Below are 56073 nucleotides of genomic sequence, written 5' to 3'. Positions count from 1 at the left end.
GCTCGGCGCGCAGGTACCCAGCAGCCAGTCCACGTGGGCTCCGCTCAGTGTCAGCCGCAGCGCCGCCTCTTGCCCCGATGATAACTGGAAGGAAATGGAGAGAGGTGGTGGCTCTGTGAGGGTCATTTGGGGTACACAGAGGAGCGGGAGCTCCAGGGGTTGCCCTTTGGGTCATTAGAGTAATGCAGTAGGTGCACGCGGGAGGAGACTGGTATCACCGTGCATTGTATGGAGATCCCAGTCATTTCATTGTTTATGCAATAGCTCATTCTTTCTCTGGACGTTGTCCTTCAACAGTAATTGGTTATAAGAGTGGTTATAAGACAGTAAAGATTGTTAAACCTTGCCTAGAGCGGATGCAATTGCATTATCGAAGATGTATTCAGAACATACTCATATACACAAAGAAATGAGCTATACCGGTACTTCGTACCTAAATACTGCATACCGATAGCTGCATAGCAGGCCATTGTTTCTTTCTTTAGCTTGCATGCCCCAATCGACCAGTGTATGTCTTGGGTACTGTACTCTGTTGTGTATATTATAATGGGTTGGCTGTAATGTGACTGGGTGTGTTTGCATCAACTTCAGCCTAGGTGGAACAATAACTGTGAACATGTAGAGACATGGACCTAGACAAGTGCAAGCTAGACAAGCCCTCTGAGGACTGAAGACGCTGATGAACCCGTATTGTTCTTTTTTTGTTATTGATCTTGTTATCTGGGAGTGAACACGGCCTCAACCTAAATAATCTCGCTATATAATGTGGAAGCTATTTAGCCCTATTGCAAAGGGGAAAAGAATAAAGCTCCTTTTTTCCCCATCTCACCACTCCTTTCCTCAGGAGATCCACTCTTGGTTACCATGGATATGCAGACTGGTGGTACAGTCTTCCTGTCCTTTATTCACTACACCTACTAACATCTGTACCAGAGCAGCTTTCAAATATAGACCTGGCTTGCACTGTATCTGGCTAGATCTGGTGCCGTTTTACACATTTCTGTGACACATTGGTTTTGGCTGGTTGTTCTTCCTTCTCCAGCAGATGTAACATTTCATAACTTGTCACTGAATTTTTATCCTTCCATTCATGAAGGTAACAACCAGAAATCTGATTGTCGTTTCTTTATGAACTCCTAACATGAAGTACATAAAGCTTGGGAATTTCAAGAAATCTGTTTCTCAGCACCACTTCCTTGAACGCTGGCTGGTGTATGAAGTATCAGATTACATGAAGACCTGGAGCAAGCGGGTCAGTGCAATACAGTTCAGTAGTGAAGGAATTTGCATGGCAAAAGAATTTATACATCTTGTTCTTCAGTTGCACTCGAGTCTAATTGCGCTTGATTTGGCACTCACTGGATAATTAGGGAATCTTTCTTCTGGTCTCAATGGGCATTGGATCAGAGCTGCTGAGACCAAGGACGCTGAACAGCTGGGATAGGTTTATTAGTTTCATAACTGAGGTTGGAAGCTCTGGAAAACTAGGACCAGCTCTGTAGTGTCAGCATTTATCTAAACGTTAAGAGATCTAGACACTGCAGACCTCACACTGTTCCCACTTACTTCACCATGTGATGCAAACCTGAGAGCAGGCAGGCTATTTGGATGTCAGCTGAGCCACCGACACAACAGGAGAACCAGAAAAAGGCAAGTGTACATGCAAATTTAAGCATACGGAGAAGCATTGAACTAGGAGTTCTCAAGCTTTTGTTCAGTTAGACTGTTTGGAAAAACTGTTGGTCTTTTGTGGCATTCAGATATGAAATAAAATTAATAGTTTTTCATGAAAGGAATGTTTTTTTCTGTCTTTAAAATACCTTTAAGAGAGAGCAACAATAATAATGAGAGGATTAGAAAATGTGTTTGTTAAGAGTGTTGCTGTGGCTATGATTTGTCCAGAGCCGTGCAAGATCTTCTTAAGTATGAATAGCACCAAGCTTTTTACTGCTCTTATTATTTAATTGTATTCTTGTAGCGTTCAAAGGACTTAGCCAGCACAAGGAGCTATTGTGCTTGGAACTGTGCAAACACTCAAGAGATGGAATCGTCTCTAGAAAATTCTGAGTTTAAAGTAACAAGATGGTAAAACATGCACATTCAGGCAACTCAGTAATACCTTGCTGTTAGGCATTTAGGTGGGGTCATAGCAAGACTTTTTGGCACCTTTCCCTTCCTCCTCCCTCTGTGCTGCCTCTGTCCTCTTCCTCACACCCTTCCCAGCCAGCTGCTGTTGCAGTTTTGCAGGCACCTGTCCTGGCCTTTCCCTCTCCCCTGGAGTGCTGCCCAGGCTGGGTACCCTGCAGGGCACGGGCATGGTACCCATATTCACGTCAGTTATTTCATAAGAGTCCTGTACATTGTCACTGAAAAGAGCAAGACAGTTGCCGAAGACTCTGGAAAGCGATTCGGAGGATCTAAGTCAAGTTTTTTTCCACACAGCATTTGTTTCTTTTGGAAGTGCACATGCAATCCTCTGCCCTTAGCTGCTGCACAACATGGTATCTTCTCTTTGTACGAGGCCACACAGCGCCAGCTGGGGCTGCAAATCCTGCTTCCAGGCGATAGCCACGGCACAGACCACTTTCCATCATCGAGACAACGTGGTTCAGTTCCTCTTGGTACTTCTCTTTCGCTCTGGATTTGTGCTTTGTTCCCTCTTACAACTTTGCTCCTGTGGTAATGGCTCTCAAAGGCACAAGGAGGAGAAAATTCCTGTTGCTGGAGCGAGGCCTTACCCAGACCTGCTGGTCTGCCTGCCATACTATTTTGGATGCCAAGTTGACAGCAAGAATGAATCAATGCCATGAGATTGAAAAGCAAGTGTATCATTTAGCTGTTTGGACCAGCAGATGGCAAATGTAGAGGAAAAAAACTCAATCTAAGAGTCAATCCAGGGAACAGACATTAAATAAAGCCATCTGGCAAACGTATGAGGGGAAAGAAGAAGATGAGACCAAGTTCTGCTTTAAATATCTGCCCACAACTGAGAGGAAGCTGCTGGGAACTCATGCCGTGGGAGAGCAGACTTTGACCCTGTAAGAAGTTCTGTGGAGTGTCAAAACCTTTGGCAGCATTGAGGGCTTGTAAGAAAGACCCTAAACTGCCAAGCAGAGAGAGCCTAAGCAGCAGCAGCATTTCTACCTGCGTGAGATGCTGGTGATACTCCACGAAGAATATTGAATACAGGACTGCTTGATCCCCCACGATGGTATTGAGAAGACCACATCTAGGAACCTGGTTTGTAGAAAAGGACTAAAAAGAAGAGCAGGGAGTAAGCAAAGAGGGTGATCTAATATATCCCAAATTCTGAAAGGCATTGATAAATCTGTTTCTATACCAATGCCATGGCAGTTTGTTACTTTGCCCTATTACTTTTTTTCCCAGAGAAGAGGGATGTATGTGGTTTTGCACTCAGGCTTTTAAGTAAAGTTTCAAAAGAGAAGCACGGTTCATTGAAAAGGGAAATAGTATCTTACATAAGTGCCCAGCCCTTCTTTGGGAAACTTGCTCTCAGGGAATGTGATTTCAGAGCCCAGAAGTCTAGCAGATCTTATTACTATTTCTGTTTTACAGGTCAGTGCTTTGTTTTTTTATACTCTGAGAAATGCACACAGCTGCTAGCCTTTTACATTATAAAACCAAGTCGATTCTGTATCTTATTCTTAACTTATACATGTGCTTTTTTTTTTCCTGGTAATGGGGGGACTGTGGCACATCTTGAAAATTCAGGTTCTCTAGTAACCAACAGTTTTGTTAGCAGACTGTGTCTTCTTCTTATTCCTATAAAGAGCAACGGTGGATCATTTTACAATGAATTTTGGTCTTGATGTCCAGGCCTGTGGCATTAAACAGAACAGATAATCCCACCACTCAGACTTAACAGCAATAAAAGGAAAAAAATCAGTATTGTAATGTCATTTTTTAATGCCCCTGTTGATAATAAGGTTCACGTCGATGATGATGTAGTAGCTATATTCTATGCATTAACTGTCAGTTTCAGACACTTGCATGGAAAACGGTTGCCAACTCTTACTGAACAAATTTTTCAAGTATCTACTTCCTTTCCATCTCATCCGTGTTGTTACTGATTAGTTATTGTATCTGAGAAAGTTGTCTTTATTTTCCCTCAGCATCTAATAGCCAGACTAACAAAAAGGCAGTATTTCTGTCCCTCTTCTTAGATGAATAATTCATTGCCCTGCACTTTTTGTGAAGTAAATTTGAACTGCTTCTTTTGTAAAGATTATTTACAAGAGAGTTGTGGGCACGCAGAAATTCATTTGCTGCCTTCAGGCATGTCATTATCTTTTTAGTGAGAGGGAAGTAACAGTTTATTTTAAATTTTGCTTAAAGGATTTGCTATATCTAGCGTTAGAGGGATGGTATCCTTTAATTGGGGAAGTCGGAGTTTGGCAGGTTTTCAGTGCTGTTCTGCTGCTATTCTCCCCAGCTCAGACGAACAATGGGCTGGAGGGATGCTGGCAGTGTTGCTTGGTTACAATTCATCAGCGTGAATCAATGCTTCACGCAGCTCCTTCTGCGTCTGAACAACCAGGAGACTTCTCGGTACTGTATCGCTGATGTATGCAGAGATGTGACCGGATTATGTACTATCTCAATTACTGTAAAACTATACCGTTGCAGAGAGATTTGGACAGCAGCGTTTGACTTTCAGTGGTTGAAGGCAGGCAATTTCAAACTGTTTTACATGGCTTTACAAATACATAGCTGAGTAAAGCAAATTTTTAACAATGTATTTTGTTGCAAGGTGCATTTGACGAGTTTGGTACGTTAGCATCCTTCTGTATTCATCGGGAAGATTAAATCCTTCATTAAGTATCTTCCCCTGGAATAAACACGTGCCCTGCTGAAACCTGCCTGCAGGCAAAGTGAAGCATATAAGAGGAGCTGCCACCTTCCTCTTACTCGGCGCATTTGGCCAGATTTTAAGCTGGCGTAAAATGAAGCTGGTGGAGTTATGCCAGTTTAGACAATAGGAAGATGTGACAGGTTATTTTTAACACTATGGAATGGCTTTTCTGTACCACACCCAGATCCATTTTACTACTCGCCCGTTCTTGTTGTTCAAGACGTGACCAGAGGAAGTGTTAAGAGGGAGGGAAGGCGCCCCGTTTGGGCTCTCCCTTGAATCAGCATTTCCAGCAGCATTGTTCCCATCTACATCCTTTTGCTCACTCTTACATAAAACTGATTTATTGTTTTGCGGTTCTTGCTGTTTTATTGCCTGTTACCACTCTGCTCCATGTACCACTCACACCCCGTCTTCTGCCCAGTAGAAGTTTAAAACTTCCCATGACTCTTCTCAGCATTTTGGTTGTGCTTGAAAACACCTAAAAAAATCAATGGCTGTACGATAATTGGCAACTTTGCCAAGAGTGTCAGTGACAAATCACTGACTGAGCTATTTGCTCATCTGTGGCCAAGATATCACTGGATTCTGGCACCTACCTGAAGCCCTGCCTTCATCACCAAGTATCTCCTGTGGCTCTCTACCCACATGACAGTCCTGGTAAATGTCCTTCAGTCTATTTACAGAAAAATCCAGAAGTATTTTTTTATCTTCCTCCTCCTCTTTCACATCTGAAATTCTTGTCCCTGAAAGGCTTTCCCTCTCCCTCTCTCTTTAGGCCCAGCAATTCTCCATTTCTTCTCAAATCTTCCATACTTGTGTCTTTAAATTTCTCTTTGCCTTTATTAAGGGCGTCATTATTGAAAGCTTGTATTTGCCATACCTTTCCCTTTCCTCTGTTTTCTGCTATTTAGTGTCAGCTTGCTGTGCTATTGAACGTTAAGGCCATTTGGACAAATTTGTAGGAAAAAATGCACTGAAGTGACATCCACTCCCCTTGGGTTTGCAGAAGAAGAATCTATAGTAAAAAATGAACCTAGCGCTATCTAAAATACAAATATTTCTATGAGTAGGTACTCTGCATCATTCTGCCTTCTGGTGATGGTATCTTTAGGATGGCCTTTCATAAAGAAAATTGTTTCAGAAGACCTATACTACTTAAAATACAGTTGCACTGCACAGAGCTATGATTTCTGACTTGCACTCAGTATTCTGTTACGTGATCAGCTTTTCTTTAGCAGCAGGTGAGTATATATTTAACATCTTAAATTTTCAGTTTGTTTCCTCCAAATGTCACTTGGTTATCTATAAAGATTTTTAATTGTGACTCTCTTTAAAGCCTGGATTAATTCAGCTTTGCTGCTCCCTGGGTCATGACATCTGTAACTACTTTGTTTGGAAATTTAAGTGCTGTTGGGATAGGACTTAACACTGAGCTCTTCCTATTTCTGCAAAAAGATGAGAGAAGGGCAATGAACAAAAGAACTATAATTTTCCTATCAACGTGATGGGCTTTGGCTGTTGTTCAGAAAGGTACTTGAAGCACCGTAGTACTCATCTGCTTTTGGGCAGTTATAATTGCTGCAGGGATAGACTGATTCCCAAATACAGACATTTATGGGGGAGGGAGAGATTTCAAGCATAACTAAGAGACCATCGCCTTACCGTGAGCCTGTGTTGAACACAGCTTTATTGGGCCACTGAACCTGGCTGTATGTAGTAACGAAAGGAGAGCCTTTTGGGGATACACTACACACATCAGGGGTACACGTTAGGTGTGCCATTGCACAGCTGAGATGGTCTGGCGTTTCTGCAAAGGCACTTGTTTGCATTTCCCTTCCATTAAAACATTGCTTTATTTTTAACAGATAAAAAGCGATCGTAAGTTGTGGAGCAATTCTCTTTTAAAGTCATAGCTGGACTTCTCTAGACACGACAGGCCAGCCTTCCTGTGCCCGAGACCCCTCTTTAAAAGAGCTTCTGCCCATGTGGTGGCCGGGGGGTAGGTATACCCGCTGCAAATCTCTCATGCAGAGGATGTGCCCTACAAAGATGATACTGGAGCTACTTGTCCTGGCTGGGCCACGGGTCCTCACAGATATTCCCATCCGGGACTGGCAGCCACTGCCCGAGCAAAGAGGGAACCACTCGCGTGTCAGAACGTGCCCAGATGCAATGAGGGAGCGTCTGTCTGGAATGAAAGGACTTGTTTCTGCACTGACACTCCTTGTCCCTCCCAGCCTGACTGGCCCCTCCAGTCTGTGGGGGCCATGCTGCGCGCGGTACGTGCAGCATCGCTTCTTGACGTTGTTGCCAAGAGGACGGACATTCCTCGGGGTCGGTAGAAAGCAGACAGGCATTTTTTCAGATCTGTGTGAGACATTTGTATTATGCTGCATCCGAGGAGTCATTATTTCCTTTCACTGTACAGGATAACTAGGGTCAGTTATACCCCATGCAAGGGACTCAGAGGTGCTTTAGCTCTTCAGGTCTAATTCAGCTCTTGTTTTTCATCTTTTAGAAAACGTGTACTGAGGAGGTTGAAGCTAAATAGAGTAATTAATACAATGGCATGGCAGTAACTTAAAATATTTGAAAGGTCAGAAAATGCAGAGTTCTTGGGTCATCATTAACTTTCCTGATTTGCTTCTCTTCAGTTTTTTATGTTAAGAGTTTGGCTTTAGAAAACGCTTCGTAGCATAGGTGTCTGGGGTCATCTTAATGTCTTGATTTTTGTATGTTTAATATTCTGCCATCGCATTTGTTAGTGCTGTGGCTGTGTGCATGGTGGATGGTTTCTTCCACTTTATCTAATGACCAAATTTGAAATACAAAGATCTTATTTCAAGGTTAAAAACATTCTCGTTTCATTGGCATGAAGAACAGAAAATTTACCCTCCATTTTTGCACGTGTGCTTCCCATTTTCACAACAGATGCCTTTTTGGTGTAAAAATAGTTCAGCTGCTGTCCCTCTGTCCTGGGTGGTGCTATGTGGTGGCCTTTGCAAAGCCAGGAGTAACTTTTCGGCACGTCCCTGCCTTTCCGGGAAGGACCCAGCTAAGCTTCCTGAGCAACATCAGCCTCCGCTAAGAATTCAGGTCAGGATCTCCCTGCTTGTTTCCTAGCAACTGGGGGATACTGGTGCTTTCTCCTCTGACCGACTCCTCTGGTGTTAGATACAGGGATCACTTGGTGAAGGGATCGGGGCAGTGCTAATAACTCACGCTTCGGGAAGGCAGAGCATAGCCCGGTGCTGGGTAACTGATGAGACTTAGGGTGCACTGTCCAAGTCGAATCGAGACTTTACAGAATCCTCCGTGCAAACTTGAAAGTGCCTCTGCTGTTTTTGCTACCACTTAAATGTCTGGCGAGGTGACAGATCCCTTTTGAAACACCAGTAGCCTTGAATTACGTTGAATCTGGCAAACAGGAACATACGCAGGTAAGCAGCTGAAGAAAGTTTACGTCTGCAGTGCTTTAAAGGTTGTTTTCCCACAGGTGTAATGCGTTTCTTGGTTACACAGATGCACAACATTCAGTTGTGGGAGTACTGACCTGCCTTTGTACTTACTAAAGCTTCATCGGATGGTAAGTAAAAAAGTGAAGTGGAAAGGTGAACTGTCTTCCCTAATTCCTTGTGGTGTCTCTTTATAAAGTGCTGAAAACAACCTTTAAACTTCTCTAGTTAATTTATTGTAGAATTGGCTAATGAAAAATCCTTAAGTGATCAAGAGTTATCGGTTGCCACGCTCTTGCTGCAACAGGTTCCTTGTAGCACATTTACAAAATGGAAAGCAGCGAGTTCCTCTAACTATGTATTGTTTGCAGAGGCCGGCAATCATTGCCTCTGATTGGTAACATATGGGATTTGTTACTGCTTTTTGTTTTCCTTTGATAGGTTACAAGAAACCCTTTGAAAAAGGTAAAAATCAAAGCGATGTGCTATTCTAAAAAAAAACTAGGTAAAAAAATTGTCTCCTTGTGCTGTAGCCTCTCTTCTCTACTCGCAGATAGCAGAGATGGTAGGATTTAAACCAGAGTATGTTCATATCTAGTGCTGGTATAGGGCTGGCATGATAGTTTTCTGAAGGACCACTCCTCACAGAAAATACAGTTTTCATATTTTGAAAAATGTGGAAATTAATTTCTCCAGGTGCATACAAGCTATTTAACTTGCCTTTTTCAGAAGTCTATAAACAGTAGGTTTCAGCTCTTCAGCAATATGATTTGGCACAGCTCCAATTAACTTCAGCAGAGGACCGCCAAGTGACATCAGCCAAAGATCTGGCGGAACATTTTTAGGACATGTACACTGCAAGCATGTTCGTAGTTTTTTTGCACAGGAGGCTGTAGTGGTGGATTCTGAATAGGGACATAAAAGACCGGATTCTTTTTAAGCCATATATTTTAATTATCTCTAATATGAAGCTGTTTAATTTGAGTGCTGACTCTAAGGCATTCAAGAGCTGATTTCTTCAGAGAGACTGAGTAAGTGCAGTTTCAATTGATATTTTCCACACTTAGTATTCAGAAAAACAATTCCCAGTCTCACATTGCATACCTGATACAGCAGCCGCTTTTCAAAGTGTGCATGTCTAATTTGATATCCCAAGCTTTTTGTCTTTATCACACATATGGGAGAGCTCATACATCCATTCCTAGGACCCACAATGTCTATGTCCACTTAAGAAAGGAGAAAAAAATCTATACCAGGGCAGGATCTTTGTGCAGTTCGGGATGTTCTGTATTACAAAAGGCTCTCCCAAGTGTGGGAGTGTAACTTCACACTAATGTGTGTTTAGGTGATGTAGGACAGAGAAGGAGAAATACTTGTTTGAGGAGGTGCTTCACATTTCATTTAATTGTTCCAGTCTCAAGGTCAACAACTTTCAGGAGACAGTTAACAGCAGAAACCTCTTTAGTCACTTTGATCTAGCTGTTTTAGTAAAGCAGCATCCTCAGAGAGTAGTGTGGGACCCAAGGGATTAAGTCGTCCAGCACTCCCTGATCTTTCTTCTGTTCACAAAGCCCTATAGCGTCATCCTCTTAGTAATGCTCTTCTGCCAGAGCTGGGAGCTCTGCTAGACATCTCATTCCCTGCCCATTGCCACGACTCACAAATATTTTTAAAATGTCTGAAAAAAAATGTTAAAAGGAAAAGAAGGCCCCTAAGCAAAGGGGGTCAGATTTTCCTCAAACTTGAGCTAGTACATTTGCCAACTACATGTAAAAGGCTAAATATTTTCCCGTTACACCTACACCAGAGACACTCTGCAGGTATGCAGATGGCTGGGCTCTTGCGAGTCCAGCCAAGGGAGCGTATGCTGATGCTTCGGGGTTTGAAAAGAAGCTGGAATGGGTCCTGTAATCTGGTATTGGCAGCCAGCATCAGTGATCTGGGTGGCTGGACGTAGGAAAGAGCCAAGTCTTGGGAGGTTATTGGAACATACGGCTTGCAGAGAATGGCATTTCTTGGTAGCAAATGACTCAGACATGCCCTTGGACTTTGCAGTAGAGAGCGTGCTAGAGCTGGAAGGTGAATGCTTTCCTCTCTGCCTGTCTGCCAACCTGTGCAAGTCTAGCTGGGAGCTGGGAAGCTTAAATCCAAGAGTGACCTTTGTGTCATCTAGCTATAGAGGCCACCTAGGATCCAGTGTCTGATTCTGGGCATCTGGCTGCCAGAAGGGGTGAGCTTGGAGTGGGACGGGCGCAGAGAAGGGTTAGTAAGATGGCCAGGAGAATGGAGAGCTTTTCTCTGGGAGGAAATTAAGGTGCCATGGCTTGTTTGACTTCACAGATGAAGGATGAAAGGGGAGATGGCTATCTTCTCTAAATGCCCCTGGCAGGAGAGAAAAGTTGCTTCAAGGAAAGAACCACATTGACACATTGGTATAGACTGGCCATTTAGACTGGGAATGTCTAACCATCAGAGTTACAAAGTTCTGGAATAGCATTTCAGTCGAAGGGATGGGGAAAATTGAATAGTTTTCAAAATAAGACTTTAATCAGCCTGTGAAAGGATTATATGGAGTGTTTGCCAGCACAAACAGGGGACTGCATGCTCAGGAAGTCCCCTCTGGTAGTACGTTCCCAAGTTTTATCCTGACACACCTCTGTGAAGCTCGAAGGAATAGGTGTACCAAAACATGCCGTTCCTCAGGAGACTGTGCTGTATGAGAGAACTGAAAAAGGCCCAGCAATGCATGGAGCCCCTGCGCTGGCAAGGGGCTGATAGGTAGGATGCATCTGATAGTGATAGGACTTGCAAAAACACAGAGCTGGAGAGCCTTTGTGGGCAAAACGATTCATCACTAAACTACGTAAGCCACTGGATGGGTGCTGAGCATCTGTTCTGTTACTTTGGACCTGCCCAAGAGATCAGAAAAAGACAGAAGTGCTAGGACTCTTCAAAGGTGCCATGAGACTCATCATTTTGGGCATGAGTTTTGAATTGTTGCTGTAACTAGCTCTGTACACACAGATTTTTCGCTTGCCTCCCTGGGAAAGCAAGCAAAACACAGCAGTTTGAGGCGGGGAGTTCCCTCCCCAGGAGTGGTGGGATGGCCCTGGAGGGCTGTGCCATGCCTGAGAGACAGGTTGCCCCGGAATGAAACCACTTCAGTGGTTTTACTCTGCCCCGCCTGACTTGGTTGGGATCATGGCAGACCCACAGGAGGCAGGAGGAAAGCCCACCACAAGCAGCTTTTGCTCACACAGCTTTGCTTTCTGAGCTTTGATTAGGAATGCTGCTCTGCCACCCTCTCTCCCAATGGTGTCCCTTTCGCCCCCCATGGGGAGGTTGTGTGCCTCTCTGCTCCTCTTCCTACATCTGGAAGAGCATACTCTTAAGTTAGATTTCTCTAGTGTCTGAATGCCAATGTCATTTAATTTATGAATGCTGCAGTAGATTTTGTTGTGCTCATTTAAATCAGGCAGAGTTCAAGTATTGTACAGTCACGTGTAAAGGTGATGGCAGATGAGAGCTCTTTATGTCATGCTGGATTTCTGCAGCTCACTTACACTATATCTGCCAAATTGCAGGCAGGAAATTTTTGAATTAATGACAAATATTTCCCAACAGTAGTTAGTTAAGTGCCTGCACATGTTAAATTAACCATAATAATCTTGTCATACTCAAAAATTAATAACCTGCATCTCATTGGGCTTTGAGTATTGAAGTAAAACATTCGTAGTGTATTCAAAGAAGTGAGCCTAGGGACAAATGGGCTAAGTCCCCAAATGGGTCTTTTCCTTTCTGCCCCTTTTAAACATAATTTTCAGGTTCCCGTGTAGCCTTTGGGGCTTACTTGGCACAGGGGGTAGGATGGTGGGAATGCAGAGCACCTAACCATGAACAGGTAGGTAACCCTGGCTTCCCTCTATCCTCTGCAGAGAGGCATCTCCTCAGAGTAAGGTGCTTTAGACCTATTAATATCTGAAGTGTCTTCTTTTCTTCATTGCCTAGAGGGAGATACAGCCAGGAACAAATGTGCACATGAGAGCTTTCTGCCGAAGGGATCTTAAAACAGGGGTTTCACAAGGAAAGTGCTCCTCAGGTCAAAGGAGGACAGGGAGAATTTCTGCCCCAGTGGCAGAAGTGAGAAGAGACTGAGGGCAAGTGGTGACATGGGAAAGGGGGATATTTCTCCCAGTGTATTCCCCACCAGTGGTCCATGGGACACCTTCCAAGGGAGATCCAGGAAACGGGATCCAGTTCCCTTTGCCTCCTGCTTTCCAGTATGCCACGGCGTGCCATTGGGAGCTGGGCCCTGGACCAGAGAGGGCATCTCAGTCTGCACCATCGGCTCCGGCAGAGCTGGACCAAGGGACAGGCCTGGAGCTGAGCACGGCTTCTGTATGACAGATTCACTCTGGTTCCTACTCTGAGAGATGCTTCTTGGAGGACATCGGGAAAAGCATTTAATCTCTCCATACTTTTGTACGCACCTGTAAAATTCTTTTCCCCCTTTGGAGAGCCTTTTCAAGTTGTAGGCTTGTTGTCATCCCAGCCTTGTATGTGTATGGTCTGGTTCAGCATAAATTCGTCATGGTAGGCTTTGTAGTGGTATGAGCGGAAACACCTGTACCTTTGGAGTACAGTTTCTTGAAACGCTGTGGTGTTCTCCAGAAAGTCCCATGTGACTTGATGTCAGGGACAGGTCTGAATCTCAGGCCTTTCAGAGAGCCACAAGAGCTGGCAGATGCCTCTTCCACTCTCTTTCCTTCTCTCCACCTCCAAGTAAAGCAGCAGCATCATCATAACATCAGCATCGTTCTCTAAACAGCAGCTGGCTTCCACCAGGCTGGTAATGCTCCCCTGCTGCCGTATGAATTCCCCCCGTGCGCTCTCTGCAGGACTTCACTTCTCAGTCCCTCCCGTCTCTTCCTGACTCTCTGTCATACCCAACCGCCTGTATCCTCTAACGGCCAGCCTAGAGGCTCATCAGGGCTGTGCCTGGGTTACGGGCGTACTGGCTGCTCAACTGGCTAGCAAGAGGAACAAGCAACTGCTTTCCTCCTGCTGTCGGCTTTTCTGCAGTGGGACTCTGCACGATCACCAGTTTTCATAAACCTGGTCAAGATTCATAGCTTTGAGATACGTCTCTCCATCGAACTCAGCTGAAAAGGACCAATGGCTTCAAGAGCAATGGGGAAATGGGAAAATGGAGCAGGATAGACAGTGCAGTCACGTAAGTGTTGTTTCCTTAGGAAATTAAACGTAAGGAGTAGCAGCATCATATAGTGATGTTTTTCACCTGTCATCCTGCACCGGTTTAATATAAAAGCCCTGTCAGAGCTAGATCCATCTGTTTTGCAGATGAGAGAGGATGCACAATCGGTATGATACTGTGACTGGTAGCGTATTCTGCTGCTCTGGATAGATAAGGAGCAGGAGCCCTCCCAGTGACTATGTCCCTTGCTCTTGTTATAAATGCTGTCAGGGAAGGCTTGAGCTCTTCAGTGCTGTCCTTTCTTGTACTTTCTCCAGTCCCCTCTCCTCATTTTGTTCTGCATGTAACATTTTTGCATATAATCTTGTGAATATATGAGCACACATGCTCACTGTTACTTGTCCTGGACAACTTGGCACATGCAAATGCTTTCTACTTCCCAGTCCAAGGGAAGGAGTGGGCTTGTGCAGGTGGTGTAGGGCGTGCTCGAGACTTGGCTCTGAACTTCTGACAAGGCAGCAGTAAAAACTATTAAGCTGCATTCAGGGTATTGACTTCCAAAAGTCTGCAAGTCTGAAGTGGCAACTGGAGGTGAAACATGCAGAGTGACTTGCCAGAAGTTATTTTCACTGAGGTTATTGCTGCAGGGAAGGACCGAAGGGGAAAATGAGAATCTGAGCAAGTGGCAGTTATTTCCATTTGCTCATATCCTTGTTTTGGAGCACAGAGTGTGGTTTGGAGCACAGACCTGCAAGTATATGGGGAGAGAAGAGCTACAGGAAAATATCTCCTCTCTTTCAAACACAAAATAACAAATATGTCCTGAATGGATAGTAAGAATGAAAAGTTTGCAAGTACATGTTGCGAGGGAATAAATGACAAAAAATTAGGGCTCTTACATTTGTGAAATCCTGATCGTGTTTTTCTTATAGATTGTGGATGAAGGTTCTGAGCAAAGATGAAAAGACTCAGCAATGTTGTTTATTGTGGCATGGTCAGAAAAGCAACCTTCCAGCCCGTTCACATAAGAAGTTATTTGGGTTAGGAAGACTGTCCAATTTAACTAGACTCCTACCTGAAACCCCTGCGGTACTCATGTATTGCTGTGACCTCGCATTAAAAATCTGGTGCTCTTTTTTCTGGAAGTGATCTGCGTGTTACTTAGGTGGAGGAAAGAGAAAAGAGCCCGTGGCTCATCTCTCTCCCATCTGGGCTCAAGAAAATTATTATCAATTGAAAGCCGAGAGGGACTAAATTAGGAAGGGTCAAAACAAGCTAAATAAGGTCCTTCCCAATTAAAAGCCTGCCACATGTACCACTTCAGAGCGAGCCTTGTACAACAGTTAGACAAGAGGCCATTCAGCTTTGCATTTGGCCTGTGGGGTTTAACGCAACAGGAATGTGGAATGTGTTTACAAGGTAGCAGTTATTGCTGAAATATGTGAGCGCCGTTGCCCCGGGAAATTTCAGAGGATTGAGATTGCGCTGACAGTGGCAGTACCTCTTGTACAGTTCATGCGGACGTTGAGGAAGAAGCTGGCCTCTGAGTCTGCAGCCAGAGCCCTGCAGAGGGAATGCAGGGGAAGATGCTCCCCTTCCCCACCGCCTCCCGCCGCCCTCCTGCGGCTCCAGCCGGATCTCACTCCGTCCTTGCCACTCCCTCGTGCTAGGATGACCCAGGAGGGCGAACCGGTCCTTGGGCTGGAGACATGGCTTCTTGTTATCCCTGCATCCGAGGTGACTCCAGGTTAGCGCATGACTGCAGACGGTTCGGCAGAGCGGAGTGGGCTGAAACGAGGCAAAGCCAAGGGAGTGCTGAGGACTGAGGGCCCCTGATGGCACCTTTCATGAGCAGCTCCTGGAAATCAACCTGCGTATGTTCTGGCTAGTCTCAGCTGGTAGGCTGGTGTATCTCTGCCTGGAAGGGCTCAGGCTTTTCTTAGAATATTTAATTCATTCTCTTTGCATTCCCTGTCTCCTTTCTTTTTTCTCTTCTTTCAATATTCAATATTAAAACTATTCTGCACATGGTGCATAGATGATCACAATAATTACTTCATCCTTCCAGCATAGGAATTCCCAAGGAAGCCAGTAAAGCCTAGCCTAATCTCTTTATTTCATGCACTTTCCTCATTACTTGTGTTTGGCCAAACTGGACTGTATTTTTCATCACATTAGTGGCAAAATATTTGGAAGTAGGCCTGAGATATAGCTATATTCTGTGTTCAGATGAACATGACATTTGAAAAGATTTGTCATTAACTTTTCAAGAAACTTAGTAAAACGGTTGAAATGACACTGTTGAGTACACCACACATTACGCAGCTGAGAGTAAATACTCCATGCAGTATAGGTGGGCTCAGAAAGGATGAAAATTGGGCCACATTCAGCTCTGATGTTAGCAGTTGCCTTCATTGTCTGGTTAACTTGGCCTACTGAGTTTTCTTTAGAATAGCAGATAAAGCTGAATAAGGATCTCATTCTGGGTAGTGCTAAACATTTTCTGCATCTTAAACTCCCATTAACCTCTGCACTGTACAAGAACACACTTACATTAGGCTAATTGATGGAGCAGCAGGTATAAGTGTGCCATTCCTCAGGGCCTGCTGTGGTTCCAGGTGAGTCTTATTATTTTTTGCCACAAAGTAAGTGTGTGTGTGTGCGTACATAGGTATACAGACCTATGTTTATTGTATTCATGGTTCCAAAAAGCAAGGAAGGATCAATGAAAGCCCTGTTATGTTTCCTTGAATTTAAAGGCATTGAGACCTTATAACAACGTTGATATTTCTACTCATTCTGAATACCAAAAGACCTGGTATAATTATTTTTGTGAAATAGCTTCAGGAATGTTCCCAGTGCTGAATTCAAGAATAATTGTAATTGTGACATGTAGAATCAAATGTAATTTTGTTCTAACTAAAGCAAGACATTTTACTTTCTTTTCTATTGCTTTTCAAGGAGAGAGACAGTGAATTTTTAATACTTTCCTGACCCTTGACTCTGAGTGACGTTAGCCTGCTATTGTACAAAAAAGATTAACTTCTTCAGAACATTATTAGCCAAAGTACTCTACATGAACACTTGATATTACTTAAGTTCAAATACAGATTATGCTTCTGCCAGTAAAGGTGGCTGATACAAGCCTAAAACTCTGGTAGTATGTTGAGCTGTTTGTGCTCCTAAATATAGCAGAGGATCTCTAGTAGGGAGCCGGCCGGGGGAGGTCTTGTGTCTTTGTGTTAAACAGCTATGTCTTTATTGTCCCTGTGTGCTGAGAAAGAAGAAGGAGAGCCAATGTAGCTTTATTACTCTAACAGGTCTTCTTATAATAATGCTTTCCATGTTGGTAGAATAGATCTCCTGGCCCGTCTATTAAATCACAAAAAATAGAGAACTGAAAGCAAGAGGGAAGAGGTTACTCCATAGGAATAAGATATTTCACATGAGTTTGCTTTATTCTTTTGCCAGTGTAAACTCCTCCCCCCCTCCCTTTTAATTCTTTATATAGTAGTTTGGTTTGCTTTGTTGTTGGGTTTTTTTGTTTAAAGAAAGCATGCAAGCTAAGGCTTTTCCCATGAACAAAATGCGACCTTTGACAAGGTGTGTACCCCCAAGTTACTGAGCTCTGTCAGGGAAGCAGAGTTCCCTGCACCCTTCTGGGGGACTGCCTATTCCCTGCACTATCCAGGACACCAGACTGGGCAATCCCAGTGCTGCCTTCTGACCTCTTATGTTTGTGTGTTCTGTGGAATGCACTTTTTTAAAAACAAAAAGCTCACTCTTCAAAAGCTGCTTGGGGGGAAAGTTTATTTTATGGGGTGTTTCTCATTTTTCTCAGAAACGACAGGGGAAGGAAGATCTATCAATTCTTGAAAAAAAAACAGGTAGAGAGAGCAGGGTTCCCCCCTCCCCCGTCCTTTGGAAATGCATTGTGCTTGTAATAGAGAAAGGAATGTGCTGTTGGCAGGGGCACGGCAGAAGGACTGGTGAGGATCTGACAGGAGAATCTGCACAGCCTTTGGAATAAACAGGGACAGATGCACCAGGGGGGAGTTTGGGCTGGTTAGGTGAAGGAAAACACACTGCCCAACAGCAGTGAAAAAAGCAAGTGAAAACAACTGAACACCCAGAAAACCCTTGAAAGGCTTGGGAAGATGGACCTGCTGCCTCTTCTGTTTTTCCTGTCGTAGCTCATGAAGTCCAACACGCTGGTCATGGCGGGTCTCGCCCTGTTCGCACAAAGGCTCAGAAGCGGAGCCCATGCAGTGAGCTGTATCCTATCTCCCCTCTCCCCTCTTCCTTTTAGCAGGTATTTTATTACTTGAGCTCCCTTGATGTCTCTTCTATCAGTGATCACAGGGACATCGGGCACCACCTTATGTTTACACAGTGTGCAACAGGGGATTTGAGTGATAGATGCGAGTACTGCAAAGGAAAGGGCTGGTGCAGAGAGATAGTAACATGTCAGTAGTTATACGTAGCTGGTCCCTGTGCCACAGCTTGCTATTCCTCCACCTCCACCGAAGCTGGAGGTGGAGGAATAGCAAACTCTGGCACAAGGAGCAGCATTGGAAGAGATTATGTGTTGGTGCAACTAACTTTTGTTAGTCATTTCTGAGAGAAAGGGCAAATCACTCACACCTAGCTCTATTCATTTTGACAGCGACTGGGAAGAGGATGGGAAGATCCCTAAAAGGCAGAGTTTTAAAGAGGAGGGCATTGACTTTGTGTTCAGCCTGGGTGCTGTCACCTGGATGCCAGCCTAGGGCCCACGCAGCCAGGGAGAGGATGCTGGTAGCAAAGCTACTCGCAGCCAGCCTTGCTCTGAGCATGAGGAGTGGCACACAGGCTCTCACCACACCACTGTGGTCGTGCAATACACAGATTTTCTAATAACATGAGAGCATGCTACAAGAGTAACAGTAGCTGGAGAAAAATGTCAGCCACAAGCAAAGAAACAAACGCTTTTATTAACCAATAATGCAGATAAGAAACGATGGGGAAGGTGTACCAGGTTCAGTGTGAGACTGATGAAGATGGATAATGAACTGTCATGTTTTAGACAGCAAACCATTTGTGAAAATACCACATTTTGAAGATGATGTCCCCATGGACGTCAGTCAGCGTAAACAAGTAGGTGCTAACAGCATCCACACTAAATTATTAAGCAGAGAACACATGAAGTCAGAGACTTTGCAAAGTAATACTTTTTGTTTACTGATTCAAAACATTTGAACAAAATGGAAGGAGATGATCGTCTGCCCAACTGAAAACAAAAGGCAAAGTTGTATACAAAAAGTGGCAGGGTGTTTTTCTTGGTTTGGCATGAAGTTTATCTTTGATATTTTATATAGATTTGGTAGAGGAAAACAGTCCAGTTTTCTCAGAAAATATGTCTTCTCTGGGTAAATTATTTTTAATAATTCAAAAAGGATGGGGATGCAGCTAGAATATGTACAGATCCTGTATAAGTGCTGACATATGGTAGAAAGGCAGGGTGGGCCTTCAGTCACAGTGCTGGGACTCCAGATAAAGCTCCTAGGATGGCTGTGTGTATGTAAGCATGCACTCAGGTGCATTTGTTCGTTTGATTTAAAAATTGGAGGCTGAATAAAATGTGAAATCTGTCCTCTTTTGACATAAAGAGAGGTCTGGAGCTGGAAGATCTATGGCTTTGGAAATGGTATTGCAGTTATTATCAAATTCTCCTGTCCCTTTATGTGAGCTTTTTGGATGTATTTTATATAAACTAATTGGATTCCCAGAGACCTGCATCTCACTCACGTGGACACTCCTCATACCTGGGCTCATATGTGCCGTGATAGCTCAGGGCGAGCACTTCACTGTGCTTCCTAGACCTCCTCTTGCAGAATCATAAAATCATGGAATTGTTTAGGTTGGAAAAGACCTTTAAGATCAAGTGCAACTATTAACCTGCCAAGTCCACCACTACACCATGTCCCTAAGCACCTCATCTACACGTCTTTTAAATACTTCCAGGGATGGTGACTCAACCCCTTCCCTGGGCAGCCTGTTCCAAGGCTCGACCACCCTTTCAGTGAAGAAATTTTTCCTAATATCCAATCTAAACCTCCCCTGGTGCAATTGAGGCCATTTCCTCTCGTCCTATCACTTGTTACTTGGGAGGAGAGACCGACCCCCACCTCGCTACAACCTCCTTTCAGGTAGTTGTAGAGCGCGATGAGGTCTCCCCTCAGCCTCCTCTTCTCCAAGCTAAACAACCCCAGTTCCCTCAGCCGCTCCTCATAAGCCTTGTGCTCCAGGCCCCTCACCAGCTTCGTTGCCCTCCTCTGGACACGCTCCAGCACCTCCATGTCCTTCTTGTAGTGAGGGGCCCAAAACTGAACACAGGATTCGAGGTGCGGCCTCACCAGTGCCGAGTACAGGGGCACGATCACCTCCCTGCTCCTGCTGGCCACACTATTTCTGATACAGGCCAGGATGCCATTGGCCGCCTTGGCCACCTGGGCACACTGCCGGCTCGTGTTCAGCCGGCTGTCAACCAGCACCCCCAGGTCCTTTTCCTCTGGGCAGCTTTCCAGCCACTCCTCCCCAAGCCTGTAGCGTTCCATGGGGTTGTTGTGACCCAAGTGCAGGACCCGGCACTTGGCCTTGTTGAATCTCATACAAGGGTGGGGTAGAGAAGAGAGGTTTGTCTTCGTAACGTAAGCTTAAGATGATGGATGACTTCTGGAAAGGTTTTTATAATTGGGCATGCTGTGAGAGATTTAGTTTTGGCTAGGCTCAAGCATTATCGCTTGGGAGCACTGAAAGTGGTTTGAGAGCTTGAAAGCGGGAGTGATGTTGGGATCTCTGTTAGTAGGAGAAGGTCTGAGCAGAGAGGTGTGTTGAACAGCAGGGTTTCTTGCACTGTGCGAATACCTCCCCATCACAAGCTCCTTACCTTGCTCTCCTACACTTCCTTCTAGCACACCCCGTTGCACAATGTCTTCAGCACACGGTCTGCCCTAGTTGCAGGGATAAACTTTTGCTTGGGAGGCAGGTGATCCCAACATCCTTTTGGACCTGCGCTATGCCAAGGCATGGCGCCCTGGAGCTGTGTCCGGATGGTGTTCTCACTAATCCACGTGCTGGAGAGCTGGAACATCTCCAGAGGTGTGAAAGCTCTGCTGATGTGCCTCCTGCTGGCAGGGGATTGCAGCGGGCGCCCGGGGCTTGCTCCCTCTGGAGACTTCAAGCCGTCCCTTTTCTGCTGTCCATGTGACAGGAGAAGGGGCTGCATGGCCCATGGTTGGTGCCTTCATTTCAGATCTGAGCCCTCAGAGAAGGGGTGGATGAGGAAAATCTGCCTCAGTCTTCACCTCTGGTATTTAGGATGTATTTGGTTCGGTTACTACCTCAGCTAGAGGAGTCTTTCTGAATATTTGGGTTTTCTTCATATCCCCAGAATGCCTGCATTTTCTTTCCCAAATCCATAAGGCTGTGTAATACCAGTAGGAATTGTAGTGCGTATCATGATATTGGAGAGAGAAAAGGGCAAGTCTTCCTCTCATGTGAAATCATTTCCCTAAATTTAGATTTTTTTAAATCACACTAATTCCTGGTGTTGCTTCTTCTACTATAAATAGAATATTCTAATACAACACAGGAATAAAAGGTGTAAATTGCTGTTGTTTGGTTCAGCTGTGATTTTTTGGATACATACTTTTGAATGTACTGACATTTGGGAGGGATAGGAAGGGGAATAAACACCCGTTGTGTTGTCATATTCCCTCTCTATTCTCTGCACTCACATGGTCTCAGCTGTATTTCTTGTATCTTAGCTCATCTAGAAAGGGCATGGGAAGGAAGAAGGAAAGTGGAAAAAGTCTCTGCTGGGAAAAGTCCCATATAGAAGAAATACTGTTATAAGCTCGGTAATATTTATCAATTTATCATCAGACATTTTTGGCTTATAAAATCTCATAACAAATTGATAAACCAGGTATCTCCAGTATTCCGTTGTGAAAAGAACTACACATAAAATGCAAAGGAAAAAAAAAAGAAGAGGAAAAGAGTAGTGTGGTAAACCTTGCCCTTGCTAACCTTGCTTACCTTGCTCCCCCTCCTTGAGGAGGAGAAGTGATGCAGACTGCTCCTCTAGGTTGCAAATCCTGCTGAGTCTTCAGATCACCGGGTGATTTAACTTAGTGATGGACTTCAGCAGATCCTTGGGGAAACTAGAAATGAGAAAGCTCAGCAGCCCCGCTTCGCAGCCGAGCCTCCAGATCCAAGCGTAAGTGCGCACTGAATACCACCCGTGCTGGTGGGTGCCGTTTCAAAGCTGCTGGATTTTGTCAGCATTTCGTTGCACAGCTATTAAACTTGCAGGCTGTCATAGATTATAAGCAAAGCTTTGAGGAAGGTAAAATTTAGCTCCAGAGCAAAAAGTCAAATCTCTGTTTATGTCAGGGAAGTGACAAGCAGTTATAGTCACACCAAGGGTAAACTTTGGCCTCTGTTTTTTTTTTCTCCTCTTAAGTACCATGTTTTAATTGAATCTTTCCTATGATGAATGTATTAATACTGGAGGGTTTGTTACAGACACTGAGGAAGAAGCTTGAAAAATTGAAAACCTGCCTAAAGATATTGTTAAAATAGATTATACTAAAGGAGAAAGGGGACATATAGATAGAACAGTTCTCTGAGTTCATGTATTTGGGAAAGAAAATAGAGTTCTTTCGTGATGGGTGGTGAGCAGGGGAAAACCAGTGTTTCTCTAACAGCGTTCAGCAAAGGAAGAGTTTAAAAGGAAAAACAACTTTTCTCCACGTCAATAAAAATGTCATTGTAAATTTTAAGGTAGAAATTAATGTGATTGCCTACAGCTAGGTTCGGTGAGACTCTAAGCAGGGCAGCGCCCTGCTTGCAGACCAGCGCAGAGGGATCTCTGGCAGCTGTCGGATGCTCAGCGGGGGCCACAATCTCTTCACGCTGTGTTGGAATATTGCTCTAGTGGAAACCGTCACTCGGCAAAACACTCAAGCAAGTGGCTAAGTCTCAGCTTCAGTATTTGCTTAAAATCAAGGTTCACTAAAAACTGATCTGTTGACTTTCAAGCATATTTCTGAAAACCCGGCCGCCACGCCAGCGCACTGCCTGCTAAGCATTTCACAACTCCGTCCGGCCCCCTCCGCTGCTTGCTGACCCGCCCCCACCTCAGGTTAAGGAAGCGGGTGCCCATTCGTCTCTTGACGCAGACAAATCTCCCCTTGGTAACAGCAGCCATAACGCTCCTCCCGCACCCTTGGTGCTGGGCGGGCGGCCGCGCCTCGCGGTCCTCGTCACAGCGCGTATTTGCGCAACATCATGACTGCGGCGAGGGTGGCCGCCGCCGCCTCCTCCTGCGGATCAGCCAGCGTGGGCCTGGGAGAGTCACATCAAACCCTGGGTTCGGGCTGGAAACTTGCCTTTGGAACTGAAAACCTGAGGTATGTCGACTCGCAAGCTCTGGGCAGTGAAAGGTCCGCACAGTTCCCCAATCCTTGTTATTGAACGCCGAGTTGAGATGCAGTCTTTATAAAAGCCTTACAGTACCCCCACTGCAAAACCAATATTGCCCATCCGACCCAAACTTCTAGGATTAATTTAAAAAAACCATGTCCCTGCTGGGATCATCAGAGTCTCTGGGCTCCTGCGCAGGAGGCAGAGGCTGCTGGAACTTGCACCCGGTGTCTCCTCCACCGCGGGTGCCTGTGACCCGCACCTCGGGTCACTTTCTGCTTCACTCCAAAGTCGTCTTACCCGAATGACCTTCCTCCCCGCGCACCGCCTGGATCTCTTCGGCAGCTCTCCCACAGCGAAGCCGCCAGCTCTTCCCCCAGGCGACACTGGGGAGCCGTCCAGGGACGACTCCGGCAGCGGTGGTAGGACCTGGTGTTACGGAAATTACGCATGCCAGCCACCATAACAGGATTCAACTCTTAGGTTTCCGCTGAATCGATAAGCCAAAAGATAGATTCCTCTATAAAAGTACTTTTTATTAATAGCGCTACAGTTCGAGCTGGGTGCCTCCGAACAGGGACCTCGAACAAAGAAATCCCTGGGCAGTTATACCCTTACAATCTAAATTCCCCACCCCTCATGCGACAGTTCAGACCAGTAGTAATATTAGGGTCTGGGGTCTTCCCGTTCTTCATTGGGTCCTTTCATTGTCTCTAGGCAGGCCGTTTCTTTTCTTATCCCCAAGGTTGCAGCTTCTGTTAATGAATGTAGCTTCCTTACCTTCTGGCTTGAACCGGCTCTGGGGCCTTCCTTTACTTTTACTTTTTACTGTGTAAAAATTCAACATATCTAGGTGAAGGTTCACAGCTTGCGGCCTAAGGCTTCAGCAAATTTAGCTACTAATGCTAAGCAAGTTATGCTAAACAAGTTCTGTATATGTAGTAAACCAAATCGCACAACAGTCCCCCCTTTTGTTTTTATAGGCATACCTGCCTTATAAAGGGTCATCAAGAAGGGTACGTCTATACCCTTGCATGCTCCTAAGTATTACGTTTCTGAAACAAATCTGAACACTTTGAAAAAAGCAACAGAACAATAAGATCACAACAACTACAGGAAGTAAAATCTTAATAAGAGTGGCTAATAGGCTTGATAGCCAAGAATTAAGTCCCCAATGGCTGAATAGCATTTCCCATCAATCTTTTGAGGTGCCTGGGTGTAGATGGGAAACTAACGGTTGAATAGAGTTAGCGTTTGTTATCACTTTACCTGTGTTATTGACATAGAAACAGCAAGATGGATTAATAGCTGCACAAACACCCCCTTGACTGGCTAACAATAAATCTAAACCCATTTGGGTTTGAAACACCATTTTAGTTGGTGCGCTATTGTTTGTATGCAGGCAATAGCCAGATTGGAGTTAGCTGCTGTATTATTAATAAAAAGTGTTAAACAATGGAAGAAGCCCAGGCAGTATATGGTTCCTGGGGTTGGTCTATTAGGGTCGCCAGCCATTCTGGATATACACAGTATTACTAAAAGGGATCCAAGGAGTATCAAGAGTATCCATATCACAAGTTCCCCCATATAATCAGTATAAAGGCTATACAATTAGAGCTAAACAGGCTGAGCACAACAAATGTGTGTATTTCATCTGGATGTTATTCCCAAATTATCAATACCTTGTCTTGTTGCAAGCCTCTTCTAACTTTTAGTGGCTGGTGTAGTCTGCACACACAGCACCAATTTATGTGTCCAGAGGCACCTTCACTAGTTATACGTCTCTGACTCCAAGCCTCTCGGCAATATTCCCAAAGACCTTTAAAACAATTATTAGTACACCTTCTAGGATGACAGGGACCACAATTGTTACAGGATAACTGGAGCCAACCGTACTGCAGGATTAGTGGGGTTCTGCGTGGGTGGCGGTTATTCATTTAAGTGATATTCCTTAGAAATTCATTTAACATGTGAGTGATGAATCCAATTCTCTTTCCCTGTAACTTTTACAACAAAATAGGAAGTTAGTAGCACAGTATATGGATACTCCCATTTATGGTCCACTTCGTTTTGCAAGAGTGGACTTTTATCATTTCTGTATCCCCAGACTGGATATTATCTACTTGCATTCCTGCTGGTACTGGTTGGAACCATTGGGCTTGTGCTCTATTTTGTTGTAGATATTTTTGTATTCCCAATACAAATTTGGTAACCCGTTCATCTCCATCTAAGAAACCCTAGTGGGGACAAGGGTCCTGGGTATAATTGTCTTCCAAACACTGTTCCTGTTGATGACAACCCTAGAAGTTGGCGAGGGGTATTTCCAATATCCCAATATCCCATAGTACTATTCCTAAAACTTCAGGCCATTTTAAACCTATCTGACTACATGTTCGAGTAATTTTATTATTTATTTCAATTTCTTTGGAGCCTTTGGTATGGGCTGGACAGTGTACTACAGCGATTTCCCTTGGAAGCTTAATAACTTCCAACAGCATTTGGATTTAAGTTCCATTAGAAATACTCTTTTCTGCTGAGGTGAGGAATTCTCATTCTTTCCATAGCATAGCCGTTGCATGACACACTCCAAAAGTGTATTTAGAATCAGTATAAATAGTCACTCACTGATTACATCCCCACCAGGCTGCTTTGGCTAATTGAGTTAATTCAGGCCCTTGGGCACTCACTGAGGATTGTAGAGGTTCTGTTTCAAGTACCTCTAAGTTTCTCACCACTGCATAGCCCGTGTGTCATTTTCCATTCACGTAGGATGAAGATCCATTGGTGAAAAGGGTTAGATCCAAGTACTCTAGAGGTTGATCTTGCAGATCTTCCTGTAGTCGGCTGGAGTGAAACACCACCTCAGGACAATCATGATGCGGCTCACCATCAGAGGGAACAGGCAGTAAAGCTGCTGCATTCAAAACATTACATCTTTTCAAAGTAATATTATCCGCATTTAAAATCGTTAATTCATAACGATGCGCTCTTTCAGGGGACAATGTTTGTATAGCATGTTGTTTAAGAATGAATTCTACTTCATGTGGGATATACACAGTTATTCGGTGACCCAGAACGAACGGTCTGCTCCTTTTTATGATAGTGCTGTTGCTGGTGTCACTTCAACACAGAAATTATTCCATGCCACTACAGGATCCAGTTGAGTTGAGTAATAAGCCACAGGGCAGCAGCGTGGACCTAGCTTTGGGGTAAGGACTCCGCTGGCTACTCCTTTGTTCTCATGCATGAATAGTTCATAGGACTTGGATTAATCTGGCAATCCCAATGCCGGAGTAGAAGCTAAAGCTCCTTTTATAGCTTGGAAAGTCTTTTCTTTCTCTGGACCCCAACATACATAAGTTCTACATAAGTAGTATACCAAATCGCACAACACTGGCCAAGGACCTGGCTCCTTCTCACATGCCGGTGCTCCAGCCCTGCGCCCTGTGCTGCGCCCTTGCAAGAGACATCCCCAAAAGCACAGCCAGTGGCGGGCTGCCTTCCCCAGGTCTTGGGCACTTTTTGGAAAGACACACTAATTCTTAAAATAACCTTAGAAAACAGCAAAAATGTGGCAGACCTGAAGAATGGCCGCATGAGATCAGAAGGGGAGCAAGGACCTTGCTTCAAGACGCGCAGCTGGCAAGGAGAGAGCTTATCGGGGTTCAGGGTCCTTCTGTTTCCCCTAAGCGAGGAGATGTGTGCCGCACCCCTCGTCACGTATTACTGTCCCCAAATGTTTGGCACACGCAGTGGAAATGCTTTTCGTGACCTCAGATGTCACAGATCAGTCACACAAATCTTCTCTGACATTATGGTGGAGCTAACTTTTTTTTAATCATTTTTATTCTCTAGAAAATTGGCTGCTAAGGTTTGGGCTGGGACAACAACACATTTCTGGTTTGTCAGAAATATAATATGTTATCTGCTTGAATTTTGCCAGAGGGAACGTGTTTATACTTGCCTGCATGTTTCAAACTAACATTTCCATTATGTGGGTATTTATCCCCTGGTGGCTTTGTTCTTCAGAACTAGTGAAGGATGGCATATAAACATTTGGATAAAAAAAATACACCCTCACCTGAGTGCAGCTGGATGCAGCGGAGCTATGCCAGTGGGCCACAGCTGGGGATCTGAGTTATGGCATCCATAATTTATGTAGAGACTGCAGGAGCCCACCTCTGGGTGCCTGTAGCTTATAGAAGCTACAGGGCATGCATGTAACAGCCAAGGCTTTAAAGGCATTGATTTGCACTCCTGCCATTGCTATTGCAACATGACAGTGTGAATCTGAGACACCCTGAGCCTGTTTAATAATTGACTAGATATGCCACAGCCCACAATACATATTTATCTGTCACCTCCCAGCGGGCATTTACTTTAAAAATATAGGTATCATCCATCTGTTCTTTTCTAGGGCCAGTTCCTTACTAATTCTCCCTATGTAAGGCAGGTGCCCTTGACCAAAAGTTGCCCACCCTCATGTTTGTGTTTAACTCCGATTTGGTTTCCCGATGGGTGGTGGCAGCGGGTTGTTTTACAACCAGCGCGCGGGTCCGGCTGGCGGGGAAGCCCCGGAGCCACCGGGCAGCAGAGATGCCTTTGCTGTGGTGGTTGTGCAGCCGTTCGTCACAGCCCGGCTCAAGCGCTCGCTGATGTTCAGGCGACACGTTGTGTTTTAGACGAGTAATAAATGTTTCATTGCCATTTCGCTAACTCTTTGAATTTACAAGCCTTGTTACTTAAGTATGCTGGTACTTCAGGAGATCAAAATAGCTGCGGTGTACTCACCTTCCCATCCGGGTTGTGGCGTGAGCATCTGTCACCACTACAGCCCAAAGAGTTATTCTGCAGCATTTAACCCACCACCCAGACAATGGCATCCGTGACTTTATTCTGCCTCGACCATGAAATTATGGTTTTCCAGATGAAGAAAAGAGAGCACAAACAGACTACTGCTCTGAAAATGCATTTTAAATTGCAGATATTCTGTCCTCAGGCGTGGGACATGTACAATTTTGGAAATATTTTTTAATTTAGGAACCTTAATGAGCAAAGTGATATTTTGCTTCCAAAAAGCAAAGAAGAGAGAAGAATAGAAGAAAATAGATTGTTTTGTTTTTACTTGTATTTTTCTGTTGTCTATACGAACAAAAGAATAAAAGGAGTTGTTATCTTTTCACAAGTTGCTTAAAAAAGAAGAAAAACTAGAATCCATAGAATACTTCAAATTGGATATAAATAAAGGAAAAATACGTGCAGTTCTTTACTAATGTTACTTGTACATATTACCCAAATGCTGTAATTATCACAAAGGCATTTTTTCTGTGGTCAGAATAGGGGTAGAGAGGGAGAGTCGAAGAAGCCCACCTCCTCTGATGCATGCTTTTAGAAGCATTTGAGAATTTCATGAAACTCAATTTTCAGTCAGGAGAGGCTAGTTGGTTAACTAAATCATAATGTACTATTGTCTTATGAAAGTGGAAATACTCTATGGAATTTATTATACCTTAGACTAATAAGCTTCATCCTATGGGATATTTTTATATTTTATGTATATTTATATATAGATATAATACATATTTAGACATATTGTCTATGTGTTTATATATAAAAGCATACACAAAATATTTTATATTTTTGTATTTTAGTAGCTTGCCTGTATGTATGTATACATATATATAGTGAAGTACTGTTATTTTGCTGATATGACTGACACTTTTTCTACCTCCTTTAGTGACTGTCGCATGAGTTCCTCAAGGATAATGGACCCTAAGGAGCGAGAGACTGAAGGAGATGGAGAGGACACTTCAGGTAGAATTGCTCCCTTCCCCAGTGAATGAGAAGTGCTGTGACTTCTTGAGCTTCAATGCCTTCGCTCTCTCACAGAAATGAATCTGTTTGTTTAGGAAATGCATTCTTCCTTTCTCTCCTCCTGTCTCCAAGAGCTGTTAGATTTTTGACATTTTCAGAGTCTTGAAATAAGATTTTTCTAGCATATTGTGACAAAGTTAATTTTTTTACCCAACAAGATCCAACGATAAGTGAAATGCTGACAGGGATGCCTCGCAGTGCTGTCATGCCAACTTATATGGGACAGGCACAAGTTGTTGGGACATCTTGTGCAAAACTCTGCTTTCATTTCAAGTAGTTTCCGTCACAGAGCTTGCAACTGATCCTAATTCAGGTCTTTCCTTACTGAGAAGACTAGCGTTGCTTTTCAAGATTATTGCTTAGTTTCTAGTTTAATACTTTGTGATCCATTGAGTCTCGTAATTAACATTCAAAATATTCTGGCATGTATTATAAAACTGACATTATAAAAGCATTAGCCTCCTGACACTGCACATTCCACCTAAGTAAGACTTTTCTACATTTAAATTGGTTTTGGTAACAACATTGTCCTTATCATCACTATTTAGCTTGCTGAACAAAGGCAGTGGGTTTCCAAGTTGAAACTTCTTCTCTATATCCCAGGCTCTTAATACCGAAGTTTTTCTTCACAGTCTAATTATCTCAAGAGGCAAGTAGAAACTCTATTAGAAAGATCCTACACTGTAGGTTATTTCTTATGTGTCATAAACATTGCAATCCATTCTCCAAGATAATAGTAATTTCATGCTATCAGTATAGTCTTGAAAGACATTAATGCAAGAGCGGACTGTGTTGCCTCTTCCAGGAAAAAAAATCCACTTATGAAGGAATTATGAGGGAATTATTATTGTTCCAAAAATTTGCAAATGCTGCTGGTTGCATCTTCTTTATGTTTCTTCACTTAGGAAAGAAAAAATCGAAGTTCAAATCTTTCAAAAAGTTTTTTGGTAAAAAGAAAAGGAAAGAAACATCTTCTGGGAGCAGCAGTCTGAAGCTATTCCAGTCAACAAGCGATGTTGCAGCCTCACACGACATGCACATTAATTATGATTCTGAAGACAAACTCGAGTAAGTCTTTGGACTGTGGCTGGTAAACAAATACAGAACTGCCACCAAGTTTATTGATTAAAGACACCACAAAATTGCCTCCTCCTCTTTTTCAGAATGCTGCATTCTCAAACAGTTGGCTTTTTCAAGAAAGTACAAATTAAAATGGCTATGCAAGGCAAATTGCAAAGGAATTGGATGGGATGCAGCAAGAAACAATAACTAAAAATGCTTTAATTTAATCATAAATAAGCCGTGGGTTATCGTTTCAAAAGAATGTAATTCCCATCTTCAAAAATGAATTAGGTACTCAGCTTATATCTTGCCAGAATCGTCTTATGCCTCTAAGACGTGTCTCCTAAGGTTTGTTAAAGAAATTTAGATGCCTAACCATTTATGCCAGATTTTTAAAGCAAGGAAGGGATAAGGGGGTGACTGCAACTGAAATCAGCAGGAACCAGAGGCTGCGAAGCCTTTATTTCCTCTGTATACATGGGATTCATCTGACCAAGGGACAAATGTCTGCATCTGAGTTAGTCACCAGCTGCCTTTTATAATCAGCAGAGGGAAGTCAACATTACTAAGAAAGCCCGTATCATTCTTGTGTAGACATCTGAAATTGTTCAGACGAACCAGGCTCTAGAAGTGCCTATTTCTTGAGAGCTGGGGGGACCAGCTCCAATGTAGATACCTGTGGTTTAACGTCTGAAGTTAGACCAGATGAATCCCAGCCTGTGTATCTGTCTGCCTCTGAAAATCCTGTCTTTGTTCAGGCATTGCCAAAAATGTTACCCACTACTGAAAAGATAACCACGAGAAACCTGGTCTAAAGTTCAAATGTGTTTCTGGATGGAGAGATGGACTGAGGAGCCCCTTGGCTCCCTAAAAAGCAAGCCCTCGCATTGGTGGATGTTGTGCCTCTCAGAACAAGCCTCCTACTCCTCAGGCGAGAGATGCTGCTGTGCCCAGGGACGGGAAAGACAAACCATCCCGGCCATTTAAAACGACATTATACAACGCGGCCACCAGGCAGCGCCAAACAACCAAAAGAAATTATTAACGACTTTTCTTTTGTCTTTTGTGGCATTGGCAATAGTAATATTGGTCCAGCTTGAAGCTCCAGGAGTTCCGGGCTGGCAGCACCAGGTCTAACAGTGGGCTATAGCGTTGTTGTTTGACAACGTATTTTTAAGATATGGATGGTCAGCTTTTCTCTCCCTTGCGCACGACTCAACAAGGTCGTGTTCGGGTGGGTACGATCTTTGGCTGTTTTGGCCATGTTCCTGTGCCATTACTTGCAGGGTTGTTGCATTATTGTTTCTTAATATTTGCTTAGACAGACAAAGACCAGGAAATTCTTTGAAAGGAAGGAAAATTAATTTGAGCACTCATAATCTGAGGAGACATCTAGGGTACCTCCATTACGCATCCGGGAGGTGTGTGTCTGCTAGAAAGAGGAAGCAAAGGTAGCATGCAGGGGTAAATGTGCACATGCAATAACACTGCTTATCTGACTGCCGTTGCAGTCTTTGTAAAATGTCGGTGCGTTCAGCAGCCATCACAGCCCTGACTGGCACTTACTTTGCAAATTGCTATAGATCTGTCTGACCCTGGATGCATTGCAGAGATCACATTTTCACTTAGATAAATTGTTCTTCTAATGTCTCTAAGGCATTAAGCAGAAGCAGCAGGCTTTCCTTCCTTCTGCAGCAGGAATACAGATCAACTTTTTCCTGCTATTGTTTTATCAAACATATTTATAGCAGCCATTACAAGGAAAATGTTACTTTCTGCCATGTTTGTTTATGTTCCTGAATGTCCCTGCGACAGTATCTAAGATCCAAAAATACACAGTTCTCCTTTTTTTTTGCTTTTTTTTTTCTCTAGAGTGTCAGCTGAATTAACTTGATAGTTACATGAACCCAAACAGTTCTGTATTCTGTACTCTGGTTTGCCATTTCATAGCTGTCTTATTTAAAAAATTTTAAAGAAGTGAGTCCTAGAAGAAATGCCATGTGCACGCATTTCTGGTCCCTGCTCAGTTAGGCTATGAGCTGAGCTGAGGAAAATGAGAACAAGAGACCTCCTAGCAGCTAGCTGTCTGTCGGTGGGTCTCCCGTACCATTCCCATGAGGAAACAAAGTGTTCATGCCCCACATGTAACATTTGCAAAAGAAGTTACATACCACGGGCATCAAAGGTAGGAAACAGAATATGAGAAGCGACCCACAAAAGAATCTTCTGCTTCCTCTCACCAACCCACAAAGAGTGTCCAGGAAAAAATGTGTCCCCCAGGCTCATAAGGGAAAATCCCAGGGATCTTGATATAGAGCACAGGACCTTGTAAACATCTTGTAAGGATTTATGCAAATGATTCCATGTGAGAACTATATTGCCTGGAGTATTTTTCTTAATGACCTGCATGGCAGAGATATACATTAAATGCTGTACCACACTTAAATAGTAAAAGGTACTTATTCTTCCTATGGTAATGGTCAGTCATTTGCAAGACACATTCTTACATTAGCAAGAAGTTAGTCCATCTCAGGTACAGGCTCGTTTAAGTGAACTCCCATCATTTTGCACCTGGGCTTGCCTGCAGCACTGTCATGCCACCCAGCTGCTGGCTTCCAGCCAAGGGGCGGTAGCTTTTCCATAAGATATAATTCAATTGCTGGGGTTAAACTGTCTTTAACCTTGATTCAGTTTGTTAACATGACAGATAACAGCATTTGCAAATTTTTGTTTGGTGTTACCTAGATTAGCCTGAATGACTGTATTGTATTCAGGGCAAAGTCTGGAATCTCATGTGTGATGTATGCTGCGTGCACCTATCTCCCACTCCATGTTCAACAGACCACCTGAATTAAGAGTAATAGGACTGGCAAAAAAGTCTGTATGTTTTCACTCAGTTGTTATATTATTCTAGGACACATAAAGGCATTATGGGAAGCAGAGCTTTGTCACATGATAGCATTTTCATCCCTGAGACTGGGCAAGAGCCTGCAAGGCCAGTAAGAGTGTTTTCTCAAGAAAACGTTTCTGATCGGATTAGAGCTTTACAGGTAATTTACACAACATAATTTTTTCAAATGCAAGAGGTGGAATGTCTTTCCGGGCTTGATTTTGTGGGATAATATTTGTGGTTGAACATTTGATTAGTAAGTAATATCTGTCTGCAGCTTACATTAAATGTCGCATTTGTTAATTAGACAGCAGTATCATATCTTGATTCTACTTAAATGATAGTTGAAAAATGGATAGGTTGTTTGGCTCCCTAAGAGAACGTCTAAAGTGAGATGTCCTGTGCCCTGGATCATTCAATTATGAAGTTAAAATAAAGGTAACTCATTGACCTGAGCTAAAAAATGTACTGGGGAAACCTCCATCACTATCACATGCTAATGTATTTTATGCCATGCTGAAGTTGAAACTCCAGCCTACCATGAAATTGGGACCTCCACCTCCATTTGGACTTCATGCGAAAAGAACAGAGGATGCTGGGACCAGTTCTGAAGATGATGGATTACCCAGGAGCCCTCCAGAAATGTCTTTGCTCCATGGAAACCTAAATTCAGACACAACAACAAGAGTGAGTAGTTCCAGTGTTGACAAAAATCAGTGTTTAATGACTTTTTTTACCTGTGTGTGGAAGGCAGAATATATTATTGGTTTGCTATATGTATCACTACTTTATGCCTGAAATACCTTACTCAAAATGGGAAAATGCTATCTCTCTGTGTAAACAGCTACTTAGAATCTCTGTTCCTATTAAAATATAAATATCACGCCAGAAAATGCAGCACTAGGAAGGAGAAGATCTGTTTGTGTGCGTGCATGGGGATGCTGGGTTTTTTTACGGACTACAGAGAACTGCCAGGCATAAAAAAAAAAGTCTGAAAAATCTGTATTCTCCCTTGAATGTGCTGATAAGAGAGCTCTCTTCTTTAATGTTTTTCTAGGCTGTCATCAGAAAAAGAAACATAAAAGAATTTGAAACTGTTTTTTCTTTTTAAATGATAGTTTTGCTATACATTATTTCATTCTTTATCTGCATGTCTTACACTTTATGTTTGCAGTGTCCTTGCTAATCCTTAAGACTATAGAGAAAAACAACTTACATTGTCAGTATCTGTGTGCACTTTGTGTAGATGGTTTCTGCGAGTATATCTACCTTGTTTGTCATCTTTTACTGAATCTCTTCCTCATTCCATTCCACAGTTCTCTGACTCTCACAAGCACCTTAGCTCTTTGAGTTTAGCTGGAACAGGCAGTGAAGAAGAAGAACAGGTAACTTCTGCCAAATGTATTAAGGGCCAAGCAATTATGCATAGTGTTTTTTTAAAGAAATATAAGACATAAATATTATTTTGTTGCCCGTCTGCTGCAAAAAACAACCTTGTATGTATGTAATTGCATGCCTGTCTGTTTGCTGTGCTTTTTTAATGCCTGTCCATCTAACATAAACCTTATGATTATTTATCAACATAATTCTGACGCCAACTAATCTCCCGTTGATAATAATTAAGCCCTCTGTAATAGCTCATATCCTTTAGCAAACGTTACAGACATGATTTAATCTCCAAACATGACCAACCAGATTTAGACACTGAAACAGTATCCCTTTTTTTAAAGATGGGAAATTGCACTAAAGGCTGCTTGGGTTACATGCACAGGATAAGGGAGGAAACTTGTTGAGGAGCTGTGAACAAAATCTAGATCCTCTGAAATCTGCCCATCCCCTGGCTTTAAGTACAAGGTTACCTCGCACTGACACAGAAAGTGTTTGCCTGATGATAGTGGCTGACATTGCTGCTTAGGAGACTGAGGTTCAGCCTTCAGTCGGATTCTGGCCACGTGAGCCAGCGCGAGCTGTGAATTTTGCTGAAGTGATGTTTTCAGGACTTGAGTACAGGCAAATAGATGGCTTTCTTCAATCAGCAGCCAGCCGTTCTGGCTGATTAAAGGGCGGTTTTGAAAGGCTCTGAAGAGTCCCTTTTAGTTGTCCGCAGCTGGAGTCATGGTGGAAACAACACGGGGGGTAAAGAGAAAAGTGTTTTCTAGAAATAGGAGGAGGGGTGGAGGGGAATTGCAGAAAGGAAATAGAGAAGCTAGTCCTGAGCTGACTATTCCTTGGTAATTATGCAAAATTTGTTTCAAGGCCAGCTGCAGCAGGGCTCAGCAAAGATTTCTAGCCCCACTTGTTAGATTCCACATGAAGCTGTTTGAAAAACTGCTTATATGCAGTGGAATTTTGATACTTTTAAAGAAGAACAACAGAACACGTGAAGAAGGTATTTCTTGAAAACTGGTATAGGCTCACTGTAAATTTGTCCAGTCCAGATGCATGTTTGCTGAAGGAGGATTTATGTCTCCCTGTTGTTCCATTAGCATCACCCTCTGACTCACTCGCTGACTCCTGAGACGCGGTGGTGACCATGCGGTTGCTCAGCTTTTTCCACATGCCCCATCATTTAGCTCAGAGCTCTCTTCATCTCAGTCCAGTTTCAGAGCGCAGCCAGAAAGTAGCCCCACCTGAAGACCTTCCTCCCAAACTGGCATTTCGGAGAGATTTAGCCCTGCTTCTAGAAGTCGGAGATCAGCTCGCAGGGCTGAGGAGTTTTGCACAACGCAACCCTGAGGTTTTGGGCAGCAATGACACCTTGCTGTGTCTTGGAAGCTTTCCTGGATCGAAGAAGGGAGAAAAGGATCGTGACCAACCCATCCTGGCTTTGGGGATGGGGCTGCCTGATGACCCCCTACCTTGTGCCACCCAGCGTGACCAGCTGAAGGACAGCTGAGCCATGTGCGCATGGGGTTTCGCGAAAGGCGTCTGCCAGCCGTCCCCTCCTCTAACAGGCTTTGTCAGAGCCAGTCTTCATGGGACAGGCGACTTCTGCAGCTGGCTCAGAGCTGGCATTCACTCGGGCTGCTGAAATTTAAGTAACAAACCAGATTCTTGATTTTCCAGCGTAATGGCCAACACTGAGCACTGCCAACGAGAAGACATGCAAAGTTCTCGAGGAAAAGCAGAAGCCAAAAGAAAGGCAGGCAAATAATGACGTGCCTTGAAAGAGAACATGTGCTGCGTCTTTATCATGGAGCTGAAATGTCAATGTATTCACTGTTAGGTACTAATGTATAATGCAGCCACGTATCGTTTGTTGTACATTAGTCATGTTTGAGTACTAGACTGCAGATATTGTAGAGTGAAAATTAATGAGAGCATCCATTATTCAGCATGGCTGAGCAACTTTTTTTTTTTTTTAAATAGAAAGCATGATCAGAAGCTGTGGATCCAGCCTCCGCTAAAATCAATGGGAGTTTTCCCCTGGCCGTTGAGGAAGCTGTAGCAGGCCCTCGCTACACTACAGAGTATCTTTTGGCTGCAGTGCATAATGCAGAACTCTACTTGTAGAAAACGCTGATGCTTTTTCCCTCCCAAAATAAAACTAACAATATCCTGCTCTCCCCTTCTCCCTTCCAACCCCTCAGTAAAATACCACTTCCAGAGAAAGAAGAAAGAAAAAGAAAAGAAGAAAGCCTGCAGAAGAAAGCATGCAAAGGAGGAAAGCTCCTCTAATGAAATGAACTGTAATTTCAAGCCTACGAAGAGAGTGCTGTCACGAGTTGTCAGTTAATGCCATGACAGATAGTTTGGAAATATCATTTTGCCTATTTGCAGAAACTGAATCTGAGAGAAAGGAAGAACCCTTTTTATAGTCAATTTTCATAAATTTTTCAGTCTCCTTTTTGCATCAGCCCTGGGACTGCGGTAGTTTTTGGTGGATTCCAGCTTCATGAAAGTACTGCACCCCTTGGAGCATTCAGGAGTTGTTTCTGGATGGGTTATTGGCCTCTAGTAGGAATTGCCCATCATTGCCTTCCCCAGAATACTATATTAATGAAATGTTACATTTCAGGTAAACTCCCTAGTTATTTTGCAGATATAGATACATGAGGAAAAACTGCAAGCTGACTTAAGTGTCAACACCATTGACGTTTGATTCTTTTGTCTTTAGGAGGGCATTGTAGAGTTGGAAGGGATCTGACGAAGTATAGGAAGCTAGAGATGCTCCAGCCCAGCATAACTGTGGGTAGGAGCCTAGACACAGATGCTGGAGGACAGACGCAGAAAGGAAATTGGCCCTTTACGTTCTATAACTGAATATTCTTCATAAATCTGTCTTCTAAAACATGGTGGCCGTGTATTTGTATGCTTTAGATGTTCTCGTTAAATGTGAGTTGGTCCTTCCCACTGGACAGTATACCATGATATTCAAGCAAGTAAAAATGCAGAATTGCTAACACCAATACTCCACGTGCAACATTAGGAAATGCAATGTATTTTAAAGAGATGTCAAAAATTAAAACAGGCAACCTTAAAGTGCCAATGAACATGTCCCCTTCTTTGTAGAATTGTTATTTTCATGTCTTTGTTTCTTTATTTGATTCTCTATGTGGGGATTTTTTTTTTTTCAGGTTACATTGGGTCCTTCTTCTAGATCTCGCTCTACAGATGGTCAGCTGTTCCCCAGGCATGAAAGTGCTAAAACCGGAGCTCCCCAGATATCTGACAGTACCATCTCGCCTGCAGCCATTTTTGACACTCCACCTGAGCTTTCCTCTTGCTTGGATAATTCTGCTGCTAAACACAAGCTTTTAATAAAACCCCGGAACCAGAGATCCAGTAAAATGAGAAGATTTTCTCAGGTACTTTTGAAAATAAATAGTGTCACCTTTGACACAAAACCAGGAAGTTCTTACCGGACTTTGTATTTCAAACTCAGATATGATAAGAAAAGTCAGATTGCGGCATGGATATTTCATTGGGTTTTAATAGCTGTTATTTGATGAGGCTACGTATCTGGAGTAGACACTAGGAACAGATTAAGTATTATGGGTTTACTTGTTAACTCTTGATGCAGCAGTTTACGTAACAATTTCTTCTTAAATTTACCGTGCAATACATTTTAGTATCTGACAGCTTCATTTCTTACTTAAAAAAATTTTTTCGGAAAGTGTTATGATCAACTTGTGTACTTTTCCTAGTCTGAAAGATCCTGTAAAATCTTGAGTCTTTGAGAGACTATTGATGGAGGAGCTGCTTTAACTTCTCACATATAATTGGGCTTATATTTTCAAAAACTACAGAAAGAGTAACTTGTGACCTATTAGTTGGAGCCAAATGCTGTACATTAGGACTGTTCTGAATTCAGCCCTCTCCCTGCCCCAAAACTTCATGTGCACTACAGAGACTTAAAATAAATCTCCACAGAAAAAGAAAAAGGTGTATACTATTAAAAAAACTATTAAAAAGTGTATACTATTAAAAAACCATTGTTTTTTAAAGCCATCCTTTGAAAACACTATTTATCTGATTCGTCATATCTTATGAAGGGCATAGCTTAATTTTTCTTCTTTCTCTCCTCTTTTTAGAACTAAAGTTTGCAGCTCTTACTACAGTATTTGCACTTCATTGTTTGTGGTTTCAAATACATTGAAGCCATTAAATTAGCTTGCTTAACACTAGGAATATTATTCCCTCTGTCTCTAAATATTACTTAGCTGATATTCTGTATTTTCCAAAATCTGTGAGTGATCTTTGGGCTCGGTAGAGCACCACTGCGAGCAATACAACAATGAGGCCAGTTATTTAGAAACGCATGTAAAGCAATAACTCACTGATCAAACCCCCTCTTCCATTGTAAAATTGTTACCGAAATACAATTGCTTTGTCCAGTCTCCCTATAAACTGCCCTAAACTAGATGATTGAGCCCTCCTGGTTTTCCATGGAGAGTGTTCACATCTATTGATAATACAATTTTTAATATTTTCCTGCCTGACCCTGCCTGTGCACCTTGCATCTGGCTAACTGATGTCTTATGCTTTTATCTTCCTGTGTATATGGATTGTGAATGCAGGTGGCATTGCAGCTCTGTCTTTGCAATTGCACTTGCAGAAGAAGTCGGAAGAACCCTAAAAGTATCTTCAGAGTGCAAGTTTTGTGTTCTTACAATTAGGGCCTACATCCAAAATATATATTTACCCAACAAACTACAGTGAATCAGTGAGCTGATACAGGCACCATATGAAAAGGCATATTCAGCAGCTTAATAATGTGCTTTCAAATAATCCTGTATATTTAGCCAGTCCTTACCTGAAGCTTAATCACAAGACCTCACAGATAACTACATATGCATTTATAAACTGTTATCAAATAGTCTAACTCTTGAAAGAAAAAGAAGACTTATACACAAAGGAGGCAAGGCTGTAATGCTCTATGGCAGTGGGATTAGACAGAAGACTGCCATATGGGGGTAGATACTCAGCTGGCATAGAGTGTCATAACGGATGGACTTGTTAGGTTTTTGCTCTTCCGTCTATGTACGCTTCCCTCTTCAGAATCATGCTTTAGGAAGAATGGGTTGTTTTATTTTTAATGCTAGTATGGAGTAGCAAAATACAAAGGGACAGATTTTTCTCTTTCGAGTGCTGCTTTTTGCCTAAGAGCAATACAACATATCCAGTATCCTCTGGGGAATCAAGTGCCAAGGACTGTCCAATGGCCATTGTTTTGATGAACTTCCCATCTACAAAGGCATGAAAGCACTAGTTGTGCAGAAGGAAGCGTCACTCATTGCTTTTATATCGGTTAAATACATTGTTCCAGGATCTGCTTAGATAAAAAAGCATCCAGTATGTAGGTTAAGAAAACAGCAAGCTCAGCACTGGAGGCAAGTATTGCCTTCCTCTCTAAGATCTTGGTTGTAAATGTAATGATGAATAAGAAAAAAAGTGAATCTGTAGATAGTGATGGGGCTTTCTGAATTTATTTCTTGCAGAGGACCCAGTCTGAATCTCTGACTGATTTGAGCTGTACCCCAGAAGAAGAAGAGGATGATGAAAAGGAGATGCAGACAGACTTGCCAGATGCTGTATTCAAACCCAGCGATCAAGAACTGCCATGCGGCACAGCTGCAGCGCAGGATGTGGCTTCCTGGCGGAAGCCCAGAATGCCTGAGGACTTTCCTCCTGCTTTGAGACCAGCGATGACTCAGCCCACTTCTGAGTCTGCTGTTGTACAGGAAGCCCTGCTACCAGAGAATAAACCAGAGGGCTGCCAACCAACACTGGAAACAACGTGTGTGAAGTCTGAGTCCTCATTGCTGTTAGGAGACAAAGACTCAGCAACGTCCTCCTACTCCGGTCCAGACAGAGAAGTACAAAAGCAAGAAGATTCCTCAGAAACACCAGTTCTGTTGTCTGAGGATGTGAGTGATGTGTCAATCAATATTTTAAATCAAGAAAATAAGGAGCTTCCTACTGTGTTTTCAGTAAATAAAATACCATCCGAAGAAGATATTTCAATTAGCAAGAATAGTATTGTTTGCTTGGAAGGGTCAGAAGAAAATATACAGAAGGATGATCAGATACCTGTGGAAATGCCCTGTAATAAAGAGGCAAAGAAAGAGGTTGCTCTATTGTCAGAGTCCAGCAAGCAATTTTCCATAGGTTCTTTCCAGCCCATGGACTTGTTCCATGTTTCACATCCTGCTTCCTCAACACGGATGGGATCATCTGCTTCCTACTCTCTAGAGAAAACAAAGACTGCACAAGAGGCAGCTGCTTCTGGTAAGGAGAACAGTCAGTCACTGGTCCACAAGGAGGAACTTTTGGGGAAGAAAGCTGAAAAAGCAGCGAATGAACTCAATGCCATGAGAAAGTTTTCTGTCTCCTCTGCACGGGAAAGACCAAGGACCAGAAGCCTACACTTCCCAGAAATATCAGAGTTGGAAAGCCCATTAAATACCGGATTCTTCCTGTCCAAAGCAAAGGTCTCCTTGAAAAATGAGAAGTGGAAAGAAGACTTTCAGAAGGGATCAGATCCGGAGGAGGAAAAAAATAGCGACAAAAAGCAGGCTTTGCTGCCAGAGTCCAATTCTGAGAACACAGGCCAACCTGCAGAAATTTTGGCTGGCTGCATTTCTCCGGCTGTCGATGCGGTGCCGGTGCCAAGCGATTCTTCGGTGGTATCTCAGAATCGGCCAAGCTGTGAAGATAAAAGTCCTTTTCAAGTGAAACTTAGATCCACCTCACTGTCCTTGAAATATAGAGACAACTCGTCACCAGAATCAAAAGGGATTAAAAGATACAGTGCAGAGTTTAATTTAGAAAATGAGGGATTGACTTCCTTTCTAAAAGTTGATACGGCACAGATCAAAAAAACAGCCAATACAAATATTGGTGATTCTTTAAATGAAAAGATCAAACCCAAAGCGAAGTCCTCTGAACAGCTTAGTAGCAAACCTCCATTGCCTAAAAAGCCAGCCTTGCAAAACATAACCGTTCCAAATACTACTGCAAACAAGGAGAAGCAGGACAAAGCTATTCACTCTCCTGAATCCAGAAATGAAGATAGAGACTTGGAGAAAAAGTCAAATCCTTGTAAAGTGTCTGGTAAGACTCCCAATGCTTCATAAAGTTACCTTAACTCGCAAGGTATGACCTTACCTGTGAGAGAGCATGAGGCAGCCCTGTCGTGTCAATCACAACACTGGTGAGCACAAACTGACGGCTCTGCCGTCTGTGGTGTTGCTCCCTGATTCTCCCTTCCTGAAAAGATTATCAGAAGGACAGCAGGGAAGAAGCAGCAGACAGAATAAGATGTTTTTGCCTGTGATTTTTGCATTTCAGGGCATTGTTTAAAGGATGTTCGGTGACATGCAAAAAATAAAGTGCCTTAGCAAGTATTGTGAAACAGAAATATCAAGCCACTAAGTGTCCCCATTTAGAGCTGCTGTATGGCAAATCAAAAGCCAGGAGCACATATTAAGTGGTGTGCCCCACGTGGGATGAGTGACTCAGACCTCTAGACCTTCTTTTTCACCGTAGTATTGAGGCAGAAATACTAGTATCTGCCTAGCATGCTCAACACGTCATTTATTTATTGTCTCCTGTGAGCTTTGCTTATTCGTTTATCCAACTTCATCATTACTCATTCCTTGTTTAAAAACAAAAATTAACTACCCTGCAGCTTCCTGGAGTTTAAAGCCAGGAGAGACCGTAAGATCGTGTCTACTGCAGATGGTTAAATTTCACCCTCTTGTCTGTATTATATAATTGGGCTAGAGTTCAAAAAAAATTAGTCCTCGGGAGACTAATATATTGTGGGCTACAGGCAGAGAACAGAAAAGTCTGGAAGTGGCACCACTGTCTGAGGTCTTTGCAACGACAGTAAACAAGTTAGGTGAAGCACACTCAAGCAATTCTAGCAGGAGACCTCTGTGCTTCACTTCAGAGAACAGCCAAGAGGGGGAAATAAATTTTTAGATCTTCTGATATATGGGAAAAACTTCTTCCCTGCCCTGAATCTGTTTGGTCATGGGTTTGATGTTAAGAATGTGAGGAGGAGATGTTGGCCAAGCAAATGAAAAGGTTTCTTTGTGCCATTGCAGAGCTCCCCCGCCTCTGGTTGCTCTTCTCCGGTTGGGGTCAGTCTCTGAGTTTCAGAGTGGGGAAACACCAAGCCAAAAGAAGACCTCAGGACACAGCAGGCCACTTGTCCTGTAGGGTGACAAAAGCCTCTTCCTGGCCCCAGAGGCAACCTGCTGATGCCCTGAGTGACAGCGGATTCCAGTTGTCATTTGCTGCAGCATTGCAGATGTTTTTGCAGGGCTCTGGCCACGTTTACAGTTTTCTGCTCTCCCAGCGGCCATTGCCTCCACGGCCATACGAGGCTCCCACAGCCATCCAGCCAGAGCCTTCCCACACCCCGCAGGCAAGGCGCTCTCCCTTTGTATAATCCTAACGCTCCCGTAAAGGCATTTTCCCCTCTGCCCTGCCCTGAGGAGATTATTTGTAGTGACCCCCAAATCTCTGATCGATTGAGATTTTGGGGAGGGTCATACCGGGAAGAAGAGAGGAGGAGACCTAGCACGGTAGGGTTGGTCTGGCAGACGGCAGGGGAAAGCAGCGGGGGTACCGGTGCTCCTGCACACAGCCTTTTTTCCCCTCCCTCTTGCTGAGTCCTACAGTGCCTGCAGCGGGAGCGGGGCGGGAGATGGCAGGTGCTGGAGGGGGGAGAAGGGGAAGAAACGAAGCCGGGGAGCGCATTTCTCCTCCAGGCTTCTCCTCTGCTCCTCAGCCCTGAGGCGAAGGAGACTCCCTACCCCCAGGCTCAGGACTGTCCTCTGCAAAATAGGGACTGCGGGTGAGAGCCGTGTCCCGGTCCCCCTGGCAGGGATGCACACACCTGGAATTTGAATCTGGGACTGCAGGTCGAGGAGCCCTGTTTCGGACGTTTTCCTCTCCTACACCAAATCTGTGTGGCCTGGGGTTGTTTAACATGGAGGTTCAGATTGGTCTGTGATGGTAATTAGTCTTCCTTATCTACTGCCCCACCAATCTTCTTGTATCACCTTAAGCAAAGCTGCTACAGTTTTCCACGTATTTCCACCTTTGAGTCGCTTGGTAATGGGTTCTGATATGTGGGCATGCCAGGACTTGGAAACAGTTTAATTCTAAATACAAAGCAGTCTGCTCCAAATTGACCCAAGGTCCTTCCTACCCTACTGCAGACCTTTCTTCTTAGACATCTGACCGAGCACCTCCTTGTGCTAAGTTATCACATCAGCCTGAGCTGGCCGCCTGAAGCAGATGAACTTGGTGTGCCCACCTCCTCTGGTTGCTCTGGCACCAGCCTTGGTGGGGGGATTTGCACAGTGACCCCAGAAGCGATGCCCCTCTGCAAGACGTAGGAGAGCCACGGGACACAAAGAGGGCTTCGTGGGGCAACAGCTCTGCCCAAATGTCATTTTAAGCTCTTCTTTGAAACATTTGCGTCAGCCCAGCGACTCGGGAGCGTGTCTTTGCAACCGCAAGCAGCAGAAATCTGACAAATGCGATCAGCGTGGCCCTTCGTGGATCGCATGGCTTACCAGCCATCTCTGGCCTCCTGATCTGCTGGGAAACCCACTTTTTTTTTTTTGTCCAATCACCCTTAATGGTGACACCCAGCCCTCTCTTAGTCCCTGAGTTCATCAGCCCTTTCGAAAAGCTGTGGTTGCCATTGAGAGACACTTTATGCTGTCAAGGTGTTTCTGCCCACTGCGTTAGGAAATCCCTGCGCTGAACAAGAAGATAAGCTGTGAAATGGTGATGTAAGGGGGTGCAATTCCCTTTTCATATACACTCATCTCGAAAAAGTCAGTTTGCTGTGTCATGGGGTAAGCGGGAGCAATTTGGTTCATCCAGTTCCATTTTTACCTTTTCAGCACTCCTGGTAGCAAAGGCAACGAGAGAGCCGGTGGGATGCTGGCTTACCACCCCGGGGTGAAAGCAGCGCTCCTGCTCTCCAGAGTTTTCCGGGGAACTAGCGGGGGATTGCTTGGCCTCTGTGGGGCTGCAAGGTGGCTTTTTAATGGCTGTGTGAAATTAGTCACCCCAGGAGGAGTAATTTTTAAGTTTCTGGAGCTAAAGGCACAAGTCTTTGCAAGAATTAAAAGGTTAAGCTGTGTTGTTTGGGGTCGATACACTTTGCTATAAATCCTGTAAAGTGTAGAAACAATTAACATATCGTAACAGGTTACTACAAGAGCAAAACCATAAGCAATACCTGTGTGAATGTGCATATTGGGATATATAAAAATCAACGACTAAGGAGCTGTGGTGGGGAGACATGCTCTAACAGAGAAAGGAGCTCAGAGAGGGACGGTGAATGTAACGGTGAATTAAATTTGTGTGTATATCTGGCAAATACAGGCTCTGAAATGACAAGAAAAATGTTTCTCTCTACATAAAAAAGACATTGCTTTGATGCTGTCCTGGCTACAGCTGAAAAGAAAGCTGTATTTTTTTTTTCCAAAAGAAGTTGCTTTTTTGGTTGTGTCAGCCTATTTCCCAAGATGGCTGTTTTCCAGCAGTGAAGTAGACTTTGATGCAAACATAGCAGTTTCTTGTGTCAAAAAGTCTCTCCTGGCATCGGTGGTATAGATCCAACCAAAAGTCAAATACCTCTCAGAGCAGCTTAGAGAAGAAAGAAATGTTAGAAATACTTAGCCAAATCTGTTAGAATAGCTTTGTCTGAAATTAAGGAATTGGGTGTGTACACTGAAACAAATGCACGTAGTGCTTCAATAAACAAAGGGAAATATGTGGGCCAGGATATACTACGTGCCATACACATTTGTAAAGCCCTTCTTAAAATAACTGGTGTTTTATAAATGAGCAAAGAGACAACTCTGCGGAATTAAATATGCATGCATAAACAGTGTTATAAAACAATGACACTGTTGTATACAGGGGGTGTTACCTCCCTGTGTAAAGTTGTTTGGATTAGTTTTGAGTATGTTTGCTTTTAAAATACGCAGGGAATCCACAAGTTAGCTTTGCTTGCTGTTAGAGGTATGACTTTGAAAAGGCTCTAATATTCTGCCTCTGACCTTTCGCCTGCACAGATGTATGTAAAGAGCAACCACTCTCTGCAGTCCTGGCAGGCATAAGATGTTCATTTTCAGGTATGAGATTTAAATGTTATAAAGAGCCTCTGCTATATTTTGTGCGCACAAAGGCTTTTAGATTTAAAGAAAATGGGTACAATATCTGAGGCCATCTTTAAAAAAAAAAATCAATCCCTAAATCTCAAGGTAATGTTTAAATATGCCTTTGCTGTGGTTATCCATATAAGCAGCACACACACACCCAGATACAGTTGAATACACTGAGTATATCTGTCTGTCAATAGACAGAAATAGGTTTGTATTTCTCTTTCACTTTCTATGTGTGTGTATAAATGAATGCACAATAACAAGTCAATCATAGATCTCCTTTTGTACATAAAGATAAATGTTTTATCTTCATCTTATTGTTCACACAATCAGTCTGACACACATTAAAGAATAATATCCAAGTATCAATGCAAAGTGTACACATTCATTTCCACAATATTTAGGCAGAAGAAATTTCATCTATAAGATCAGAGCTTTAGTCTGAGGGAAAAAAAAAAAGCTGCTTTAGTAAGATACTGAAGGAAACAGATACCTGCATTAAATGGGGCTGCAGCAGGGGAATTTCCCCCTTTAGGGACCACCTAGGCAGCCAGCCCTGCCGCTGTCAGACCCAGCGGAGAAGAGCTCGGGAGATTCTGATCTGCGGGAGGGAATTGAGCAGGTGGCTATGGTTCCTTGGCTTCAGGGCTTGTCTTCGGAGGTCAGTCTGGAAGCTGCGGAAATAGTGAAGAATGCAGACGGAGCGGCTGGTCTTGCGACTGTCCATGCGTGTTTGGTGGCTGTGGGGAAGAGGTGAAGGGAGGGCTTCAGCAGCCTCTGGGTGCGGTTTCAAGAGGCAGCAGAAGACCTCGGCAGCCTACATTAAATGCTAGTTTTAATACGTGGTGACATTACGCACAGAGCAGCTTGACAAGTTCTGGCCTGGTATCTTCCCATTGTTGGTGACGTATCCCGAGGGGAAGAAGGGGCTCACTCGTCTTTCAAAAAGCCTCAAGCCAAGCCAGCTCCAAGGAAACCAGGGAAAGATGCAATCACGAGGTTAAAACTGAGTGAACGAGAGACAAATCGCTGCCAGCAATATCCTTTATTAGCTTATGAAGTTATTAAGTAACGAGTTGAATAGCATATTGTTTAGAATAACATGTTGTAATAAGAACTGAAGAATATGATTCAGATTTTAGTTTTATTCAGAAAATCTCCCGAGTGTAACGCGGAAGCAAGAGGCTCAGCCCTGCTTCACCGGAGGAGAAGCAAAACACGGGGCATTTGTGGAGGCTGTGGCCTGTTGCACTCGCACAACTTCTGACGGACAATGCCGCTGCTTGCATTTTGTACTACATTATCGCCCTAAAAGTGGCATTTACCAGCTGAGAATTGTTATGCTAGTTGCTGTGCACAGGACATGCAGCAGAAGCAGGAATTAGATTGAGCTTTTGAGTACTTTTGGCTCCACTCTGGCTATCCGGTTCCTTCAGTGCTGTGCTTTGCCACGTGGTGAACCGTAAAAGCGCACGGACTACCTCATGACCGGATGAGATAAGATGGGGAGGGCTTGTTCAAGGTGATCAGACAGTCACTGAACTGCGGAAGAAGATGTGCAAGCAGCACTTCTCTTGCGACTAGTCACTTCCCAAGAAAGCTTTTGGCCTCTTGGTGCTCCTCAGAGTACCAAGAGCTTCATAAGAGAGTCTCAGATCACCTTAAACTGCCAACTCACTTCACCGTACTATCTCACGGATTACTTCACCACCTTCCATCCTTCTGGCTTGAACAACGGTGCACGTATACTGCCAAGAAACCTTCTCTAGATGGAGGTGGAGGGATGTAAAGGACCTCTGGGCAATGGGAAAGATAATAAATAGTGAATACGCCTCTTCTACCCCTTACAGTAATTCTGGCTGGCAGATGAGGTAGCAAATCCTTCACAGGTTGCATCTGATGTTTTTTTGCTGAAGAGAAGACATTTCCCCTGCTCTGCCTGCCTGTCTGGCTTTCCGCAGCAAAGACTCTCACAGGAACAAGGGTAGAACGTAATTGCTTAAAGAAACAAGAAAGCCCTTCCCAGAAGCAGATCAGCTCTTGATCCTCTGTAGGTGATACTGTTCTGCTGTCCTAAGTCAGGCCCATACAGATACATATAAAATCTTTAAAGATGATGATAAAGAGCTTTTGTTCCCTACTATGACAGGGGCATTCTGATACCATCTCTGATGGGATGATACTTGGCTCTAATTTGGCTGCCTTCTAATTGGCATGACTAGGATGTCTGGCGTCTCATCAGGGAGAATTGCCTGAAGAGCAAAAGTGCTTGATGCCTTCGTTAGAGTCTCTGCCTTATGAAAAACATTGTTATAATAGTGGCCTCCAGACATACCGCTGCGGGACTGGGAACCCTGTTGTGCTAGGCAATGCACATTGAAATAACAGAAAGATGAATCTTAAATCCATGAGGATGACAGAGAAACACGAGCACAGGTAGCAATGAGATCATTACATGTAGCGCAGTAAATAAAGCCTGGGCATAGCAGTCATTTTGTCCGTATTGATTGTGTGGTGGGAGCAGAGGAGGAACAACATGCGGTTCAGTTGGTGTTTACAGAAAGCTCCTGTGGTGTGACAGGGAAAATGGGACAAAACACAAAGGGTGATTCATAGAGACTAAGAAGTACATCACTAGCAGCGTCAAGGCAGAAGCCAGGTTCCCAGTATCATGGGAAAGCTGATGGGTGGATTGAAAAAGGCCTTCAGGGTCAAGATTTTGGTGTTTGTGAGCACCGGGACATTACAGACAGTAAAGGAAGGTAAAAAGGTGGTGGAAAAGGATGCGAGTGGTGGTGTGTCTGTAGCTGTACAGTCAGAGAAGCCCAGTCTTCTCGGGCTGAGAAGAGGCCTGTACACTGGGGGAAAGGGTATGTTTGATGGGATGGATTTACAGGATGAGTCCAGCAGGTCACAGGGAGACTTCAATGGGAAAACATCTTCCTAACATTGAGCGTAACTGTTGGATGGGTGTTCATTACAGGATGCTAGGAAAACGAGTTGACTAATTTGCATAGAGGGTAACTAAAGTGAAAAGCTACTTTATGGACTGAGTGAGGGATCCTCCCCTCTGAGGAACACTAGACATGACCATCACCTTCAGTAGTGGCAGCTGATCTGTGTATCACAGTAGTGCCTTGGGAACTGATGAAGCGTGGCACCTGGGCAATGCACTAACGGGTCCTGCCCAAACTGCTCACGACCTAAAAAGGTGCAGATGGGTGCAGATGGGTTCAAGGGCATGGCCTACAAAGGAGGGAATGTGACGGCAGATGCATTAGCAGACATCACATCAGTTCAGCTGTGTGGGTTTACTTATGAAGCTCCTAGTGAAGTTTGTCCTAAGATACTCAGAGAAGATGGGTTAGCAGTCCTTCAGCTGCTAGTGGTTATCTTGGCAAACTGCGGAAGATAAGGGAAGGCTCCAGAAGGTGGCACATCTTGAAAAGGGAGGTGAGATGGAGAAGAGAGACAGGGAGAAAGGGTGTTACCTACCACTTAAATACTGAAAGGAATAATCGAGCTGTTTCTAAATGTCTACAAGATAACAGATATAAGTTCCAACCAACATGGCTTGGACAAGAGCAGTCAAATCAAATGATAACTGGTATCATAGGGCATTCCTATAAATACCATGACGTTCCTATGAATACAGTCTTGGTGAAGCCATTGGGTTGATGCAAAGCTACTGAGTGTGCCAACTAATGATTCACTGTCATATTAGACGGTGGCCATCTTAGGTCTGACACTATTCAGTATATTTAAGGACATGGGTGACAGAACTAAGAATGTGCTTATTATGTTTGCAAGTATTACCAGGCTGGAAAGCCTGTGGGCACACTGGAGGACAAGAATAGACATCAGGGTTGTCTTGAGAAAGCAGAAACATAGTCTGAAAAACATATTTTCGTTACAGACAAGTAGAAAGTTCTGTTATGTGTGCAAAAATAATCGGATGCACAGATACAAACAGGGAATGGAAGAGGGGAAGTAACATGATCTGGAGCTCACAAACTAAATACAAAACAGGAATAACATGATTGTGCAAGAAACTCATCCTACTGACTGATGTGTACAGGAGGCCATCTCAGGTGAAGTGAGGTAGTCCTTCCACTTCACCTGATGCTAGCACCATTTCATCTCAAGTGCTATGTGCCAGTTTTGAGCACTGTATTTTGAAGAAGATTTGGACCAAATTAGGCCAATTCCTATAAAAGCAAGAGTGATCTAGAGAATATGACCAATCAGAAAAGTTAAAAAAATAGGGAAAGCTTGGTCTAAGTCTTCAAATGCATAAAAGGCTGCCGCAAGGAGGCTATGACTAATCCACTCGTGTCTATAGTGTATAGGAGAAGTTGTCAAGGATTCAAATTACAGCACGGAAGATTTAACTTACCCAACAGGGGAAAAATCAAGTAGAAAAAGAATAGCCAAGCCATAGGATAGGTTGTCTAGAGAGACTCTGAGATCTGTCCCGTCTTTGGAGGGTTTTAAGAATGGGTTAGATACATATTTGTCAGGAACAGTTTATGTGAAATTGATCTTGTAACTGATCTTGCCTTGCAGCTGAAGGATAGACTAGATGACATCTTGAGATCTCTCCCAGCCTTATTCTCTATCATCCTGTAAAATTAGACAAAATGAAGTGACGGCAGCCAGTGAAGAGAAGGGAAGAAAATTATGGGAGAAACAGCTGTTGGCATGGAAAGATGTGGCGTGGGTAGGATGCAAAGAATTGAAGTAGCTTGCCATGCAGGAGGGAGGGAAGCTTGTTCAGCGTCCAAGGGCCCTGCTTTATCTGTGCTGCGTTTGCACAGCTGGACTTTCTGGCTTGTTTCTTTCAGAGGTTTCCCTGCAAGATCACATGAGGTGAATGTGAAGGGAAATGCAGGCATCAGCTGGCAAAACATCTTGCTTTGGCCTGAAATCAAAACTTGTGCTTTCTCTTTTTGTGGTTTTTAGCTGACATAGGCTTTACAGTATTTTCTTGCTCAAATAACTAGTCTGTCTCTGGTGAAGTACAACAGTGACTTGAGAAAATCCCTGAGCAAAGAAAGTTTGTGGGCTTTTCGTAATGTGCCTGAGTTTGCAGACTCCAGCTCTTGGGAGAGCATCATCCCTTTCATCTCCGATGCCTTTATGAGGCATCTCAAACATGCCTTCAGAGACATTTGCCTGCTTTCCTGATCGGGGCCATGTTCCTCTAAATTAGACCGTAGCCCTCCAGAAACGCATCTGACAGCTCCATGGGGTCCTGTGCTGGGCGGCCCAGCTCTGCACCAGCGCAGCAGCTGAGCCCTGGGGCAGGCAGGCACACCAGGGCAGTAATCCTTCCTGGATGGCTCTGCCGTCTCCCGGGTCCCTGCAAAGGATGCTCGCTAGGTATCTAGTCGGCACCCTTTTCCTAGGGGCAGAACCATGTGTGATTTGAGGATGAGAAGCGGTAACTTCTGCTCTGAAATAGCCTTCCATAAATTTGGGTATGTTAGTGGCCAGAAGTGGCTGGGAAAGTTTAAATCATCTTTCCCTATGGCCCTGACATGGCTCTAACATGGCTGTGAGGGTGTTCACACACACGGAGGCTCCACATTAGTTGGAAAACTGAATTTTGGGTGTAGTGTGAGCCAATGAAGAAGTGGAGACCCTGGGGGCTGGAGCCAACAGAGGAGCTGAGGCTCTTCTCTTGATCCAGTTCCGCTTATGGTATAGACAGGATTTCCCTTCACAGAATATTTGAATAGAGGGTATTTTACTTCCCCATACTTCTGGATACTGTTCGTCCCTCAGTAGCTGTCGTGAGGACAGCAGGATAGCACTTTTGACCCTTTACTCTAAGAAGCGCTTTTTTTTTCCCTTGTCTCGCTGAAATCTTAGTTCTGGTAGAGCACGATGAACATGACTGGCCCCAGCGGAGAGCACGGTCAGCGTCAGCAGGGATAAGTCAAAGTAAACCTCACGTCAGAAGACCGTGAATTAACCCTGTGGTTTTAGCAGTATTTCTGTGTGATCAGATGACACAGGCCGTTGTGCTCCGTCCCCCACAGGGCGTGCAGGCACCAAGGGGCTGTGCGAGGGAGGCTGCTCCTAAAAGGGTGGAAGGAAGGCAGGAACCAGACTAAGGCATCGCCTGCTGCTGCGTGGGCATGGGAAGAGCGGGAGCCGAGGGCGGCCGCAGCGGGGAGGGGGGTTGCCTTTGCCACACGCACCACTGTCCAGCTGTGTCCAGCTTTGAATCGGCTGCTGCTTGTCTCTAAGAGGCCACGAAGCAGATGAGAGGAGAGGGAGAAGGGGAGACCTTAGAAAATAGGTAGATTAATGAAGCTTGATTCATGTTTCTGCATCCCCCTCACGTGAGGGCAGTGACACCGCGACTGTAGCCGAACAAAATTGCGAAGTGTTTTTCACCAGTAGAACGGTAACTTAAAACAGTGAGCACAGGAAGATTGCTCTCTGGAGACCAAACTAAACAGAATTCCTATTTACCTAGGCTGGTCACACATCCTGGGACCAATCAGCGTATTGAGAGAGTGCGAGCTAATTAAAACTCTCTTTCAAATAACCATGTACATAAATAATCTGTCAACAGAGAGAAGCGTGCCTTCCCCCATGGCTGCTGGAGACTCCGGAAGAGATTCCAACAGTCCCGCAGAGCCATCCTGGATTTCCATAGCGAGACAGAAGCAGAGGGGCATGCAGCAGGAGCAGGAACTTGATGGAGAAAAACTTGTGGCTCCGGATGTTAAATCAGATACAGAGAAACAGAATAAAGAGAAGGAACGAACAGAGGTACTTACAGTACAAATTTGTGATGCTTTCTTATCACTTTCCTGTAGTATTCTTTGGATCTACTGCTATATTACCAGTCATGCTGTAATGATTACAGATACCTAATGAGTATAATCATAAGTAACAAAGACATTGCTCTCGGAAATGTGTTACAGATTGAGCGTTCTCTGATCGTTCTGGTAAGTAATTTTATAGTTCCAAGAAATCCTGGAACTATGTGAGGTGTGTAAAATTTCTTGGGTGCCCAATACACACTTACCAGATCTAATGTGTGCATTGCATGCTAAAATACCCAAAATGAGGTACTAAATTGTACAGTCTCAGATCTCTCTCAATACAAAGGGAATACACTCTCTTTAACTGTCCTTCTAAGCACAGCATTTCATTGAACCTCCTGTACCTCCTGACTGATTTAACACTGAATGAACAGCTCGGTCCCAGAAGCTCCTAGGTAACAGTTTTTAGAGCCTTGAGAAGTGAAATAGGATAGAAATAACTTTTGCACTTGCAGACAGTGCCAAGATATAAATTCCGGTTCTCTGTATATGGGAACTCAGACGCCCATGTGGTGCCATGGAATATGGGCTGATGCTGCCTCTTCAAAGATCCCATGCAGAAGAGGGTGATACCTGTAGCAAGTGATCTTCCCAGATGACAAAGCTGTGCCAGCAGAAGCGCTTGGCACTAATCCAGAATACTAATAAGGCTTCCCTGATACTGGGCTAGCTCACGGAGGCAGCGGCGTGCGAGTGCTGCCTGTATCGCCTCACGCACAGTAAGAACCCTGCACCGATGCAGGATCGTATGTGTCCTATACCAGTATAGCATTCCCCGTGCAAATGGCCTACTTTCTTGCTTCAGATGGTACTGTTAGAAACCCAGATAGCTGTATTATGTCCTGGAATAGGAGACGATCTCTAGATGATGAAAAATAGCCGTAGTTAGATTAACAAGAAATAATACCTAATAAAATGTCTAGGCAAGATTATGAACTGCAATAATGCTCAACATTGTCATAGCACTTAAAACACCAAGGGTTTAAATGATCCCAAAATGCAGTTTCTGTGTCAGAATAGGAAACTCCAGATTTTAGCTGGCAACGTTCCCTAAAATTCATGCCATGCATTTTATTTCCCTATATCAGCTAACAGAGAAACATGCCAAGATGCTCCTGACTGCAGCGTGTGAGGCTTGGTGCCACTGTACTACTCCCACTTTCTCTTTCTCCCACATGGCACCAGGCACTATCACTTCAGGGTAGTTTTTGATACTGGCAAGAAAATCCATGGGAGGATGTGTTCAATTTCTTTTTTTAAGAAAAATCCATTTACCGTCAATCCTCCAAAAATACAGTGCCCTAACCCAAAAAATTTGGGAAGTGGAAGGGAAACATGAGAGAACAAGGCTGTTTCCAAATCCTATATATGTTAGTAGAGGTGTGCAAAGGGCTTGAAATACATTTTGCATTGAAGACTATAATAACCTACTCATAGATACCATTACGAATAAGAGATACAGAGGATAGTTTTAATTTGTAAAGTTAAGTATCATGGACGCTAACATGAAACCACTGGAGCATTCTGAACAGGTATCAGCTCAAGTGAGAGGATTGGGACCAATGTGTGATGAGCGCATGTGGTCTTTGGACCGTGACAGGCGCCACATCCGCTCCCTTTGCTCGTGTTCTTCCAAACTGGTCTCATTCTCTCTGCATTACTTGGATTTTATCCCTTTCTATGCCTAGGGGTCAGTGAAGCAGCAATGGAGCAGAGCTTCACACGTGGCACCTAAAACCTCTTCTGAAGAACAGAGGAAAGAGACAAAGTCTGAAGTGAAGGAGCCGCTGCTGAGAACCAATTCACTGTCACATTATGTCCCTGGTAGGAAATAAAATGCGTAAAATGTAGGCTGTTATCTCACAACCTTGTCAGAAGAAATCCTGCTTGAGTGTGCTGGAAAAGGAGTAGAGGCTAGATCGTAATTTCTTCCCCAGCCCCACATCGGCAAGGGCAAACTGTTTTCTCAGCACTCATGTCTGGGGTTTTATTTGGTGGCATATGCTTTTGACCACTTTGATTACAGAGTAGTCAAAACTCCCGTTGAAAGAAATGTGAATCAAGAGTGCTTGGCCATTTCACAGGACGGGGTCCCAAATGCACTATCCCAATGTAAAACATAAAATGCATGCCAAATAATTTTCAATAGCATTCAATTTTAATGTGGTTTCCTCAGCAAGCTAGAATGATGTGATCACAAACTGTCTGCCCATCAGTCCTCCCACAATAACTTCGAATCTATTTGGTAAATTCAAATTTGAAAGAAGGACAGAAATTTGGAAGGTAATAAAATTCCTGTGAGCTGGGGGCTGGGTAAAGGAGGAATTCGCAAATGAATGTTCTTGCTAATGAAAAGACTCTCTCTTGTTTGGCCTGGGTGTTAAACACAGGGCATGGCAAGGAATCCATGTCATCATGTTGGTTTTGGTAAGTTTAGGGACCAAAAGATATTATTCATGAGAAAAACACTGTATTCTTTTGAAAACAGAATGGTTATTGTCTTAATAACGTATTGCAGAAGAAGCTTCCATGTGAAATGTAAAGATTTTCTACTGTAGGGAAAGGCATGGGAAGTTTTTAATGAAAGAGCTAGGGTGTATAGCTGCACAGCAAACAAACGTAAAATGTCCATGTGTTTTATTCACAGTAGCTCCATCACCAGCACTGGTGGATAAGGAGGAAATAAGCCACTTTAAGAAAGCCGGTAATGCTGCTGCAGATCAGCCATCGTGGATGGAACTGGCCAAAAAGAAGTCGCAAGCTTGGAGTGATATGCCACACATCATAAAATAGTACGATGCAAACAAATAGCATCGTTCATAATTCAGTCAACTACTTAACTGAACTTCTACAGACCAGCTAATCACAGTGAAGAATCTCTTGATACAGGAGAAGGGTTTTATATCCAGCTGTGGAGAAAGTGTGCAATAGGTGCAGTCAAAAAGTTTACCTTCAACTTTGTAGCAATCAGGGTTGCAATGGCAATGGATTACTTATATTATGCTAAGGACATACTTACACTTTGGAAAATAAAACTTTTGCCTTACATATTTCCTGTGTTTTCTGCTTTTAATGACATTTGCATCAAAAGAATCTTTGCTAAACTTTGTTGTTGCTGGAAACTTCTATTTGTTATGGTTTTCTCTGTTTACATTTATAAATTGTGCACTAACATCCTGATTCTGTTGATGTGTTTCACTGGAATCACCTGACACTCCCTCTATCAAAGCGGTTTGGACCACGGAGGTATTCATGAATAGCTGCTAGTGAGTACTCCATTAAAATGTGTTGCTTGAGCTGCGTGTTTGCCTAGCTGAGCCAAGTGGTCCAGTAACCTAACCAGGCTTAGGTTACATTTCATGAGGCACAAATACGCACATTTATGCGTGACCATGAATAAAAATTCCTCAGTTCCTTCTGTGAGCAACCTTGGTTGCACAATGTTTACGAGCAGTAAGGAAACTTCCAACTGCAGTTGGAAGCTCATTAATGCATTCATAGTTACTTTCCTACCTGAATTTATCTGCTTGCAACTGGTTTTCTTTTATGTGAAATCATCATCCTCAATTAGGAGGACAGTATTAGCAGCAATGGACAATATGAATTTAGTTAAAAAATAAGAACTGAAAAGCCTTCAGCTAGAGTCCAAACTGAAATGCTGGGAAAAACTGTGAACTTCATTGCGGTGTCAGCTTCACATATTATCCCCTACATAATCTTAATTATTCTCATTGAAAAAATAGTAAC

General features: G+C 43.7%; 1 protein-coding gene across 5 annotated transcripts; it reads left to right on the top strand.

The window, feature by feature from the left end:
• The first annotated feature begins 8004 nt into the window (after positions 1-8004).
• CRACDL (CRACD like) lies at positions 8005-55503 on the top strand. Of its 5 annotated transcripts, XM_075136783.1 has the most exons (12): positions 8050-8316; positions 8399-8462; positions 28752-28828; positions 29794-29956; positions 32865-33000; positions 33363-33527; positions 34157-34225; positions 37418-37648; positions 39782-41396; positions 52071-52270; positions 54015-54150; positions 54974-55375. In XM_075136783.1, the coding sequence occupies exons 3-12, from the start codon at positions 28762-28764 to the stop codon at positions 55117-55119; spliced, it is 2928 nt and encodes a 975-aa protein (XP_074992884.1). In that variant the 5' UTR covers positions 8050-8316; positions 8399-8462; positions 28752-28761; the 3' UTR covers positions 55120-55375. The 5 variants fall into 5 exon arrangements, with proteins under 5 accessions (XP_074993130.1, XP_074993049.1, XP_074992969.1 ...); XM_075136948.1 differs by lacking the exon at positions 34157-34225 and having other exon boundaries at positions 8042-8316; positions 54974-55503; XM_075136691.1 differs by lacking the exon at positions 8399-8462 and having other exon boundaries at positions 8055-8316.
• The last annotated feature ends 570 nt before the right edge of the window (positions 55504-56073 follow it).

This window comes from Calonectris borealis, chromosome 1, assembly GCF_964195595.1.
Source record: "Calonectris borealis chromosome 1, bCalBor7.hap1.2, whole genome shotgun sequence".
In the NCBI taxonomy this organism is placed as follows: Eukaryota; Metazoa; Chordata; class Aves; order Procellariiformes; family Procellariidae; genus Calonectris; species Calonectris borealis.
Note: the sequence above shows the minus strand (reverse complement) of the source record. Positions and strands in the feature narration are given on the sequence as shown.

What these genes read in the sequence shown, in the direction of transcription:
- CRACDL (XM_075136783.1), top strand. Translation starts at nt 28,762, where the DNA reads ATGAGTTCCTCAAGGATAATGGACCCTAAGGAGCGAGAGACTGAAGGA. An exon ending in AAATGAGAAGATTTTCTCAG is followed by an intron (nt 37,649 to 39,781) that starts GTACTTTTGAAA and finishes TATTTCTTGCAG; the next exon opens with AGGACCCAGTCTGAATCTCT. An exon ending in AAATCCTTGTAAAGTGTCTG is followed by an intron (nt 41,397 to 52,070) that starts GTAAGACTCCCA and finishes ATCTGTCAACAG; the next exon opens with AGAGAAGCGTGCCTTCCCCC.